Source organism: Anticarsia gemmatalis, chromosome W (assembly GCF_050436995.1).
Source record: "Anticarsia gemmatalis isolate Benzon Research Colony breed Stoneville strain chromosome W, ilAntGemm2 primary, whole genome shotgun sequence".
Taxonomy (NCBI): Eukaryota; Metazoa; Arthropoda; class Insecta; order Lepidoptera; family Erebidae; genus Anticarsia; species Anticarsia gemmatalis.
The window spans coordinates 11,578,327-11,650,415 of record NC_134775.1 but is presented as its reverse complement, the minus strand read 5'-3'; positions in this window follow the sequence as shown (position 1 = coordinate 11,650,415).

The window sequence follows — 72,089 nt, the reverse complement described above, 5'->3', positions numbered from 1 at the left end:
TACCAAGTCGAATAATCTATTTAGTGTCCACTTAAAGGACCTTCGGTCTTAAGTTATTACGTATGTTATTATCATGCCAATTAAAAAAAAAATACCTTTAAAACTAATAGATCGACTTGGTCATCGCACGAAAACACAAATTCGCCATTAACATTTCAGGAGCATTATCTTTTCGTCGTGCTGTGTAGTGTGATACATACTAATAATCAAATCATGCGATGGCCAGGTCGGTCTATTTGTTTTAAAGGTATTTTCTTTTTAAATTGGCATGATAATAACATACGTAATAACTTATGACAGAAGGTCCTTTAAGAAGACACTAAATAGATTATTCGACTTGGTATTATATAGATCTCACAACTTTTTACGGCGAGACTTGAGGTTTTTACAGAATAAACAATTTAACATGTATGCTGAAGTATTGATTTCAGTCGCAAGTTCTAAGTCTGCTAGAAGTACCTTAGACTTTTGATGATCGGTGAGTCAGTGAGTCAGTGAGTCAGTGAGTCAGTGAGTCAGTGAGTCAGTGAGTCAGTGAGTCAGTGAGTGACAAAATTCAAAATTTTAACAAGTTTTCATTCTTAAACTATTGGTTCAAATTGACTGAAATTTTAAATATACCGTGTTTATACAATGACTGATTAGTTGCTGAAAATCCAGGCTTCTTGTTTTATCCACAACGAAATTATAGGGGTGTCAATAATAGCCCGAATTGCTTCGAGAAAAGGATGTTACGGCCGTGCCGCTTTTTTTTTGCTCGACTTGCGGGGGCACTTCTGTGCCCCCAGATTTGTTACTGCGTTAAAGAATATCAATAGGATTTTTTGTCGTTCTGTATGTATTTGTATGTGTAATAATTAGATATCACACATTTTAAATCGTATGAATGTACCTTTTTTCGGAGAGCGGGATAATTATGTCATTTTCATTTTTAACATAGAACAAATACTAAGTAACGCTGCACACTAGTGAGTGCGAGGCTGTGTGCGTAATCGTGTCTGCGTGGCGCGCGTAGATACTTGCGGCGCATAGTGGATCGAAAATTGGCTGTAGAAGACAATGGATCTCGATGTCGTGAATGTTATTTTTTTGCTGGAAATGACTTCTGCTGATCATTACTGTTATATAATATGGCATATGAAGTAATTGTATGCACAAATGGAAAAGTTAAAATTGTGTGGAGCTGACATGAAAAATGAGAATATCTCTGGAATCGCAAGGTTGGCCGTTATATCCTTGCACACCGGTGTAGTAGGTACTATTTATTTGTACATTTTTGACACACTTTATATCGCGGCATCACTTGCGATTTTTTTTTCTAAAAATCGTCAAAATTTTCAAAAAAAATATGTTATTTATGATACACTAGCTGACCCGCGCAACTTCGCTTGCGTCACATAAGGGAGAATGGGTCAATTTTTTTCCCGTTTTTGTAACATTTTTTACTGGTACTCTGCTCTTATTAGTCGTAGCGTGATGATATATACCTAGCCTATAACCTTTCTCGATAAATGGGCTATCTAACACTGAAAGAATTTTTCAAATCGGACCAGTAGTTCCTGAGATTAGCGCGTTCTAACAAACAAACAAATAAACAAACAAACAATCAAACAAACAAACTCTTCAGCTTTATAATATTAGTATAGATTGTAATGCTTAAATGTGACTATAATAAGTGTAATTTACAATATTTTTTATGCTTAGATCAAAACATTTTAAGAAATCACAAAATCGTATTACTCCTCCTCGAATGGTGCTCTCTAACCTCGTATAGTCTTTGTTTCGGGCCTCTGAAGCTTCTTCCGAAAGACTTCCAAAAATGGTACAATAGCATTTACTACAATGGAAAATGTTAACAAATTTTGATTTTTAGCACTCCTTATTCTTTGTTAAAAATAAAAAATACCAGTGAACGAATTACTTCGATATGTCAACTAGTTTCCGATTTATAAGTAAAACAAGTTGTAACCGCACGACGCTTGCTCTCGGGGACGGTGTGACGTCACTATACACCACGCTCAGTCTGGCTCACACAGTCAGCTTGCGGTCACGCGCTCGATGCGTTGAAATTATACCTAAATACTTTTAAAAATGTTCAATTTAAATACTAGGAAATCATATGTTGTGCCTGGCACACCCCCGTGAAGTGGAGAGCTACGTTATGGTGACCGTGGAAGGAACACCGTCAAGTTTTTAGTCGGTTAGCTGGAACGTCTAGCCGGCGGGAGAGCCCGACAGACCCCTGCTTTCCTCCCTGGGGCGGGACATGCAGTGATGCATTTTCCTGACGCAAAAAAAAAAGAAAAAAAAAAACTTGCGCAGTATTTTGTTGTGTTTGCGTCCGCTTATTACATTTATAGTGTAGTATTAGTCAATATTATTCAATTAATAAAATGGATTAAGGATTTGAAAAAGGTCAATCGGATAATCTACCTAAAAAGAATAGATGAAATTAATGGTTGCGCATTATTTATCAACAAATAGAGATTTTGTTGCCTCCGAAATCCTATTTATTATTATAAATGCGAAAGTTTGTGAGAATGTATGTATGTATGTACTATTTATTTATTTGTACTATTTACTCCGTACGTTTGGCGTACAGGTTTAAGCGGTCAACTCGCCGCAATAACCGTAGTGCCGCGTATGGTGGGTTTACATCCCATCCGGGACTAATCTTTGTGTGATGAGCTCGAGTATTTGTTCTGGTTGTCAATTTATCTATATATTGAGAAGTATATGAGTATGTTTATCAGTTATTTGGTTACCATTGTACAAGCTCTGCTTAGTTTGGAATCAAATGACCGTGTGTGAGTTGTCCAGCAATATTTAATATTTAATTAAATATTTAATGTATGTATACAGGTATGTATGTATATACATATGTATGTTTGTACGTATGTATGGATGTTTGTTACTCTTTCACGCAAATGTGACTGAATCGATTACGATGACATTTGGTATATAGGTAGCTGAAGGCCCAGAATAACACATAGGCTACTTTTTATCCCAGAGTTCCCGAGGGATCGGGATTTACACGGGAACGGTTTCCATGGAGACGAAGTCGCGGGCGGCCTATCTCAGGAACTATTGGTTCAATTTTAAAAAAACGTTCACTGTTAGATAGCCCATTTATCGAGGAAGGTTATAGGCTATATATCATCACGTTACGACCAATAGCAGCAGAGTACCAGTAAAAAATGTTACAAAAACGGGGAAAATTTTGACCCATTCACTCTTATCTGACGCAAGCAAAGTTGCGCGGGTCAGCTAGTATCTAATATATTCTTTTATTATTATCACAGAAGACGTACATAGATAGTTCCTAACTAGAAGACAATATAAAAATAATATATTTATAAAATGTTATTGAAGTGATAAGATTGAGATCCGTATTTTTTTAGAAAGTCGTTAACTGAATAGAAACATTCCTGAACTAACCATTTATGTAGACAGATACAAAATTTCTTAAATGGCAATTCAGTTATATTTTTCGGTAAAGAGTTGTAAATTAATGGCGCCATATACACACAACTATGTCGGATCATTTCAAGTCTTGGTACTGGTAGTTTAAAATATGAATGTGTGACTGTTCGTTTATTAGTGTTATTTTTTTGTTCAAAAAGGTGAGTATTACATTTTACAAATTTAGCTGATTCATAAATATAAATACTTGGTACTGTTAAAAGATTGTGTGTTTTGAATATAGATCTACAAGATTCGTGCCATTCAACATTAAATATTGCACGTAGACATTTTTTTGTGCTACAAATACCCTCATAATGTCTGTTGAATATCCCCAGACAACTATACAGTAACGAAGTACAGAACACACATAAGCATGGTAAACCATCAATGAAGCATGCATGGAAGTGGTTTCTTTAACTTTTTTTAAGGCAAATACAAATTTGTTTATTTTTTTACAGATGTTGTCAATATGTTCAGACCATTTTAAGTGTTGGTCAATAATAATACCTAAGAATGAGGTACTTTGTAATTGATTAATATTTTGGCTATTGTATGTTATATTTAGTTCTTTGTAATTACTTCTTTGTGTTTTAAAGTTAATAATGTTAGTTTTTCCTATATTAATTTGTAAATTATTTAAATCCAACCATGTTATTATGTTTTTTAATGTATTATTTACAATTGTTTCATATGTTTCTTCATCTTTTACAGTTATAATTATTGAGGTATCATCTGCAAACAAGACACAGTCGTGTTGAGCTACGGCTTTGGGAAGATCGTTTATATACAGTAAGAATAGCAACGGTCCCAGGATGCTTCCTTGTGGAACCCCTGAATGATTGATTCTATGGTTAGAACCAAAGTTTTCGAGGGTGTTTGTTTTATTATTAAATTTAGTGACTCTAGTAATTTGCCTTCTATCTTGTAAATATGATTCAAACCATTTAAAAGCTACCCCTCGAATTCCATAATTTTCTAATTTTGATAGTAATATTGTATGACTTACGTGATCAAAAGCCTTACTCAAGTCTAAAAAAAGAACACAAGTTGACAGTTTCGAGTTAATGTTGTTCACAACTGTTTTAACCAAATTAAAAGTGGCAAGAGTCGTTGACTTACCTTTCCTAAATCCGAACTGTTCCTCAGCGAGTATATCATATTTGTCAACAAATGTAATTAATCTCTTGTACATAACCTTTTCCCATATTTTTGATATCACTGGTATCAGTGCTATAGGTCTATAATTGTTTTTATCTGTCTTTGAACCTTTTTTATGCAGGGGTTTAATTATGGAAAGTTTTAGTTGTTCAGGGAAACAGCCCTGCTCCAGTGAGTTATTAATAATGTGTGACAGAGGTTGTGATATAAATGAAGATATGAGTTTTATAAGTTCTGTTGTTATGTTATCGTTACCTGATGACTTTGTGTTTCTTAAGGACTTAATTATATTAAATACTAGCTGACCCGCGCAACTTCGCTTGCGTCACCGAAGAAAGAATGGGTCATAATTTTCCCCGTTTTTGTAACATTTTTCGTTGCTACTCTGCTCCTTATGGCCGTAGCGTGATGTTATATAGCCTATAGCCTTTCTCGGTAAATGGCCTATCTAACACCGAAATAATTTTTCAAATCGGACCAGTAGTTCCTGAGATTAGCGCGTTCAAACAAACAAACAAACAAACAAACCAACAAACAAACAAACAAATTCTTAAGCTTTATAATATTAGTATAGATTTCAAATGCATCAGTTGGTTCAAGAAATATACTATGTTCGTTATTTGCGATATTTATGCTATGGGATTTATGTACAGAATCTAAAGAATTTCCCACAACGTCTATGAAGAAGTCGTTGAATGTATTTGATATATTGGAACCTGAAGTTATTGTATTACCATCATTAACTATTCTTTCTATATACTCTTTTGGTTGTTCATTACCTGTGGTTCGTTTTACGACGTCCCACGTTGCTTTGCATTTGTTATTAGAAAGGGCTATGTGTTTTAAGTTACCTATAGATTGGGTCGTATTTATACATTTTTTAAGAATATTTGAATATGCCCTGTATGATTGTTTATTCAATTTGGATTTGTTGCGATAATAATGATACCTTAATAATCTTTTCCTTCTGCAGCTTTTCTTTAATCCTTTAGTTATCCACTACAGTTTTTTTTTTTTTTTAAAGATTAAGTTTACTACTTTTATAACATTTTTTAATTTTAATAGAAGGAAAACATAATTTATAAAATAATATCAAAAGATCATGTAAATAATTAAATGAAGTATTAGTATCAGTTATCTCATAGACTTCAGAGAAGGATAATTGACTAATGTAGTAAATGAATTTTTCTATATTTTCTTTGCTTAGATCGTCTATATCGAACATTGTTTGTTGTATTATATTTAAATTGAAGAACTTGAGCAGTGTTATGATCGGATAGACAAAGGTTTAGTGTTTTACCAACTGTGTTACGTATATTACTAACTAGCTGACCCGCGCAACTTCGCTTGCGTCACATAAGAGAATCATAATTTTCCCCGTTTTTGTAACATTTTTCACTGGTACTCGGCTCCTATTGGTCGTAGCGTGATGATATATAGCCTATAGCCTTCCTCGATAAATGGGCTATCTAACACTGAAAGAATTTTTCAAATCGGACCAGTAGTTCCCGAGATTAGCGCGTTCAAACAAACAAACAAACTCTTCAGCTTTATTATATTATATAGTATATAGTATAGATAATATTGTCAATACACGTGTTCATGCGCGTAGGAACCTGAATGTGACACTGCATGTCGAAGTTTGAGAGATCATTAAATTTAGTTGTGTTATTATCATTATTTAATATTTAGATTAATGTTGAAATCTCCTGCAAACTATTTTACATTTTTTATGTTGTAATTTAATTAAGGTTTTTTCAAGACTTTCAAAGAAAACGCTTAAGCTAGAATTAGGGGTTCAATATACACAAAGAATTATGAGACGAGGTGTTTTTATTTCTATTCCACATATCTCAAAATCTTTTTCTATGTTAAACTCTTGTATATCCTGGAGTTGTTTAAAGTCAATATTATTTTTGCATAATATACACGTCCCTCCACGACGTTGTTTATCACGGGTATAAATAGCAGCAAGTTGAAAATTATTTAAGATTAGATACTGTTCTTCTCCTTTTATAATAAAATGTTCACTCAAACATACGACGTCAACATTTGTACCAGATTCATATATCTCGTTAATCGCGATATCCAATTCTTGTGTTTTACTTAAAACACCGGCAATATTTTGATGAAGTATAGTAAATTGGTTATCGTTATTGTTAGTCACGAAAAAAAATTTGTTCATCAATAATAGTAGTCACCTGTATCGGTGCTGATATTTTATTTTTATTTATAGTGTGAAAGTAGTAAGGTTAAGTATTGTTCCTTTGCGCGGAATCTGTTCATGCTCATGTGTATTATTAATGCTACAGTTTTTATTTTTAGGCTCTACATCTTTCTCTGAGTTATGTAGTGTTCGCGTTGATATCGTGCTTATTATATTTGTTTTAGAGTTAATGTGTAAACGTTTATTGTAAGAAAGGAATGTGTTTTTATATTTTGTCGTGTTCATATTATGTATTATTTTTCCTACAATATCATCTCCCATGCTTGCTTCTATAAAATAACAATTTTCGCAGTTGTTACTTATGAGTTTGAGATTATAATTTAATTTACTTACATTTAGATGCGGATTATACAGTACATTAACCACAAAAACATTACAATTATTCAGAGCTTTAATAGCGGAAGATATTTCTATCATGAATTGAGTTGGATTTTTATCATTACTGCCACACATGATGATGACATTATCGTCTTTATTTAATTCTGTGGATAATGATGAACAGCCTGATAGAACTTCTCGGGTCGGTGCATCGTGCTTTCTTATAGCCATTATGTCGTAGTCACCTAGGATTATTCTGTTCTTGTTATCAATCAACTTTTGAACGATTCCGTGCCCTTGGTTATCAGATAATAATATAATTCTTTTGCAACTATTTTTATGTAAATCCAATTTTTGCTTAACTGTATCTTTAGTTCCTTTTATGTTTGAATTTATTCTAGTACATTTTGACATTTTGGCATCTATGCTAATATTCCCTGTTCCTGTGGCGCAGTCGCTTTTGTTCCTGGCAGTAGTAGTAAATAAATCTTTTCTTACCTCTGAAGTTCTTGACTTAATATTATTACGTGAAGCTTTGGGTGTTTGGAAGGAACAACGAGGCTAAAAAGGTATTGTCTCCTTTGCCTGCTTCAACTTAGAAAAAAAAAGACGTTGATTCTTTTTTTGTCTTGATAATGTTTCGCTGAACAACATTAGTTATGATATTTTTATATTACTAGCTGACCCGCGCAACTTCGCTTGCGTCACTTAAGAGAGAATGGGTCAAAATTTTCCCCGTTTTTGTAAAAAAATTTTACTGGTACTCTGCTACTATTGGTCGTAACGTGATGATACATAGCCTATAGCCTTCCTCGATAAATGGACTATCTAACACTCAAAGAATTTTTCAAATCGGACTGGTAGCTCCGGAGATTAGCGCGTTCAAACAAACAAACAAACTCTTCAGCTTTCTAATATTAGTATAGATTGACTTTTGATTTGATTTGATTGACAAACTTTTTAAAGAAGTCGGTGAGTTACGTAAACATATACTTTCGAATAATATTAATACTGCATACCATGACCATTAGTGGAGAATTATATGCAAACTACCCCGACGAACAACATCAAGGTGACGAGTGCCAACATAGTGGGTCAATGCAAAATGACAACGCTGTCGAAGATTTTACATTTAATATTGAAACGAAATTAAAGGAACCACCTGTTCCAAAAACACCAGAGAACTTTTTAAAAATGCTTCTTGATGTACAACGCCTTGGTAATACATCCTGGTCAGAAGTAAGGTACTCTGATACTCAAAAGTTATATAACCACACCCCAGGTTATACAGAACTAGAGACAAATGAGGAAGTTAAATTATATGATACTGTACGCCATTTAGCACATGCTGATAAATCTTACGCAGCTCTGACATATTGCATTCTTAAACAAAAAGAAGCTTTACAAAGCAATATTCGTGATCTACTTTCTTGGGCCAAAAATACTGAAATTAATTTCGAAAATTTGAGTGACAAAATAGATATGTTGTTTCAAAAAGGCGAGTTTAATAAAATATCGTCGAATTTATTGCAAATAGTTTGTGGCCATCGAGCCGAAAGCATAGAAATGCGGAGAGAAAATATTACTAGTCAGATTAGAGAGCCTATTGTAAAGTCATGTATTAATAAAATACCGCCTTCTTCAAATTACTTATTTGACTCGGTGCCTTTTACGGCAGCTTTAGAACGGGCTGGCGGTGTGCGTAAAGCATTTTGGCCATCGAAAACTGATAGTCAAATAAAAACAAATCAACCCAAGGGCCGCCTCTCACAGGGGCAGGCCATATCTAAATCAGCAGTTCCATCGCGTGGAGCTCATTGTAATTTTTCTCATGAATTACATACTTGCCACAACCCACCCTCGCGGGGTGGTTATCAATATTATCCGCAAAAAGGTCACTCCTCTAACTTTCAGTACGATCAGTACTATAATATTAGCAGAGGTTCATTTCACAACCGTGGCTCGCGGCCCGAATGTGGTAGTTACCGAGGACGCTCAAACAACGCTCAGGCAACGAGAGGTTCTGGTTCTAGAGGTAGCCAAAAGAGGCAGAAACAATGACTCGAGGCATTTTCAGGCAGGTCAGTTAGCAAACTACCTGCATCAATGGCACAAAATGGGTGCTCCCAAAATTATAATATCTATCGGCTATCGAATTCCATTCTCCCAAAAGCCTCCACTCATTTTTCCAAATATACAGAAGTATCCCTTTCAAACACCTGTTTCGGAGCAAATGTCTGCAATAATAGAGAAAATGAAATTCCAGTCAGTTCTAAAAATTGTTCAACTCTCGCTGAGTTTCATTTCCCCTCTATTTTTAGTTCCAAAACCCGACGGATCAGTCCGTCCAATATTCAACCTCAAGGCGTTAAACAATTATGTCCAAAAAGAATATTTCCACTTAATAAACATGTACAACATTCCAAACTTCCTACAACCTCGCGATTGGATGTGCAAGGTCATCACAAGCCTATTTTCATTTGAAAGTCAAAGAGTCCCACAGACGCTTTCTTCGTCTAATTTACAAGCAAGAACTATTAGAAATGAGTTGTCTCCCATTCGGACAGCACCGCGCCGAAAACTTTTTCCATACTTACGAACTGGATAGCTCAAGTGTTAAGAGAAAAATGGAATGTCAGAATTGTAGTATATCTCGACGACTTTTTAATAGCTCATCAAGATTTGCACACTTTACACGAACATACCAGGCTCACTGTAAAAACTTTAGAAAAATTGGGCTGGCAGATAAATTTCGAGAAGTCAGTGCTTTTCCCCCAGAAGAGCATAACTTACTTAGGAATAAGTTGGAATCCTTGGGACAACATAAAATTTCTGCCAGAGGAGAAGACTTCTATCCTAAGCAAAAAGGACCTCAAGTCCTCAATCAAAGAAAGGCTACGCTAAAGGAATTACAAAGAATAATAGGACTTCTAAACTTTGCCAGCTTTGTGGTTCCCCGGGGACGACTCCATCACCGTCAGTTGCTAATTTTCATGAGCTCAATACCAAACCCATAATCAAAAGCTTACCAGTTACCAGAAGAAGCTTGCAGCGAATTAGTTTGGTGGGCCAAAAATTGCCAGTCATCAACGCCTCTACACTATCCTCCTCCGATGCACTTTCTAACAACAGATGCATCAAATCAAGCGTGGGGTGCACAACTAGACAATCTAGCGTTTTCCGGCCAATGGGTGAAAGAAGAAAGGGCACTACATTGCAATCAAAAAGAAATGTTGGCCATATTGCATGCACTACAAACCCAGGCTCATCAACTTCGCAACAGCTCGATATTAATACAGTGCGACAACAAGACAGTCGTCACTTATCTTCGGAAAGAAGGAGGTACGAAATCCTTACCCCTAATAGAAATAACTTATCAGATTCTGGATTTATTGGATCAACACCAAATCCATTTCAGAATTCACCATCTCCCAGGCAAGTACAACAACCATGCCGATCACCTGTCACGGTATCGCCGACCCCCAGAATGGCATCTAAAAGCAGCTTGTGTAGAAATGGTGTTTGCAAAGTGGGGCATCCCTGTGATAGATCTGTTTGCCTCTGCGACGGCTCACGTAGTGTACAATTATGTATCCCAAGACCTGAAAGACCGCCAAGCCCTATTCCACGACGCATTCAGTGTTCCCTGGAACTACCCCCTGGCATGGGTATTCCCGCCACCGTTCCTAGTCCCAAAAGTATTGGCACACCTGAATCAGTCGTCGGGGGTATTCTTAATCGTAGTCCCTCGTTGGCAGAAAGTGTTCTGGCGAGCAGATCTCAAAGCCCGATCCCTAGCACCACCGTTGACACTGAAAAATCTAGAGAAACATCTTGTGGACACGTCGACAGGACTCCCACCACCGCAGGTCGAGAATATCATTCTCGAGGTCTGGAAATGTGGGGGTGGTCTGAAGCGATAAAATCCTGGGATACTGAACAACGGTCACTTCTTAAAGACTCTTGGCGAAAGTCTACGCTAAAAACGTATGAAGTGGCTTGGAAGCGCTGGACTTCATGGTCTAGTTCTAAAAATATTGATCCTAAAAACCCATCAGGGTCAGAATTAGCACAATTTTTATGTGATCTATATTTGATTCATAAGTTATCATACAATACAATCGTTCTACACAAGTCTGTTGTTTCTACATTGTGTAACGTAGAATCATCAAGTCGTTTCAGTGCACATACACTAGTAAAACATGTCCTAAAATCAATTTCCTTAAGAAACCCAAAGTCAGTCAAAGCTCCTATTTGGGACATTAGTAAATTAACGTCATACTTAACAAATTACAGCATAGATACAAAAAACGTTTTTCAAACATCTCGACATACAGCGATCTTATTACTACTTTGCTCAGGTAGAAGAGTACATGACTTAACTCTACTTAGTATTGACCCCAGTAACTGCATAAAATCTGATGAGAATATAGTATTCTGGCCATTATTTGGCTCAAAAACTAACAGCTGTAACTACAGACAGTCTGGTTGGAAATTGTTCTTAAATCCTAATAATCGTAACTTAAATCCTATATTCTGGATTGAGAGAACTATAACATTGTTAAATGAAAGACGTAAGACTGCTAAATCGTCTAATTTGTTATTAACAATTAGAGGACAACCTAAGGCTGCATCACGATCTGTGATTGCAGGTTGGGTTAAAACTTTATTTAACGAGGCTGGCATTATAGCCGCCCCAGGAAGTACTCGATCAGCTGTAGCTTCTAAAAGTTGGATAGCAAATCAACCACTTGATGATATTCTATCGCGTGGAAACTGGCAATCAGCTACCACATTCCAAAACTTCTACAGACGAGAAATACTACAAAATCATGATGTAGAGTCTGATGTTGCTCAACTTTTCAATCCCGTAAAATGATTGTCATTAATGTATCAACAATCAATAATGTTTTTTGAGATTAAATTATATTTTGTGATCAGAGTGTAAGGTGGCCAATAAATATGATTTATTGATTTATTACGTTGTTTTCATTACAAACCTTAGTTCCTATCACATTGACGTTTAACTAGAAATTTACATCTATACTTACTAATATTATATATTATATTATATATTATAATATTATAAAGCTGAAGAGTTTGTTTGTTTATTTGTTTGTTTGTTTGAACGCGCTAATCTCGGAAACTATTGGTCCGATTTGAAAAATTATTTCAGTGTTAGATAGCCCATTTATTGAGGAAGGCTATAGGCTATATATCATCACGCTACGACCAATAGGAGCAGAGAACCAGTGAAAAATGTTACAAAAACGGGGAAAATTATGATTCTCTTATGTGACGCAAGCGAAGTTGCGCAGGTCAGCTAGTTTATCATACACGTGACGTCACCAGGCGATAACAAACAGGCTCTCAGAAAAAGCTTCCAGTGACGGTCAAGTGCTTTAATAGCCGCGTTTTACCTGAAATAAAACGCATATAAAAGTACTTACCTCACTGGAAGCTTTAATTTTATTTCTGCCTGGTAAAATTCGAGCCAATGAGGCAAAACTCGCTTGTCACATTTTAAGAAACTAAAATGGCGCGCGAACGCCAGGTGGCGCCACGTTGCAAGTCAATAGAAGTACTAGAACTGGTAAAGAAATGACGGAAACGGATATGCTCTCTCAGAAAAAGCTTCCAGTGAGGTAAGTACTTTAATATGCGTTTTATTTCAGGTAAAACGCGGCTATTCATGGTTCAACATTATTGTTTACTAGCTGACCCGCGCAACTTCGCTTGCCTCACATAAGAGAATCATAATTTTCCCCGTTTTTGAAACATTTTTCACTGGTACTCTGCTCCTATTAGTCGTAGCGTGATGATATATAACCTATAGCCTTTCTCGATAAATGGGCTATCTAACACTGAAAGAATTTTTCAAATCGAACCAGTAGTTCCCGAGATTAGCGCGTTCAAACAAACAAACAAACAAACAAACTCTTCAGCTTTATAATATTAGTAAGTATTGATTAATAAATAATCACCAATATTTAAACCGAAATCTCTAACTAGAAACATTAATCTAATCGAAACAGTACGAAAACGCCTACCCTTCAAAAATTACGCTCCGCTAAAAACGCAACGTGAGGTAATAATAATGAAATAAGCCGGAGGCGCTGATCGGGAATCGCGTACAAAAAAAACTATGGCGGCGATGTCGCTTACGACCTTTTGGATCGCGCTTTACACCGCGCTGCATAGTGGCGAGCAAGCCGGAGGAAGAGCGGATTACCTCGCGCGTTACAGCGCTCGCGCCGCGACAGACGTACGTTCCTGTCGCGGCGCGAGCCGCGTGCGAGAGCGAGATGGCGAAAATATAAGCTAAGCATCCTGCATAAGTATGAGTGGAACGTTCTTCTACAGTTTGACGTTAGGTCATGTTTGTTTACTGTTTACATCTTTCGCGCGTTCTATAACAAATTAGAATATTTGTGTTTATCACATTATTCCTTAGTAAATGTGTTTGTGCATAACTGTGAATGTATCAGTGTATTAAACAGTACTTGTTTTGCATGTTTCTATTAGAGTAAATTTTAATTTTGTCAGATTTATAGGTTAAACTCATTTCTATAAAAGTGTTCTGCATTTATCCACAATGTGTTTGATATTTTATTGTTGATGAATACATTCTAAATTGCTTGTAAAATATGTTATTAAACAACCAGTGCGAGACAATCATCAATCGTTCGATATACGTTATCTTAAATATGTGCTGTTGTGTTACCTAGGTACGTGTTACTACTGATGACAGAGTAACTTAATACAAAACAAGCATGATTAGGTAGCATGGTAAGTACCTATGTATTATTAGTCTGTAAAGAAAGAAATAAGAGACTGTAGTCGAATGTAGATAATACTCTCATATTGTTATTATGCAGTAATACGCTACTTTTACGTCGGCATTCTTACGATGCACGCACAGGTATTTAAAGCTAAAAGCTGGCCAAAAGTCTTTTTTTTTAAATTGAGGGTATATTGAATATTTTTTATCTTTGATGAACGGTTTTTTCATTCGATTGCATTATCACTTATTCTATAAGTCGCTTGTGTTATTAGTTATTCAATTTCAAAGTTAACTATTTCAATTTCTATATAACTGATTTTACTGAGTGGTTGTTGAAGACGATATTTGAAACGAAAAATTATAAAGTATTGTGGTGTAAGAAGATAGTTTTTTTTGGATATTAAAGTTTGAGGTATGTACTTTATTGTACGTGTTCTAATATTAATAAACAGTTCATTTTTAAGTTGTAATTGCTTATCAATAAAAGACCTAAATATTTAGTACTCTTTTTTTCTTTATTCTGATAAAATAGTAATTTAGTTGTACTGCCGCATACTGCCCGAAGAAAAACGTTTCTACATTTGATACTTTAGTATATTGTAAGTCAATTTGTGAAGAAAAACTTTCCGCATATATTATTTCCGCATTAATTTTTGAGAATTTTTTTCGTGAGATAAGATGATTTTTTTTTGCGAGGGTAGTTGCTACAAGAAAGAACTAAAATTCTGCTCTACGTATTTTAATTAAATTTTAATAGTTATTTTATCTTATTTATACAATTTTATGTTTTAATATCTTATTCATCTATCTACCTGCTGGTTACAATATTTCTCTTCGCTGAATCCTTCTCTTCGGCACTTCACTACTCACTATCTACCATTGACCATTGACTACACTGAACTACACACCACAAAATGGACACCGTGCAAGCAACACTCAATGAGCTCAGCACCAGCATCAACAGCAGAATGGCTGATTTTGAAGCGCAGCTACTGAAGTCTGCCCCTCTGAGTGTCTCCAGCCTGGCCTCTGACTTTGCTGCGTACAGGGCATTTGTTACCCAAGCCCTGACAATGCTGCAACTGCAAATCGACGGGCTTGCACGCACAGTCGACAGCATGGAGATGCAGCGGCGGAGGAAGATACTGCTGCTTCATGGAGTAACGGAGCCTGCCAAGGATGAAGACGTTGCCCAAACACTCACTGGTGTTGTTGTCAAGCAGCTGGGCATTGGTGATTTCTCGAATGATGACATCAGGCGCTGTCAGCGAATGGGGCGGAAGACTTCGGCTAAGAAGCCCCGGCCAATACTGGTTAAGTTGAGGGACTTGGAGATGCGTGATAAGCTGTGGTTCTCCAAGACGAAGCTTAAGGGTTCCGGAGTCACCATGTCCGAGTTCCTCACCAAGAGCAGGCACGATGTGTTCATGGCGGCTCGCGAGAAGTTCGGGGTCAACAAGTGCTGGACTCGGGATGGTGCAATCCATGTTCTGGGACCGGACGACGTGAGGCACCGCGTGACAACACAAGCCGAGCTGTGTGGGGTCGGTGAGCTGTTGCCCAAGCCGAGTTTGGCGCCCAAACCACTGATTGCCTCAAAATCGAAGCGAGTAGCCGCCAAAAAGTGAAGTCATCCGAGTTCATTACTAGTCCAGGTACACTTCGCTTGTTTACTTGTATAACACATTTTCTCTACCTTCCACAAATATTATAATTTATTATATTATTATGTTTATTCTCCCGTTTGACTTTGACTGACTTTGATATCTGACATTTCATACTCAATGTTACCATATTAAAAATCTATTTTTTACCGTTCTCACCTCTCGACTCTCTAGTATTTTTTAATTTATGTACACATATTATTAATAACATTATTATTTTTTTTCATTTTATTTTATTTATTCTATACAATCATTTTTATGAAACTGTCGTATTATTTCTATGTTTTCTTTTTTTCCTTTCTCGTACCTGGACTAGTTGTTAGTTGTTAATTATTTTCCATGTACCTACATGTTTTGTTCTCGCAGCCGGCAGATGGAGCAATAACTTTTGTTTATCAGCCTCTATTATATATATTATATATTTATTTTTATTGTATTTTTTATTTTATTTTAATTATTTATTTATTTATTGTTATTTATCTTCACTTAACTTATGTCACTATTAGACAGTAGCATAAATAGTGAGGAATACTTTTCTGCAAGTAGTGATACCAGCTTCATAAGTGTTCCTTCGCTTGGTGAGACACTGTCGTCCCAGTTTTCTGATTTTCCCAGGAACTTTAATGTGGTCCATATTAATGCTCAGAGTATTCCGGCCCATTTCCCGGATATGCTGGCTACTTTCGACTGTACACATATTCATGCAATACTTGTTTCTGAGTCTTGGCTTAAACCATGCCTAGTCTCCTCTGCTTATTCACTCCCAGGCTATGAACTTATTAGAAATGATCGCGCAGTGGGAGGTGGGGGTGGAGTGGCTATCTATCTTAAGCAAAATATTCCTTTCTCCATAGTTAGCATGTCACCGCAGCCCCCACCACCAAATGCTGGCGAGCATCTTTTTCTCGAAGTTGAACTTCTCCACTCCAAAATTTTGCTCGGTGTTTTCTATAGTCCTTCTTTACGTGTAGATTACTTCACCTCTCTTGAAATTCTATTAGAAAATGTTATCCCCGTGTACAGTCAAACCATCATCATGGGCGATTTCAACACCTGCCTCCTTAAAAACGATCACCGTTCCAGTTCACTCCAATCCATCGTTGACTCCAATAACCTCTCCATACTTCCTCTTAATACTACTCATCATTTTCCTAACTGTACTCCTTCCCTGCTTGACCTTATCCTTATTTCTTCCCCTCATCGTGTTTCCAAGCATGGTCAGTGTTCAGCAGATGCTTTTTCCTATCATGACCTCCTCTTCTTGTCTTACCGTGTCCGACCTCCAAAACCTAAACCTAAAATCCTTGTGCAGCGCAACTTTCGTGAAATGAATGTGGCAAATCTTCGTGCGGATGTCAACAACATTGCCTGGGATTCTCTCTTTGCCTCCGAAAATGTAGACGAGAAAGTTGAGTTATTGACCTTCAGTTTGATAAAACTCTACGACACTCATGCACCATTGCGTAAAATTAGGGTGAAGCATCTTCCGTCACCTTGGCTTACGGACGACATTAAATCTTTACTCTCCAAGAAAGCTGCTGCTAAAACAAAATTTTAATGTCGTCCAACCGACTCTAATTGGAATAGATATGTTGCAATACGTAATCACTGCAGTAAGGTGTGTAGGAATGCACAACGCCGACATATTCACGCATCTGTCGAAAACGGAGATCCAGCCAAAGTCTGGAAATTTCTGAGATCATTGGGAGTCGGCAAATCGCGCCAAGACACAATTCCTAAATCTCTCGATCTGAACGCTTTAAACCAGCATTTCACTACATTACCCCACTTTGACCCCTTACTAAAAGATAATACTCTAAAATCTCTTTCACTACGTTCGACTCCCGATTGCTTCCCATTTGACTTTCATCAATTTGCTGCTTGTGACGTTAAGAAAAGCATCCCATCTACTACCTCGAATGCAATAGGTACCGATTGTGTCAGCCGTAATATGATCCTTCCTATCCTTGATGAGATACTCCCAGTCATCTGTCATATCCTTAATTTCTCCATCTCCAAGGGCATCTTCCCATCAGCTTGGAAAGACGCCCAAATCACACCTCTACCTAAAAAATGTAACCCTTCATCCTTCTCTGAATACCGGCCCATTTCTACCCTACCTTTCCTGTCTAAAGTTCTTGAACGCCTCGTTCATGATCAGCTTAGTTCCTTTCTTTCTGAAAACCAACTCCTTAACCCACTCCAGTCTGGTTTCCGTCCCGGTCACAGTACCACCACAACCCTGGTTCATATTACGGAAGACATTAGGTCAGCAATGGAAGGTGGTCATCTAACAGTGCTTGCATTGCTAGACTTTAGCAACGCTTTTAACACTGTTGACTTTGATGTACTTCTCGGGGTACTATGCTCTCTTAACGTATCTCCAACAGCGGTTGACTGGTTTCGTAGTTACCTGTTTGGGCGCCGGCAACGTATCAGCATCGATAACACGATCTCCGCATGGTGCCCGTCATATGCTGGCGTTCCGCAGGGCGGCGTCTTATCTCCTCTTTTCGCAGTTTTTATCAACTCAATTTCTAACTACTTGACTTCCTCTTACCACCTCTACGCAGATGATCTACAGATTTACTCCCACGCTCCCCTAGATAGGTTGACGGAAGCTGTTCTAACTATAAACACCGACATGATGCGAATTTGTGACTGGAGCAAGTCGTACGGGTTAAAGGTCAACCCGGATAAGACCCAGGTGATTGTTGCTGGCAGTTCGAGAATAGTGTCAAGAATCGACTGGTCACTGATACCCCCCGTGTCTTGTGACGGTATTGATATCCCATACAGTGACAAAGTCAAGAATTTGGGTATCTTTATTGATAAGAAGATGTCGTGGGCTCCTCAAATCCAACATGTCAGTCGCAAAATATTCGCTTCGGCGGGGTCTTTGCGCAGACTGCGTAATTTTCTTCCCATCACGACTACAGTTGCGTTAGTACAATCCCTTCTTTTTCCCGTTCTTGATTATGCCGATGTCAGCTATCTTGATCTCACCGAGGACCAATTGAATAAACTTGAGCGACTTCAAAACTTCTTTATTAGATTCATATTTGGTTTACGCAAGTATGATCATATTTCTGAATACAGACACAAGCTCAAGTGGTTACCCCTACGTTCACGCCGGAATGCTCACATTCTCTTTCTCTTGTACAATATATTGTTTAATCCCTTTGCCCCCCCATATCTTAAAGAACGTTTTGATTTCTTACATGACACACATTCAAGACTCCTGCGATCATCAGAAAATTTAAGATTGAAGATGCCAGTGCATTCCACAAAGTTTGTAGATAGATCGTTTTCTGTAGAAGCTGTGCGATTGTGGAATGCACTACCAGTGTCAATACGACGTGCTCAATCCCTACCCATCTTTAAAAACCAAGTTAAGGAACACTACCTTTCGCTACAAAATTAATTATTACTTTATGTATTTATTAAGTATGTATTTTTAAATATATTATTTGTGTATTGTGTATCATTTATATATGTATGTTTATATTCCTCTATTATATACGTATATGTCATTATTTATATATTTACTATTTACTCTCATTTGTACTGCCCTCCTTCATTCTACTGCTTTTATATCTCTCCATCCAATGGTTGCCTGGAAGAGATTGCCACTGTGCGATAAGGCCGCCAATTGTACCTACTTTTATTTATTTTATGTTTATTCGTATTTTCTTTATGTACAATAAAGAGTATTCATTTCATTTCATTTTTGTTGATTTTAGGTATTGTTTAAATCTCAATTAGCAACATTGATTTCTTAAAGAAATAGACATGACTGTAAAGGAAATCACTAGGAGAGAGCTCCATAATTATATTAAAGACTCCATAATTATATAGAAGAGCGTTCTATAGATGAGAAATTGGCTCACATGGAAAACCATTTATTATTAATCAACAAATGTCCACCAGAAGATAATTAATGAATTTAAACGAGCATTAAGCCATTTTAAATCAGATTTTAAACAGAAATGGAAAAATGCATCTTATAAATCGGACAGATTTTTAAAAAATAATGACAAATGGTTAGACACTACAGTGAGTTTACCATTTTGGACACATCAGAAAGTTACTGGCAGATCATCAAAATCTATTGATGAATGTAGTGATCGCAGTAAAAGGCGTAAGACTGAAGACCTGCGAGAGAAAAATAGTGCCTCGGAATTTACGTTTGCTGCTCAGATGAGTTTACGAGCAGCTGGTAAAAGTAGTGTATCTACAGTTATAAAAAATTTAGTTTCGCCCTCCGATAAATCATTAGAAACTCAAACCGAAAGTAGTCGCTATCAAATTATTCAGCCATTAACGATAGAACAAGCATTAGCTGTGTTTACAAATGCTGGCCTGACGCGAAACCAGTATAATAGTGTGCGTCAGAATGGCTGGTTGTCTGCGGCGTTGGTATATGAGAGTTGATTTGAAAATTGCTACATAATTGCTTATATTTGCTACATATAATAAATAATTGCTACATAGGATATATATGTAGAAATAAAATATTTTTTTTGACCAGCCATCTTGACGTTTGGTTGGCTGGTCACCCCCTAGTTTAAAGTTAAGCATGCAGAATTTCCCGAAATGTATTGCGTCAATAATTGCTACATATTTACTTCATTTATCTAATTTAGTTGTAACTTCAAACATATGCTAAATCAAGGATATAGCAATTATTTAAATTATCCCAATGAAAAGTGCCTGATAAAATAATAAAGGCAAATACTTAGTTATGTTGGTGTCGGTTTAATCGTTTAGGCTCTGGTAAGTAATGCGATTCTTGCGTTAAAAAAATATGTACCTACCCTCAATAATCCAATAAGTATCATTATTTCAATTATTCTTAGTCATTGCTGATCTATACTAATATTATAAAGCTGAAGAGTTTGTTTGTTTGATTGTTTGTTTGTTTGTTTGTTTGTTTGAACGCGCTAATCTCAGGAACTACTGGTCCGATTTGAAAAATTCTTTCACTGTTAGATAGCCCATTTATCGAGGAAGGCTATAGGCTATATATCATCACGCTACGACCAATAGGAGCAGAGTACCAGTAAAAAATGTTGCAAATACGTTGAAAAATTTTGTCCATTCACTAATGTGACGCAAGCGAAGTTGCGCGGGTCAGCTAGTGCAGATATAATTTTGGAATCATAGTCTAGGCTTATTTAATTTTATTAGACAATTTAAATAGTTCTATGTCAATATAAGGAATAAGTGCCTACCTATAGAACCTATATTTAATTCGTGTTTTGGTGTTTGTGACGATGAAGAGAGGAAGAAAGTTCGTTGTGCCACTCGAAGAGCAAAAAAAGGTTTTCTTGCAATACAAAAAGTATTTTCCAAGTAAGTCAGATTTACCAGCATCTACTGATCCACTGTTTAGTGAAATTAGTACTGCCTTAGCCAATAAGATTACAAAAACAGGCACTGTAACTTTCGGTGAAGAAAAATTTTGATTATTTCTTTAGACCAAATGATAATATTTGCTGTGAAGAACCAAGCCCAATTACTTTAAGTGATAATAGAATAGAAAAAAAATGCAAAGACGGCAACAACAAATCGCTTGGAAACACAGCCACTTATGATTTTTTAATTGATACGTATCAATGGGAGCGTTTGCAACCAATAACTAAACGCATAAAATTAAATAAAGGATCTGAGTCTGTTTTTAGAATGAAAAATGTTTTGCCTAAACATCAGTGGGCCCATGAATTGCGTGAAAAAATTTGGGAGGTCCATCCAATAGCACACAGTTGGATATTTAAACAGTATTCTATTTCTATGAGCAACAATATAACGTGCATCGGATCTTGTAAACAATGTGAAGCTGATGTGAAAGTTATTATTAGCTGGCCTTCGGATAAAATAGCTCAGTGCAAATGCATAATAACAAATTACGAAGAAAATTTCATTCATACTCCAATGAGAAAAATAAAACTATCACCTGCAAAACGAACTGAAATAGCCGAAGAACTTAAACATGTATCGGCTATTTCATATCGTAACTCAATGGCTAATAATATAGTTGTTAATTCCGATGAGCCTGAACCGACTCATTTACCAACAACAGGGTGCTTACGTCAAATAAAACACGAACATAAGAGTAGCTCACTTTTTCATCAAAACCAAATACTTTCATTATGGCTAATGACCCAAATATCGCCTTACAAAGAAGCTATCAAACATATCTCGGTGTATCCGTTTTATATTTATTATTGGGATCCTTGCCAAGATCAATATTGCAAAGAATTAAAAAAAACTGATAAATTGACTGTTAGTATAGACGCCACCGGTAGCATTTTCAAAACATTTGGCCCTATATATAATGTCACAATCACCAAACACATTTTGTTTTATGTATGTGTCATGAAAACAAATGAAGGTCACAGTAGTATCCCACTTACCCAAATGGTATCAGAAAGCCAGTCTATGGACACTATACAAGGTGTAAACGACAGCCTACCGAAAACGAAAAAAAATGACTTTAGACACGATTCTGGTGCTTATGGCGTTGAAAATTTTCATCGGTTTTTTCTTGATTTTTCCGATTTTTTATGCGTTTTTTTTTATTTTTTCTGGTATTATTTCGTTAATACTACACAATGCAACATGAATATGAAAAAAAAAACCGTCATATTACTGTTTTTCACAAAAAACAGCAATGGATTAAAACAACGTATAAATTCGCTATCAGCTGTTCGGCCAACGACACCGCGCCGGCGCGGCGGCGGCCGGCCGCGACGGTCGACGTCACGCCGCTTACCTACGCGCGCCACACAGACACGATTACGCACACAGCTGTCAACCTCACACTCACTAGTATGCAGCGTTACTTAGTATTTGTTTTATGTTAAAAATGAAAATTACATAATTATCCCGCTCTCCGATAAAAGGTAAATTCATAAGATTTAAAATGTGTGATATCTTATTATTACACGTACAAATACATACAGAACAACAAAAAATCCTATTGATATTCTTTAGCGCTATAAAAATCTCTAATAAACAATTTAACATGTATTGTCGCTTTGTTCCATTAAAATTTGTTCTTGCAAAATTCTATTCGATATTTACACGCTCATTCATACTTCATACAAGCGCGGTGCGACTCGAAAAGTAGATGGCCGTAGTGACGCGTGACGCCGCGACCGCGCGTGGATGTTACATAGATGGGATGCGACAAAATGGATGCTAAGTAATTCTCCGGGGATTATGAATTATGATAAGTTAGTTTCTCTGATAAGAATATTAATGGATATTGATTGTTATCATTGTTATGTACCTTCATTTTTTATGGTTTAATTAAATAAACGTTTCGTGTTTATTTTATTTACTTTAAGCTGATTTTATGTTATAAATATCAAAGTTTTTTAAACTTACATCAATAATGTTTGTAATGTTATTTGGTATTTAAATAAAACTACAATGCAACCAGTAACAACTGTGACAAGTAAAAATAGTAATGCCACATCAATATTTTATTGAATCTAATCTCTCGCTGGGATCCTAACTCGTCGCTCGTCACCAAATCGGCGGCGCGCGGGCGGACGGCGCGGAGGGAGCGGGTGGCGCGGGCGAGGGGCGGCGCGAGTGAGCGGAGAGGCGCCCGCGCCGGCGGCTCTCTTTGATCGATAGTTCGAGCAATTCGCTCGCGGAAGACGGAAGCTCTTCACCGGTGTCGTTCGTTATGTCCTATTCGTCGTGTCGTGTGTGAACTGCTGTTTATTATTACTTGTTATTGTTCCGGTTTTGAGTTGTTAGTGTTTTTATTGTTATTATTTTTGTTGTTATTGTTTTCAAAGTGCAGTTGTGTTCGTAAATAGGAAGAAATGTTGATTTGTTATGTATGGTGAAGCACGTGGAAGTGCACGGCGTGCTCTGCACCTGTACGTCCGGATCCAAAGGTACTCAAACTCTCGCCATACACCAGGTATTTGCGTGTTGATAGACATTGATAACAATTTGTTTTAGCACTTCCTTATTATTGGTTATGTTTTGCTATTATTGTTTGATTTCACGTAAGCCAAGTAGGTACCTACCTACTTACAATTTTACTATGAGCTATTGTAACATACGGGCCTACTTACGATACCATAAACGATACATAAGATTGTTATCTAATGATAGCGTTGCATACTAGTGAGCGCATAGACGTGGTGGTACGCGTATGTACCTACGACGCGTCGCGACATGTCGTCGCTCAGCGCGCCGCCGCCGCGCCGCCAGAAATCTCGTAGGCATGCGCGGAGATACATCGCGTTGTTCACTATACATTGAACGCTCAAAAATGACTAACTCGGGAACCAATCATTTCCGAGAAATATCGTTGGAGTAAATTTCGCGCATACAGTGTCACAAACTTACCAGTAAAGTTTTCGGTTAGCTGTCATTTACACCCTGTATACAAATTGCTGGAAGCATGGCACGTGAGCAATCCAAAACCAGACGAAATCATCGTCGATGAGTCATCCGCGCTGATTGGTGCTTGCGTAAAAGCGTTTACGAAACATAACACTACTAAAGAATATGTTACAGAATCTTACAGAAAACTGGAGGAAGACGAAAAAAGTGAAGATTGCTACATTAGAATAGACACAAGTCATTTTGTTAAAATCATTTTCAATTTAACTTGTTTTAAACACGTCGACAACAGGGTAAATTTTTTTTATATTAAATGACTGTTAGCGTTGAAGGAATGCGTAAATTTTGAAAAAGCCAAAGAAATTTTTACAGATATTATTACAGTTTGTTTGAATGAACACGACGGCATTAATAAATCCAATACTCCTTCTAGGTGTGAGTTGGCTAAGAATCGATTAAAGACGTTGAATCAGTTTCAGACTTTAGATACAGAGATAGATATTCATGACAGTGACAAAATAAATGATCTGCCTAAAGCTGTTGAAAAATCTGTGTTTGAAAAAAAAAACTGATACCAAATTAAGTGAAGAGAACAGATTTTTTAAATGGTTTACCAACAAAATTGGAACAGAAAAATTACTCTCTACACTAGATACTGAAGATATAGGCAATCATGACAATTTGTACCATTATCCTGCTTTTATAGGAACTTTATCACGTTTACTGAGTCTGTTTCCTTTGTGGTCAAACGTAATGAAGAATATTTATGACTCCGATATCGCGGCACCTACTTCTTCAAATGTTGAATCATACTTTAAAACTATAAAAAGATTGCTATTACATCTAAGCACCAAATCCCACAGACTACGAACAGACGAATTCATAAAAAAACATTTAGAATTCTTAAAAGGAGAGATTAAAGTTGCACCGAGAAAATCGATACTGCCAAATCTTACTGTACAAAGAAATACTACTGGGGCAGATTTTTATAAGAAGGAAATTAAAAGGGATTCTATAACGTTTATGCGGAAAAGAAAATTACAGTCTAAAGAGCCTAAGGAAGAGTTTACTGATGATTCTATTTTTGCTTCATTGAAAACTGGAAAGGGAAAGGAAATGTTACTAAAAAAAGAAAAACTTTGAAGCCAGTTATTTTTTTGTCTAACGGAAGCAGGCTACAAATTGATAAAAAGGATATTGTATTGAGGAATACTTGCGCGATTGATTCGGTCTGTCAGGCTTTAGCTATAGCATATATTATTTAAATTAAATTCTATATTTACTACGACATTCATCAATATTTTCAATACGACTAATTAAAAATAAATAAATGAATAAACGCCTGTTCTATTTGTCATTGCAAAAGTTGCATTACCGAAATTGCCGTCAAACAACTCGACGGCGCGCGCAGGAATCGCGTAAGGTACGATTCAGACCAACCGGCTCGCGTCGGGCCGGGCCGGGCGGCATTTTACAATGCGGTAAAGAACATTGAAATGTATCAACAGTAAATACAGTTCATATTTGCAAGCAACTTACGCATAGCTATCTCCGTCGGCATCCCGCGACGCGTCGCGACCTGCCGCGACCTGTCGCAGAATGCATTCGGCTGTCGCGACGGCCGACCGGCCCCGACCGGCCCCGACCGGCTCCGAACGGCGCCGTCGGCATCCAATCGGCTGCCGTCGGGTCCGTTCGGAGCCGGTCAGCTGTGCGTCGTGAAATACGAACGGAGATTACGGTGCAGCAACTAGCGAATCATTGAAGTTGTGTTCTTCAAGCGACAGTTAACATATTAAAATCAAAAATGGATACGGAAGAAAAACTAATTTCTTTAGTCCAGACATATGATTGGATTCCAGCGGACGCTGTCGGCTGCCGCGGCACGCGTGCGGCTACCGCGGCAGCCGTACGCATACCGCAGTAGCGGTACAGCTCCGACGGACGCGTTCGGCTGCCGCGGCACACGTTCGGCTGCCGCGGCACGCGTACGGCTCCGTTCCGAGGCGGCGCGACGCTAGCCGGTTGGTCTGAATCGTACCTAAAGGGAAAAGATGTCGATGACGTCACGCGGACGTACTTTTCTATGGCGCGTTTTACCGGCGAGGTAACCCGGAATTCATCGGCTTATTGGGCGACTAGTAGGTACAACAGGCGCAGCGACGCGGGCGGCGCGACAACTAGCGAATATGTGAGTGAGATGCAATGATATTTAATGAGAGAGAGACAATGAATGCAATTGTTGTGATGACATTTATGATTTTAGATTTAGTTTTGTTTTCATTTTGCGCGCCTATTTTAGGTTATTTTGGATTATTATGTTTATTATATTTGGATGAGTTAAATTGTGTTAAATTATCTATGAATGTTATTATTTTGTGTAAAATCGTGGTGATTGTGTGAATGAACTGGTCGTATCTTACGTGTATTTGTAAGTATTACCACAGAATAATAAGTACTATAGTACAGAACACGCACTCCCCGAAACAATTTATAGAAATAACGACTCTTGCTACTAAGCAATAAAGTTCAATTGGACCGAGTTATGCCAAAATGTACCAACCCACAAATTGTCAAAAAATGAGTTATTGACACCAAAGTAATCAGAATGTGAGATATTACTACTCAGCCAAAACAGTCCATCCTATATTCACATTTGACAGAAAAAAAGTATGTATGAACCAAGCCACACATATGGACTATGTTTAAAACAATTCTACTATAATGATCCAAAAACATATGGTGCACACGTGATAATATAAATATAAACCAAATGACTCTGGTTCAATTAATTAAATAAAATATATTTTGTATAAATGTCTCAAACCATTTTGGTTCTTGTAAGCAATTTTAAATTGAATTATCGAAGTCAACCAAAATGAACCAAATGCAATTGAATCACTTAAATGATTAAAAGTTTGATAAAATAATTCAGCATTAGGATCCAAGTAGGTTGGAACACTAAAGTAAAATAATATTAACTCTTAAATGAAATCCAGTAACATTTGGATCATTTTAGTTTTTTACAAAATTGACTCTGATATTAATAAAAAGTTAAAATTTTTTTGTTGTCTATGATTACTCTTATAAATGTCATTATTGTTTATTGCTTACTCTTATTAGTTTTTGACAAGTACTGTCAAACAACTTATTTCGCGCCGTTTCTCTTCACTGTGCTAGTGCTACTTTTTTCTTTCTTTTTTTTTTTTTTTTTTTTTTTTTATTTTTTTTTTATTTTATTTTTTTTTAAAAAGACAACTCCCGCACTAAGAATTGCTCTTGTGTCGCGGGGATTTTTACAAACATACAAACAACGGACACAAAGCACAACCAGACCCGAAACAATTATTTGTGGATCGCACAAATAATTGCTCCGTGTGGGAATCGAACCCACGACCTCCCGTTGCAGTGGTATCGGCGTGGCGACCTAAACCACTGCGCCACGGAGGCAGTCTTACTTTGAGAAGTAATTTGGAAAAAATGGAAGAAATTCTTAAAAATGCATTTCTAGGATATGATTCAGATCTAGAACAAGAAGGAGACATGAACAATGAAGATAATGAGTCTGGTAAGTGATTTTATCATTAATTTTCCTCACCTAAAGTATTTTATTATTGCCACTTAGTAGGTATTGTCTATAAATATAACTTTTGTTATCTCAATTTAATTTATAAAACAATAAATAAATAAATAACTAAGTACATAATAGTATATAACTAAGGACATAATAATAATATGTACTTATTATATTCATTGAAGTAATAATATTTACTTAGTCACATCATGATAATTAAATACAATTTCATTCCTAAATGCATTTACTGGCAATGTTTAACAATAACTTGTTTATGTAAAAATTTAACTTCACATTAAGTAAGTACCTATTTTTTTTGTTTTAGATATCATCCCTAATACACCAGGTTGCAGCCCACCAGGTTGGAAAAGTCCAACATTAATGGGTTCTAGACCTGAAGGTAAATAAATTTATTTTTATAATTTATTCAGTGAATGTGCTTTTTATTGTATTACAGTTTGTTCTTTGGCTATGTTTTGTGGGTCTGTACTTTCCTTAATTAAATTTTATACTTACTTGAGATTACCAAAAAACTATATTTATGGTTTTACAGACTTAACTTATGCTTAGAGTTAATGTATGTAATTTATTACTTTTGAGCCACAGTGCTGGTGTACCTATCTAATATTAGTATATTTTTATGTTTTGCATTTTTTGTGGTGATGGTATTGTGGTTTGAAATGGCTATTTATTTTAGGTGCTTCACAACACACACAATCAGCTGCCACTAATCCAAACAATGTCCACTCACCAAGCTGTTCTCCAACTAACATTGCGCTGCCAAGCAACATATCTGCTGTTTCAAGTATTGAAGCACCCCCTTTCTCGCCTATAACACCTTTAGCTTATTCGAATAACTTGTCAGTGAATACAAAAAATGTGTGTATGTATAGTCCTTTAGCATTAGAACAACACCAAGTGCACCCTGATGTCAATTCAGTTGACCATTATGTATCAGTTGTTACTGAGACTACAAATATTGAACAAAACAACCATCAACCATCTCCTCTGCCAGCCATGTCCCCAGAAACCAAAAAAGTATTTGATATTTTAAATGAATCAGAATATTTAGAACAGTGATGATTCTCTTCGGGACCCTGATTTTCATCCAGAAGAGGAAGGTGATGATAATAGTTCGACAAAATCTTATTGTATAACTATAACAGAAGCTTTGATACATGACAAACAAAGTAATTCTGACAGAATTACTTATGACGAGAACGAAAATTTTTCACCCAACGAAACCTCAAACGTTGTTGACCAAAATAATATTGCTGATGTTGAAACAGTCGGAAGGCTAAAACGAGGACGTAAACGGAAAGCCCTTAGCTCACGAGAGGAGGCTAAAGATAACAAATATCATAATTTACCATATTATAATAGGAAAAATAAAAAAATTGACTCCAAAGCATTCAATGACTACAAATGCAACTGTAAAAAGAATTGTTCAGATTCTGTTTCCAAGGAGGCAAGAGAGATTGAATTCAATAAATATATGAATTTAGGTTCATTTTCTGCCCAATTAGTATATCTAGCTTCATGTGTCGAGGAAAATACGAAAAAGCGACAATATGTGATTCAAAACAATGCTAAAAATAAAAAACGGCAATATAGTCGGATTTACAAACTGTCTGGTATTCAAGTGTGTAGAGACATGTTTATTAATACTCTGCAAGTTTCTACTCAAAAAGTAAACACTAGTTTAAAGAAGATGCGTAGTGGTGAAATTATTAAAGATAAGAGAGGAGAGGCTGCAGCAGGATGGAATAAGATATCTGATCAAACCTTGGAAACAGTAATTAATTTCATTAAGAAGTTCCCAAAATATGAATCACATTACAGGCGTGACAAGACTGAAGCTATGTACTTAGCACATGGAATGACACTACCTAAAATGTATGAATTATACCAAGACGAAATCAAATCACTACCGAATATCAATAATACGAAGCTATGTAGTTTTAGCACATTTAAACGAATTTTTTATAAGAAATTTAATCTCAAATTCAAGACATTAAAAAAGGACACGTGCAATAAGTGCGATGCTTATGCAATCGCTATTAATAATTCAGACCGAAATAGAATACTTGAAGAAAGAAATCATAAAGAGCATTTAAGTTTAGCGGAAGGATTGAGGGCAGAAATGAAAGCAGATTTTGAAAAAGCGCGACTAGAAGGAAATAATGTCGAATGTCTCACCTTCGACTTGGAGAAAACTCTTCCCTTGCCGTGAATCCCTACGAATGTAGTGTTTTATAAGCGGCAGTTGTGGGTTTATAATAGTGGAATACATTCGGCGTCAAATGACAGAGGACACTGTTTTGTTTGGGTCGAAGGTGAGGCAGGTAGAGGAGCACAGGAAGTGGGGTCATGCTTGCTGCAATATATAAATAGGGAGTTGCCTGAAAACACTGAAGAACTTATTTTGTGGAGTGACTCATGTGGAGGCCAAAACCGAAACATAAAGCTTACTTTGATGATGAAAGCTGCATTACATTCACATCCTAATCTAAAGTCAATTTCAATGAAATTTTTAGAACCCGGCCATTCGTTTTTGCCAAATGATAGCGACTTTGCTAAAATAGAAACTCGTCTTAAGCAACATCAGAGAGTTTATGTTGTTGAAGATTATATTGAGATAATGAAAAAATGCAAGAAAGTTAATCCATTAAAAGTAATAAGGATGAAACCAGATAACTTTCTAAGTAGCAAAATGCTAGAGAAGCAGATAGTCAATAGAAAAACTTACATGAATAAAAACAAGGTCAGTTGGTTATCCACTAAAGAAATTTTGTTGAAGAAGGAGAAAGAGCATTCAATATTTATGAGAAGTGGCCTAAATGGTGAATTACAAGAATTAGATATAAAAAAAAAGAGTGTCAGAAACCAATCTGAATGCAATTTTCACGTAGGTAACTTACCACCACTATGGCCACAAGGAAAAGAGATTGCACAAGCTAAATTAGACGACATAAAGTCTATGATGCATTTAATACCGGCTGATTGCCACAATTTCTATAATAAATTAAAAGGTAGCAATAATGTTGTTGATGATATTGATGGGTTTGATAGACTCGATTTTGATATGGAGTTGAGTCAACTTGAGTGAATGTTTAAGGAGTAAATAAACGTTTCTTTTGCATTATTATTGTTTCATTTTTATTACAGAATCATTAAAAATACTTCATCCTCTTCGTTAAATAAAATATGTGTTATAGTTCATTGAAAATAAATGCTTTTTTTATAGTGTTTTTAAACAAAATAAATATGATACATTTTGGCATATCTAATTTATGTCCGATTACCTGAAAAATCAATTTTTGCCAAAACATACCAAGTACATATATTTACAAATAAATAAATTAAAATGAGTTTATACAGAATCTACTTATATGTGTACCCAAGCTCTTTAGCAAAGGCACAAATTGGTAATAATAACAAATTAATACAGATAGTTTAACCATTAGTAATTACAAATCTAACTTTAAACACCATTTTCTCGAAATCAATTTTATGCAGTTGGTACATTTTGGCATAACTCGGTCCAATTCAGCTCGTATAAGCGCTCCGTACCTACCGACATATTCACCTAAGTATTCCCGCTCTCTTTTAACGCGTAACTCTGTCACTGTCTGGCGTAGAGTGACGCGTTACCTATGACGCTAGGGTCGTCGGCTCGCCGCATCGTTGCTACCTGTTTTGGTTTGTTTACATTTTTACTATTTTATATTCTTCATATGTCCTAAACTTGTGAACCGATTTATATCATTCAAACGGATAAAATAGTTTTAGTCTTAGACCTTTAATTTGATACCAAAATCGTTGAAATATCTCAATAAACAAAAAGTCACATTTGCAAGTTGCTCTCGTAATTATAAAGTATCAAATTCCTTAATAATTCAGACATGAGTCCATATTGTTAGCATCAACAAAGTAACTAATTATACCTAGTTAGTACTATTATTTTGTGGTAGGTAGGTAATGTAAAGTTTTATAGTTTTTTAATGAATCTGTAGGTAATGAAAAAAATGACAATCCCTCGTCCTTCTTTTTCGACAAACATCCATCAAATGAGCAATGCTTTAAACCTGCCATTCTATTTTAAACGTTTTTATAATAATATTACTCATAAAAATTCTAATAAACGCACGCACGAGCTCTACGCGTGAGCGTCGACACTCGACTCTCGGAGTGGCGCCGACGCCCCGCGAATTTGTAGGCACTTATCGCTGTAGGTACGGCCGAGTGACGGTGGCCTGGTATTACTTTCGTTGTTATTGTTTGTGTATTGCGATCATGGACAACAAGTAGGTAGAAGTAGAAGCAATAAATATTGTTAAATTAGTTATTAATCAGTAAATTAATGTTGTAGAGTGTAGACATTGTTTTCAAAATGCTCCTAGTGCCAACATGTAGGTTACCTACCTACCTATCTACCAAAATAAATAATACCTACAGAATGCAAAGGACATAGGTAATTAGTATTTTAAACATTCCCTTATATTATTCTTCGATATACCTAAATCAATGGCTTATTGGTACCTAGCTGTTAAGTGTTTTTATTATTTCTCCGATTGTTTCTAGTAGATAGCATTTGTAGTCAATCAAAGTTGTATTTAAATAATAAGACGCTTATTTTAACATGAAATTTGAAGTAATAGGATAGAATCATTCCTAATCAATAATTTCGTTCATAGGTAGGTACTTAGTTCTTACCTACTATGAAAGTAGTTCGGTAGATCGGATCGCAATACAACGATTCTGTTCTGTTAACGTATGGTTAGTGGTCAACCTAGTGTCAAATTTGTTCAAGCCGTCATCGCGTCGGTCACCCACCTATGGAATGACCGCACCAAGAGTTGCTTAACGTTAGCTTAAGCAGTTTTAGCTCCGGCTTGCCTTTTAACAAAACTCACCCTTTGCCACTGCATGAGAGTGAAAATTTATTCTGTAAACTTGTCAGACTCATGAGTGGAAGAAATACCGATGAAGTGTACAAAATAAGATCTGAAATGGCTCAAGTCTATTTTTCAAAAGTTGAACAAGAATTCTCTGTGGAAGTGAGACGTGAGTGCAATGTAAATAATATATTTTAACGCATTTTAATAGATTGTATATACAGTGCAGATGAGAATGAACATTGTACAGAATCAGATTGTGCAATCAATAGAGTTCAGCGTAAGATACCTGTTCTACACGTTGATATAAATTCAGCCATTAATGATTTACAAGAATCCGCAAACACGTTAATTAACGCTCAAGAACTTACAAAATGCCGGCGAAGTACATGTGAAGGTGTAAAATCATTTAGTGTATATTTGCGAGATCTAATTGCATTTGAATTTCATTACAATCAATTTATTTCAATAGATGATCCACCAACTTCTTTTTTGTTAGAAGGATCTGAGTTTCATTTACTATCAATAGTAGAATTCGTGCCCCCAGTATGTGAAACATTAATTGGTCACTACAAAGCTCATTGCAGACGAAATTCAGAATGGAAATGTTATGATGACGAATCGAAAAAAATTACGAAGAGTAAAAAGAAGCTAATTCTACATTTTATTTATTTATTTTTATTTATTCAGGATAACAAACAATTGTAGAACAACACATTATTAATAATGTAACAAAAATAAATTACTAGTTCTACAACCAGCACCGTTACCCACAATAAACTAATACAAGGTACCGCAAAATAAAATAACAATTATATTATTAAGTAAACAAAGCTTTTACACCCTGTAAGACACCAAGCGACCAATGAGAATTTGAGTTATATATATGTATATATTATATGAATATTTTGACGATTACTTGCTAGATATAATTTAGGTTCAACATTAGGCGCCTACCGTCTCACAAAGTGTCAGATGACTGAATATTCTTCTTAAACTGAGAATATGACAACGAAAATAGATCTATATGAGTAAACGAGTCATTATAAGCATGCATAATTCTTCGAAGTGGAGCACGCTCTCCTGCATTTGTTTTGCATGGTTTGGGTGCAAATAATTTATGTGTGTAAACATCTCTGATTCGTTGAGAACGACTAGGTATGCGCAAATATATTTGATTCACAAGACTATTACAGTCAAATTTGTTGTGACATACTTTGTACAGGAAATTTGGTCAAGAAATTGCCTTCTCGATTTCAAAGTGTGTAATGAGAACTTATCTATTAGAGTTTGATATGATGACCATTTGTGACAGGATTTGTAGTTTAAGAACTTAAGAAATTTACGCTGCACTGATTCTATTTGATCACTATATTTTTCATAATGCGGATTCCATACTGGTGTGGCGTACTCGAGCTGAGACCTAATGAGAGCCTTAAAAATTAATAAGAAAGTGGCTGGCTTTCTAAACAAATCACATGTTCTTCGTACAAAGCCATAGAGTTGAAAGCCCTTAGATGTAATATGTTCTATGTGGACGTCAAAGTGAAGTTTAGAGTCAAAAAATACTCCCAAGTCCTTTATCAAAGATACTTTTTCGATGGAGATATCATTAAGATAATATGTAAATTGAATTGTGTTAACTTTTTTAGTAAAAGAAACTGATTAACATTTTGATATACTGAGTTGTAATTTGTTATCTACACAGTAACTAGAGAAACGCCTCAGATCCTCTTGCAATTTTTCACAATCATTAATGCTGTTTATTTGACGATAAACTTTAAGGTCATCCGCATACAATAAAAAACGGGAATTGATAAAACACTTACTAATATCATTTATAAATAAAACAAAAAGCAATGGCCCCAAAATAGAACCCTGAGGAACCCCAGACGTAACAACTATAGCCTCAGAGGAGAAACCGTTCACTACCACCCGCTGTGACCTATTTTTTATGTACGACTCAAACCAACGCAACAAATTACCCCTTATCCCGTTGTACTCAATTTTTCTAAGAAGTATATCGTGGTCAACCCTGTCAAAAGCCTTGCAAAAAGCAGTGTAAACTGAATCCACCTGTAACCGTCTATGCATATTCTCAAATAAAAAGTTGGAATAAAGCACTAAATTACTTACAGTGGATCTATTTTTAACAAAACCATGTTGTTCAGGTATAATAATTTTATGTAAGCTAGGATATATAGCATCGTGAACTAATCGTTCCAAGACTTTCGACAAGGTTGACGACAGCGATATAGGACGATAATTTGTTACATCATTTTTAGGACCATTTTTAAATACAGGTATAACATTAGATGTTTTCCAAGGTTGTGGCACTAAACCTTCACTAAAAGAACGGTTATATAAATAAAGCAAAGGAATACATATAGAATGAGCTGTATGTTTCAAGAAAAAAGGAGGTATGCTATCTGGGCCAGAACCTTTAGTGATATCAAGTTTTACCAATGCATCTACAATTTTGGCCTTAGAAAAATATAAATTAGTTATATGCAAATGGTCAGAAGAGAAATCGGTTTTACTAGTGTTAGAGCTGGAGATCCCGTCATTACTATTACACGCAACGTAGACTGAACTAAAGTAATTCACAAACAATTTACATACACCTCCCGGATCAGAGGACATCTCGTTTGCATAAATCATAGTATTAGGAATACCCGTTTTATTCTTACAGCTTTTTATAAATGACCAAAACAACTTAATGTCACTCTTCAACCATCTTCTACAGATTTTATGTAAGTATATTGTATAATATATGCGAAAAAATAATGTGAAAATAAGATAAATTAATAATTGAATATTTTTTAAGTAAATTGTAATATTATTAAACTGAATCTTATGAACGACCTACATTTTGTTCTTATTTACGATACACTTTTAATGTGCTTATTATCCACTTACCTACTCATAACATAACATGCTATTCAACAATTATTATTTCAAACGCCTGCCTCCTAAAATAGCAATACTGTTGAGTGAAGACACACTGCAGCTATTTGCTTTTATTATTTTATCAGGCACTTTTCATCGGGATAATTTAAATAATTGCTATATCCTTGATTTAACATATGTTTGAAGTTCCAAATAAATTAGATAAATGAAGTAAATATGTAGCAATTATTGACGCAGTACATTTCGGGAAACTCTGCATGCTTAACTTTAAACTAGGAGATAACCAGCCAACCAAACGTCAGGATGGCTGGTCAAAAAAAATATTTTATTTCTACATATATATCCTATGTAGCAATTATTTATTATATGTAGCAAATATAAGCAATTATGTAGCAATTTTCAAATCAACTCTCATATACCAACGCCACAGACAACCAGCCATTCTGACGCACACGTATAAAGTTTATCCCTGCTACTCCTTATTACAAAAAGCCAAAAAAACCTGTTACCCAAATAAGGACGCTTATCGAGTTACTGAAAGTTGTGCCGAAGTAAAACTTCAAGATATCTTAAACCATACTGCGACACGTCTTTGTAAATACCTCGATGAAGTTTCACAAAATATTACGGAAAAGGAAAGATCTAATCTGGAACTTATATCTAAATGGGGATGCGATGGCTCTCAGCAGCAGCAATTCAAACAAAAGTTTGAAAATAGTGGCGAAAGCGATGCTAACATATTCCAAAGTTCATTTGTGCCCGTAAGACTCTGTGTTAACAAAGGTGACCAGAAAAAAATAATTTGGCAAAATCCCGTACCATCAAGTCCTAGGTTTTGTAGACCTATACGTATTAGATATATGTACATGAAACTAGCGATATAACTAAAACTGAAATAGCGTACATTAATGATCAGATTAAGGATTTGATAGAAACAGAAGTAAACACAGAAAACACACCTTACTATTGACTATGGTCGATGCCAAGGTTTGTAATGCAGCTACAAATACTTTGTCTACGATGCGCTGTTATATATGCAATGAGACGTCTAAAGATTTTAATAAATTAAATAAAATCAAAGAAGGAAACCCGGACACTTATAAATTTGGTTTATCTATTCTGCATGCAAGAATACGGCTTTTTGAGTCTGTTTGAGCTGTTTGCTCGCACCTTGATAGCTTGATTTGGCTTGATAATTAAAACTTCGAGATTTGCATAAGAAACGAAGTAATTTATTAAATTGAACTTGATATATTAAAGTGACGTGTATGCTCACTTATACGGTCATTTGAGAACTGAATTGTCGAGTATAAAAATGCAATTCAACAAAATAATTATGTACTTTGTACATATATTCCCGGGCGGGAGATGAAGAGGCTGTGGCATATACGTCAAATTAATAAAATATGTTCACATGACAAATGATAAAAAATATTTATAAACATCTTGATTATAAAAAATTAAATAATAACATATTCTTGATAAAGGAACTCCATTCATCTTAGTTTATGTCCACCATCTCAATCTGATCTCTTCTTGTGGCTGTTGATCGACGCATGCGAGGTAGCGGCGGAGTGGTCGACGGTTCGGCTACTACAGCTGCCTGAGGCACTTGCCATTGGCATTGTATACGGCGAATTGCGAATATCATTACTGCAATTCCAATAACGCCAAGGATAACGTATATCATTACGTAGTGGTGTACATCATGGTAGGATATTGTCTCTGATAGGACCTCATCTTCTTCTTGCTTCATTTCTTGAATCTTGACGCTAACTTCGTGTGTATCTTGATATAGATTATCTTGAGATTGATTTCCAACTGACCATTGCGGTAGTGTGATATTTATGACATTGTTTATAGGTGCAATTGTCGGCGAATACAATTCAGCCGAAATCTTAATCTCACTTGAGTGAAATTTGTAGGGGTAAATTGTTAGTTCGTCTGTCCTTAATAAACATCCTTGTCCAATGTTGATAAGTCCGGAACCGTTCAGTTGATGTGCTTTTATCTCCTGAGTACACATCGCTCGTACATTACACACGTCGCAGCAAAAGTATACGTATGTATTTATTGCATAACTTTCTGTCCATAGATTCCTGCATGGTTTTGTTATTGTTTTGCACCCAGATTTTTCCAACTGACATATGTTATCACCTTCTTTCATCTGATATTCTGGTTTGCGACTATGGAAAAAGTATGTCGTTGACTGTACGAGGCATTGTTTTATATCACTTTCTGTCATAGATATAAACGTATCCTTTCTTATATTTATTGAAATGTAATCGGATACTGGAATCAAAGTCATCAGTGTTCCCATCTTGATATTTGGGTATCGGGATAACTTTAAAAATCTCGAACTTATCCCTGCTGATAAGCGGCAGTCTTATTTCAAAAATGACATAGTCTTTCAGTGTTCTTGTTTTTACTGAAAGAACGTCATAAATCTTGCTTAACTCCGAATGTACGTTCTCTATTGGTAAAGCAACATCCTTGGGTAACTGACTTGATATTGTACTAAGTTCATTGCTGATTTGGGCCGGTGTCAACAAATGCAGATTAATACGTCCATGATATATGTCTGTTATGGTGTCCAATAACGTGGTTTGTATTGTCTTTAAATTGTTCAGCATGTTACTTGCGATTATAGCTCCAATTGTAAAGTCGTTAAGGACCATATTTCTTTGTACATTTTCCTTCAAAACATTTGTCGCCTTTTCTAATGCAACTATATGTTGGTTCAATATTTTATGTTGTTGATTCATAGCGACTTCTGCACGTTTTAATAAATTATTTTCGGCCTCCACTAACGATGTTTGGTTCTTCCACAGATTGGCTAGATGTTTTTGGTTAGCTTGTATTAAACCAATATCAATCCTATATTGTTCGGCAAATCTTTCGTCTAGAACGCCGAATAAGTCCCCTGCTATGTTGCCAATCGCGTTGATAAGGCCACGGCGGACGCGCTGTCTGGGCGCACGTTCTCGAAACTGCTTGGTCAGGAACAGCTGATTGTAGTACTCGAGCTCAGTGATTCCGTGACGTAATTGGAGTAGTACGGAGTTGCATTGTTCGTTTATTTGATAACAAATTTTATCTAATTATATTGTGTACTCAATTAACGCCTTTGTGCCTTGCCAATAAGGTTTCATTTCGTAAAATACGACGATCTTCCATTCATCTTTAATTAAATTCATATTCGATAACTTGTCGAAATAGAGCCCTTGATTTTCTCTAAATCGTGTCATATTGACCTTGCATTCAGTGCTTGATATTATAGTTATAAAAAACAGTAAAGCTGTACATATAGCTGTCAAATTAATCTTGTTGCGCTTTTTGAATGAAACCGGCTGTTTCTTGTTGTCTTGATAATCTTGTGTATTGTCACAGGCTTTTTCATGCTCGGTAAGTATTGACAACTTGATAACGGGACGCCGTATGTAACCGCTCTTTGTTTTGAGCGTCACAACGCGCACAAATCCATCTTGACCAGGATGCAAGTTCACTACTCTTCCCATTACCCACTTGCCTGGGGGTAAGTTCTCGTCGTGTATGAGAACTACGTCGTTCAAATTTATATTTTCGTGAGGCCGACTCCACTTACTTCTTGAAGTCAGCTGTGTTAAATATTCAGTACGCCAACGTTTCCAAATATCTTGCATTGTTTTTTGGATTAGTTGCCAGCGCGTTCGCATGTCAGTTTCTGTTTCGACTAAGGTAAGGGTGGGACCTCCGGTCAAAAAATGCGATGGTGTTAAATAATCGAGGTCTTCCGGGTCTTCTGTGAGGGCGCACAAAGGCCTTGAGTTCATGACCGCCTCAATCTGTGAAAACAGTGTCGAAAATTCTTCAAAAGTAACTTTGTTCGCCTATTACCCTTTTGAAATGGAACTTGAAGCTCTTGACAGCTGCCTCGAATAGTCCCCCAGCCGACGGCCAAGAGGGTGCATTAAAATGCCATAAAATTTCCATATCTGTGATTTCTTTCATGAAATCATCATTAAAAGCTTGTTGTATCTGTTGGTACTCTTCTTGTAGTACTCGGCTTGCCCCGACGAAATTTCTTCCATTATCACTATATAAGTGACGTGGCGTTCCGCGGCGTGCTGCCATCCTGCGAAACGCCGCTATAAATGCCGAAGTCGATAGGTCCGAAACCAACTCTAAGTGAACAGCCTTTGTCACCAGACAGACAAACACTGCCACATAACCCTTGGTGGTTTTTACTCCGCGTCCTTTATTGGTCTTGATATAAATGTGTCCTGTATAGTCGACTCCTGTATGCAAAAATGGGCGAGAGGGGTTGACTCTTGGACCTGGTAAATCTCCCATTATTTGTACTTGTTTTTGGGGATTTTGTCTCTTGCAAATAGTACATTGACGAATAAATTTTTTAGTGGCTCTGTAGCCACTTATAATCCAATATTTTTGCCTGATCAGTGCCAATGTCACACGCGCACCGCCGTGAAATGTGAGTCGGTGAGCGTCGTCGATTATTAATTGCGTCAATCGACTGTCGTATGGAATGATAATGGGATTTTTCATTTCCATACAGATTTGTGCATGTCTTAATCTGCCACCCACTCTCAGAATACCTTGTTGATCTAGATAGGGGTTAAGACTCAGCAACTTGCTATTTGATAATAATTTCTTGCTTTTCTTGATACTCAATATGTCATTTTCAAATTCTTTGGCTTGTATTTGCTTGATAACTTTCATTTTTGCTTCTCGTATTTCTGACAATGTTAGATAATTTTCTTGATGTCTGTCTTTGTTTCTTGTCAAAAATCGACGTACCCATGATAGTACGCGTACAACTTTCGAATAAGAACTCTATTTTTGTAATAATAATTCTATTATGTTTTCTTGGTCGTTATTGCTTGTATAAACTTGTTTCAATTCTTTTTCTTCTTGGTTTGATGTACACATAAAAGAACTTTGTGACTCCATTTGCCTCGTAGATAGCCACGAGGGTCCATGCCACCATAAAGTATGGGTATTTAACTGCGTCATCGTGAGTCCACGACTAGCGCAGTCGGCTGGGTTTTCGGCTGATTTGATGTAATGCCAATTTTCCGGTGGTATAACTTCCGTTATTTGACAAACTCTGTTCGATACGAATGTCGCCCACCGTTCTGGGTTGCCTTGAATCCACCCCAGAACTGCTGTAGAATCCACCCAGCCATATGTTGTTGTACGATAATAAGGAGATAAACTTTGCTTGGTTTTCAGCATCAATCTTGATAAAAGATGCGCTCCACAGAGTTCTAGCCTTGGCAGTGTGACTTGCTTATTTCTTGACACTATCCTTGATTTTCCTGCGATCAAAGTAATTTGAGATTTTTCACCTGAATTTAATTTACAGTATATGACGCACGCATAGGCTTTTTGCGAGGCATCACAAAACCCATGTAACTCGATATCTGAGCCTGCCTTTGTACCAAGCCAGCGTGGAATTTCAATTCTTGTAATGTTTGCCAAATCTTGCTTTTTTTCACCCATTCTGAATAAATTTCGTCTGGAATCATGTCATCCCACTTCATATCTATGGCCCATAGTCGTTGAAATAAAATTTTCAAGCTGGTAGAAACAGGCGTAACCCAACCCAACGGATCAAATAATTTTGAGATGTGTGACAGTAGTTTTCGTTTTGTATATCTTGTGTCTTTATCTGATACTGACTCAAATTTTGATTGAAAAACGAAGACGTCTTGCTCAGGTTTCCAGTGAATGCCAAGTGTTTTTGTTGATTCCTTTTGTTTAAAAATATAGTTTTCTTGTTCATGAAATTCCATACTGTCTTGTAGTAATTCTTGATAATTGGAATTCCATTTTCTGAGATTAAAACCTCCAGTTCTCAGCATCTGGATCAAATCTGATTTTAGATTTTTTGCTGATTCTATCGTGTCGGCTCCGTGTATCAAGTCATCCATGTAGAAGCAGTCTTCAACGACCTTGGCAGCTTCTGGAAAGGATTGTCTTTCATGTTCAGCCAGTTGACGTAAAGTCATCATCGCAAGAAACGGCGCGGCCTTGGTGCCGTACGTAACCGTTGTAAGTTGATACTCGTGGAGTACTTGGGACTCATTGTCTCGCCATATAATTTTTTGAAAACATTGATCGTCTGGATGGACCCATATCTGTCGGAACATCTTTTCTATGTCCGCAGTAAATGCAACCTTATGTTGCCGCCATCTCAAAATAAGTTCCAAAAGGTCTGCTTGTAAATTTGGACCCTTATACATAAAATCATTTAGGCTTGTTCCTTTAGATGTATTTTGAGATGCATTAAAAACAACCCGAAGTGCAGTTGTTAAGGAATCTTCGCGAATTACGCAGTGGTGTGGCATATAATATTCGAGTGACGTAAACTTGCCGTCAGCGAGTGTCATATGACCGAGCTCTAAGTATTCTTTTATAAACAACTTATATTGCTCGGCGATGCTTTGATTTTTTCTAAATTTTCTTTCAACTTGAAAAAATTGGGCTATTGCTTTACTTTTCGACTCGCCGATTTCCGAAATATTGGGCTTTAAGGGCAGTCTGACTTGATATTTTCCGTCGCTCAATCGTGTTATAGTTTCTTTATAACTTTTTATGCATTCATTTTCATCAATATTCTGGGGAGCTTCCACGTCTTCTATTTGCCAAAATCTTTCTAACTCCTCAATATCGTTAAGAACAACATTACATTGCAATGTTTGTGCCTTGCCGCACAGGATCCACCGAGCTTCGTGCGTTGTGCAATCGGGCTTAAATTACTAGAAGTTGCTCTGCAAATTCCATCCAAAATAATATTTGCATAAATTTCGGCCCCCAAAAGTATGTCTATGGGGCGACAAACATTGTATTCTGTATCGGCCAGTTTTAAGTCATGTAGATGTTCCCATGATGGACTTGTAAACGTAAAGTGCGGTAAGTTGCGTGTCAAGTTTCTCATTATTAAAACATCCGTGATAAAAGTATAGTCTTCTGATAACGAGAAACACTTAATATTGATCCTCCCTTTACACGAGGTGGTTTTAGTACCAATTCCTGTAATTGTACCGCTGCACTTGTTTCGGGGTAGGCCTAATCTCTGAGCGGCGTTTTCAGTGATTAGGGATATTTGCGAACCTTGATCAATGAGGGCGCGCATTTTTTGGCAATTACCATCAACTCCTTGAACGTTGATTACAGCTGTGGCCAATAAAATTTCGGGCATTTCTTCTTGCTGAGCCACGTGCGCTTGTCTTGTTTTCGATTCGCTCGCACTTGATGTAGCGCTACTTGATGCGCTGTTATACTTGGAATTTTCCGATTTCGCAAAGGCTTCGTGTAGTATTGAATTATGACACTCGTTGCATTCGCGGCATCGTTTGGTTGATGTACAAGGTTTTCCATTATGTTTGTATAAACAATTGTAACATAAATTTAATTTTGCCACTGTCTGTTTTTTCTGAATTGGAGTCAAATCTAAAAATTTCTTGCAATAGTATATGCCATGTTCCTTGCTATCACAGATAGGGCATTGCAGCCTTGATAATCTAGAGCCATCATTATGTTGCGAAGTAGCCTTGTTGCTTGAATAATTCCTGTACTGATAGGATTTCTCCGGTTTATAAGATGATGAAGGAGTGTTCGTACTTGATTTCTGGCCGCTTTCTTGTTTGCGGCGAGATGACTCTAGGGTGGTGAACTTGTTTTCCATAAATTCTAAAAATTCGCTAAGCTTTGGCAGTTCTCTTGGTTGTTTGAGTGACGTCATATAATCGTTGTGAGTTTCTATGTCCAATTTTTGAGACAATATATGAATGAGTATAGGGTCCCAATTGTCTGTATTGACCCCCAAATTCTTGATAGCATTCATACATTCCTTTGTAACGTCATGCAAGCGCTTGATTTGATTTGCAGACGGTTGATGTAAAACGGGAAGATTCATAATAGTATTCATGTGAGCGGTGAAAATCAGTTTTTTGTTACTGTAACGATGGTTTAAAATCTCCCAGCTTGCTAAGTAATTTTCCGAACTAATTTGAAGATGTTGAATCAGGCGTTCGGGCTCTCCACGCAGCTTCCCTTTAAGAAATTGCATCTTCTGTGCGTGCGAGAGAGATGGGTTATTGTGTATTGCTTCACAGAAAAGGTCCTTGAAAGACACCCACTGTTGGTAGTTGCCACTGAATACCGGAATGTCTAATTGGGGTGTCGACTTTTCTCTGTGAGCCACTGACCATAACTTGTTATTAATGGCCTTCTTGACGTCACTATATTTACGCTCATAATGCGTAAACATTTTTTCGTATTCATTGTTGGAACCGACGAGCTGGCTGTCGATTTCCCAATGTAAGGTGTCTACAACCTTCCAACGGGCCTTGATAGAAGCTAAAGCGTCTTCATATTCCCATTTTTCATGAAGCTCTTTTACATCGATGCTTTCAAGGGTTCGTATAAACGCTCTAAAGTTACTAGATTGTTTCCTAAGCATCTCGTCTATTTCAGTCTTATCTTTGCGAGATGTGCTAGGACTGTAAGTTCTTGCGGTAGACTGTTGTTCGCTTGTTGTTTTCGAGGGGGCATCCTCACCTTGTTCATGCCAGATGCCTACGTCCTCGCTTGAGTACGGACCTGCTCCGCCTTGCTGCGCCGAAGCCGCTAATTTTCTAATCTCCGCTAGAGTCGATTGATACAACGTTCTTGTGTTGTAGTAAAAATCACGTGTTTGTTCAAACTTGTTAGAAATTAAATAATCATGATCCGGAGTCAAAACATTCAACAGAATGTCGTGATTTTTTCTATATTCCGCCCAATACTTGTCTAGGGCGTCGATTCGTTTCTCCATGTAATCAATAGTCTTGCGATCTTTTCCATCTTTCTTGAAATTCTTTAACTGTTTGTCCATTTCTTCCTGAATAATAGCTTGTCTATTCAGAGCCTCCATGTTGAGCTTGATGTAATCACTTGATAATCTGTAGCGCTACACTTGATATAGAATGTTCTCGAGAAATGATAATGATGAGTTCTCCTTTGTAATGATGACCGTATTCTTGATATCTTGATAAGTTACGTACCGACTTGATACTCTGGACAGGGCACGAACTGACTTGATAATCTTGATAACTTGCTGGTAATTTTGGCTGCGCTTAGTGCCACGTGTTTCATACGCAGTATATGCGCCTTCTCAATCCCGCCGGGGCGACCCGCTTGTGGGAGACCGGGGAACCGATTCGCTACTACGCACAACACACGAAACACTAATACGCACAACACTGCTCGAAGGACCAAAAAATGTTTGAGCTGTTTGCTCGCACCTTGATAGCTTGATTTGGCTTGATAATTAAAACTTCGAGATTTGCATAAGAAACGAAGTAATTTATTAAATTGAACTTGATATATTAAAGTGACGTGTATGCTCACTTATACGGTCATTTGAGAACTGAATTGTCGAGTATAAAAATGCAATTCAACAAAATAATTATGTACTTTGTACAGAGTCTATACTTCATCTAGCTTACAAAATACCTATTGGTAAATGGCAAGCTCGATCTGAAGCTGAAAAAAAAATAGTTAAGGAGACAAAGATGCGCATTCAAAAAAACTTCAAAGATCAGATGTCGTTATTAGTTGATGTTCCAAAAGCCGGATTTGGAAACACGAATGACGGCAACACTTCTCGAAGATTTTTCGCGGATGTCGAAAATGCTGCTGAGATAACTGGAGTGAACTCTGATCTCATTAACAGATTTAGAATCATTTTAGAAGTGATATCATCTGTTTTGTAATGAGACGGCACATTTATATGTAAGTTTATACGAATGACATCCTATGACGCCCACTGTCCATAAAATATTAATACATGGTCCCACGATTATCGAACACGCTATTTTACCAATAGGTCAACTTTAGGAAGAGGCAGCAGAGGCCCGCAACAAACATTTCCGACAATATAGACAAAATTTTCTAGAATTTCATGTAACATGGACATTCTTAACAGATTGTTGTTAACTTCTGATCCTCTCCTTTCATGTGAGTGCTCTAAAGGAAAACGACAGAGGGAACCTTTCTCAAAGGAAGCGTTAGAGCTTTTTTTGCCAATGGAAATCGACGATGAACAAGAGGAGCAACCAGAAAAACAAACAGTGCAATCATCAGATTCAGAAGCTGATTAAATTTTGTATCCTATTATATCCATTATTATACTTAATTACAAATTTTAAAGCTAAAACTAACTAAAACATAATTTTTATATCATATCACAAAATATATATACAGGGTGTAAATGACAGCTAACCGAAAACTTTACTGGTAAGTTTGTGACACTGTATGCGCGAAATTTACTCCAACGATATTTCTCGGAAATTATTGGTTCCCGAGTTAGTCATTTTTGAGCGTTCAATGTATAGTGAACAACGCGATGTATCTCCGCGCATGCCTACGAGATTTCTGGCGGCGGCGGCGCGCTGAGCGACGACATGTCGCGACGCGTCGTAGGTACGTACGCGTACCACCACGTCTATGCGCTCACTAGTATGCAACGCTATCATTAGTTAACATAACAATCTTATGTATCGTTTATGGTATCGTAAGTATGTTACAATAGCTCATAGTAAAATTGTAAGTAGGTAGGTACCTACTTGGCTTACGTGAAATCAAACAATAATAGCAAAATGTAACCAATAATAAGAAAGTGCTAAAACAAATTGTTATCAATGTCTATCAACACGCAAATACCTGGTGTATGGCGAGAGTTTGAGTACCTTTGGATCCGGACGTACAGGTGCAGAGCACGCCGTGCACTTCCACGTGCTTCACCATACATAACACATCAACATTTCTTCCTATTTACGAACACAACTGCACTTCGAAAACAATAACAACAAAAATAATAACAATAAAAACACTAACAACTCAAAACCGAAACAATAACAAGTAATAATAAACAACAGTTCACACACGACACGACGAATAGGACATAACGAACGACACCGGTGAAGAGCTTCCGTCTTCCGCGAGCGAATTGCTCGAACTATCATTCGAAGAGAGCCGCCGGCGCGGGCGCCTCTCCGCTCACTCGCGCCGCCCCTCGCCCGTGCCACCCGCTCCCTCCGCGCCGTCCGCGCGCGCGCTGCCGATTTGGTGACGAGCGACGAGTTAGGATCCCAGCGAGAGATTAGATTCAATAAAATATTGATGTGGCATTACTATTTTTACTTGTCACAGTTGTTACTGGTTGCATTGTAGTTTTATTCAAATACCAAATAACATTACAAACATTATTGATGTAAGTTTAAAATACTTTGATATTTATAACATAAAATCAGCTTAAAGTAAATAAAATAAACACGAAACGTTTATTTAATTAAACCAAAAAAAAAAATGTAGGTACATAACAATGATAACAATCAATATCCATTAATATTCTTATCAGAGAAACTAACTTATCATAATTCATAATCCCCGGAGAATTACTTAGCATCCATTTTGTCGCATCCCATCTATGTAACATCCACGCGCGGTCGCGGCGTCACGCGTCACTACGGCCATCTACTTTTCGAGTCGCACCGCGCTTGTATGAAGTATGAATGAGCGTGTAAATATCGAATAGAAATTTGCAAGAACAAATGGAACAAAGCGACAATACATGTTAAATTGTTTATTAGAGATTTTTATAGCGCTAAAGAATATCAATAGGATTTTTTGTCGTTCTGTATGTATTTGTACGTGTAATAATAAGATATCACACATTTTAAATCTTATGAATTTACCTTTTATCGGAAAGCGGGATAATTATGTAATTTTCATTTTTAACATAGAACAAATACTAAGTAACGCTGCATACTAGTGAGTGTGAGGCTGACAGCTGTGTGCGTAATCGTGTGTCTGTGTGGCGCGCGTAGGTACGCGGCGTGACGTCGACCGTCGCGGCCGGCCGCCGCCGGCGCGGTGTCGTTGGCCGCGCACAGCTGACAGCGAATTTATACGTTGTTTTAATCCATTGCTGTTTTTTGTGAAAAACAGTAATATGACGGATTTTTTTTCATATTCATGTTGCATTGTGTAGTATTAACGAAATAATACCAAAAAAAATTAAAAAAAACGCATAAAAAATCGGAAAAATCGAGAAAAAACCGATGAAAATTTTCAACGCCATAAGCACCAGAATCGTGTCTAAAGTCATTTTTTTTTCGTTTTCGGTAGGCTGTCATTTACACCCTGTATATGTAATATTACATATATATACAGGGTGTAAACGACAGCCTACCGAAAACGAAAAAAAATGACTTTAGACTCGATTCTGGTGCTTATGGCGTTGAAAATTTTCATCGGTTTTTTCTTGATTTTTCCGATTTTTTATGCGTTTTTTTTTATTTTTTCTGGTATTATTTCGTTAATACTACACAATGCAACATAAATATGAAAAAAAATCCGTCATATTACTGTTTTTCACAAAAAACAGCAATGGATTAAAACAACGTATAAATTCGCTATCAGCTGTTCGGCCAACGACACCGGCGGCGGCCGGCCGCGACGGTCGACGTCACGCCGCGTACCTACGCGCGCCACACAGACACGATTACGCACACAGCTGTCAACCTCACACTCACTAGTATGCAGCGTTACTTAGTATTTGTTCTATGTTAAAAATGAAAATTACATAATTATCCCGCTCTCCGATAAAAGGTAAATTCATAAGATTTAAAATGTGTGATATCTTATTATCACACGTACAAATACATACAGAACGACAAAAATCCTATTGATATTCTTTAGCGCTATAAAAATCTCTAATAAACAATTTAACATGTATTGTCGCTTTGTTCCATCTGTTCTTGCAAAATTCTATTCGATATTTACACGCTCATTCATACTTCATACAAGCGCGGTGCGACTCGAAAAGTAGATGGCCGTAGTGACGTGTGACGCCGCGACCGCGCGTGGATGTTACATAGATGGGATGCGACAAAATGGATGCTAAGTAATTCTCCGGGGATTATGAATTATGATAAGTTAGTTTCTCTGATAAGAATATTAATGGATATTGATTGTTATCATTGTTATGTACCTACATTTTTTATGGTTTAATTAAATAAACGTTTCGTGTTTATTTTATTTACTTTAAGCTGATTTTATGTTATAAATATCAAAGTATTTTAAGCTTACATCAATAATGTTTGTAATGTTATTTGGTATTTGAATAAAACTACAATGCAACCAGTAACAACTGTGACAAGTAAAAATAGTAATGCCACATCAATATTTTATTGAATCTAATCTCTCGCTGGGATCCTAACTCGTCGCTCGTCACCAAATCGGCGGCGCGCGGGCGGACGGCGCGGAGGGAGCGGGTGGCGCGGGCGAGGGGCGGCGCGAGTGAGCGGAGAGGCGCCCGCGCCGGCGGCTCTCTTTGATCGATAGTTCGAGCAATTCGCTCGCGGAAGACGGAAGCTCTTCACCGGTGTCGTTCGTTATGTCCTATTCGTCGTGTCGTGTGTGAACTGCTGTTTATTATTACTTGTTATTGTTCCGGTTTTGAGTTGTTAGTGTTTTTATTGTTATTATTTTTGTTGTTATTGTTTTCAAAGTGCAGTTGTGTTCGTAAATAGGAAGAAATGTTGATGTGTTATGTATGGTGAAGCACGTGGAAGTGCACGGCGTGCTCTGCACCTGTACGTCCGGATCCAAAGGTACTCAAACTCGCCATACACCAGGTATTTGCGTGTTGATAGACATTGATAACAATTTGTTTTAGCACTTCCTTATTATTGGTTACATTTTGCTATTATTGTTTGATTTCACGTAAGCCAAGTAGGTACTTACCTACTTACAATTTTACTATGAGCTATTGTAACATACGGGCCTACTTACGATACCATTAACGATACATAAGATTGTTATCTAATGATAGCGTTGCATACTAGTGAGCGCATAGACGTGGTGGTACGCGTATGTACCTACGACGCGTCGCGACATGTCGTCGCTCAGCGCGCCGCCGCCGCCAGAAATCTCGTAGGCATGCGCGGAGATACATCGCGTTGTTCACTATACATTGAACGCCCAAAAATGACTAACTCGGGAACCAATCATTTCCGAGAAATATCGTTGGAGTAAATTTCGCGCATACAGTGTCACAAACTTACCAGTAAAGTTTTCGGTTAGCTGTCATTTACACCCTGTATATAGGGTCTTCTCAAAATAGCTGGTGATATTTTGGGAGGCGATACTGCCCATGAATCTGATCACGAATCCGCAAAAAAAATTTTTTTTGGACAACTTATTTTTTTGCTTTTTTGTAGTGTGAGTGAGCGCTCGTGCACGAACACAGAAGCGGCTCGTCGTTACACGGCCGCCGCTTCTATGTGTGCGACCGCGACCGAGCGCTGTCAGCTGACGTCGCGAGGGGCGGGGACCGCGCGCGGGACGTTCTGTCTTAGTAACAATAATAAATACAAATTGATACTGATTTCCCATAATACTTTCAGTCTTCCACTGGCTAGCAACTACGTGATTAACGTAACTGTCTAATTAAAGTAATTGTTAAATTACTTACCTACACAACGTGTAATACTTAAATCTAAATTAACGAAAGCATAACTGGGAACCTTATTTACACACTGATAACAGTTAATTACGCACGGGCATCAGGCACTACATACCTAACTAGCTGACCCGCGCAACTTCGCTTGCGTCATGTAAGAGAGAATTTTCCCCGTTTTTGTAACATTGTTCGTTGCTACTCAGCTCCTAATCGCCGTAGCGTGAAGTTATATAGCCTAAAGCCTTCCTCGATAAATGGGCTATCTAAAACTAAATGAATTTTTCAAATCGGACCCGTAGTTCCTGAGATTAGCGCGTTCAAACAAACAAACAAACAAACTCTTCAGCTTTATAATATTAAGTATAGATTTTATCCTTCTAACGTTTTACGACACTTTTTGGTTCCTCGTTCTGAGTCACACGAAGTAATAATAAACATAAAGTTTCACGAACACACGAATTATTAACAAAAAAAAAACAAAAACATGGCTCATTCACCAATTACCGTATCACACCGCGCACGCTCATGATCACGCGCGACAATAACAAATCACAGTTCAGAAAGGTTTAGGAAATAACAGTAATAACAAGCTCACGCATTGACTATGACTATTGAAAGTCCCACCGGACGCGCGGACGTCCGAACGAAAGCGATCCTTAATAGGTACTAAGTTGTGACATACGTATGAAGCAAAATAAAATAAATAGACAGTTAGGGCTGGACCCAAAAACTTAACTACATTTAAAATTGATATTTATTTTTCATTAAATACTTCAAATTAAACTATCTGGAGACTAACATTGAATGAGAAGATATTATTAATGCAATGTTAATATCAATTTGTCAAGTATAAAAACAATTAGTTTCTATTTTAATAAAGAAAACAAATAGCAAACGTTGGTTCAGTATCGAAATCCTCGAATATTTTATACCTAGTATTATTACAACAATAAATCTGTGTCCTCTTGGTCTGCGTGCAGCGTGTAAATGTTAAAGATAATCTTAGGTAAGGTAGGTAGGTACAAATAATACATTCAGTTGGTTTCTACTGATTTAATAATAAAGTAATGTTTTTTACCGATATTTCCACATTTGAGTGTTAGGCCGGGACTCCACCAAAGCAGAGATGTGTGCGGTGTGCTGTGTGCTGTGCGAGAAGAGATGTTTTTCAGCTCGCGGGACTCCACCAAAGCGGAGATGTGTGATCTCTCGTCTCCACTGCGCGTCGTCCGCGCACAGCTCACATCTCCGCTTCCATCGCGACATACAAATATTACACATCTCCGCACAGCGATCTCCACTGAAGCTGAGCGGAGAGGAGACGTGTCAATAACTCAATTCTATTGGTTGTTTAAAAAACATCTCCTCTCCGCTCGTCTCGTCTCCGCTTTGGTGGAGTCCCGGCCTAAGCAATAGAAACAAACATCACTAGCGCGGCACGACAAGACAACTACAAAGCGCACCGCGCGACGCCGCCAAATGATCGGCTCTCTTTGTCGGTGTTTATGCTGTTGAATTTCGCCCTTTGTCGGCATGATTTAATATGCCATGTTTTTATTTTGAAAAATGGATACTACATTTAAATTAACCAGTTGGTAAGAATTTATTGTGCGTGTTGGTGGTGTCGTAAAACCAAGTGCTTAATCCCGATATGTGAGTGTCAGTCAGTAAATTAAGTCAGCTGTTATCAGTAGGTAGACGATTTTCGTACTTTTTCTTATTCTGTGAGTTTGTGTGTAGTGTCGCATGGTTGTTTGTTTGACGCATCTGTAACGAATCTCTGGCGATACGCCGTACGCTATTTAGGTAATGTAACAATTTAATTTGTTTGATTTCATAATTCATCAATCATTTGTGTATTGTCGTTCGTTAATCAGCCGTTAACAGTAGGTAATTGAGATTCGTAATTATGATTTCGTCAATTTATGTGTATGTACTGTGGGATGATAATCCTATGTTCGATGCAACTGTATTCAAACTCTCGCGATACGCTATGTTTTGTAGGTTAGTAATTTAACAATAACTTAAATGGCATAGTTACGTTAATCAGGTAGTTGCTAGCCAATCCAAGACTGAAAGTATTATGGGAAATCAGTATCAATTTGTATTTATTATTGTTACTAAGACAGAACGTCCCGCGCGCGGTTACCGCCCCTCACGGCGTCAGCTGACAGCGCTCGGTCGCGGTCGCACACATAGAAGCGCCGCCGCTTCACGACGCCGTGTAACAACGAGCCGCTTCTATGTGTTCGTGCACGAGCGCTCACTCACACTACAGAAAAGCAAAAAAAAAAGTTGTCCGAAAAAATTTTTTTTTTGGATTCGTGATCAGATTCATGGGCAGTATCACCTCCCAAAATATCACCAGCTATTTTGAGAAGACCCTGTATACAGGGTGTAAACGACGGTTAACCGAAAACTTCAGTGTTAATTTTGTGACACTAAATGCGCGAAATTTACTTCAACCATTTTTCTCGGAAATGATTGGTTCCCGAGTTAGTCATTTTTGAGCATTCAATGTATAGCGAACAACGCGATATATCTCCGCGCATGCCTACGAGATTTCAGGCGGCGCGCGGCGGCGCGCTGAGCGATGACATGTCGCGACGCGTCGTAGGTATCAAAATCAAAATCAAATCATTTTTATTTAGAAGAAGAATCTATTTAGAACTATCACTATAATTAGTTACGTGTGTTCACGGCGTGTAGGCGAGTAAAAGAAATAAGCAGTTGGTACTCACAACATATATTCACGAACACACAGAAGAAGGTACAAGAAGGGTTCACAGGCACACAGAAACACAGAAGAAAGTACAGCATAGAAGTAAGGCACAGAAAGTCAAGCACAGTATATAGAATAGAAAAAGCACAGCGATATAAATTACAGATAACAATTAAATAGTGCGTGGGTAGCGGAGGCAAGCGGTGCGTGCAATGAGCGTGCGCTTCGCGTCGGACAGTAGGATCTCGACTGGCGACTCTCGAAGGTCAGCGCGCGGGCGCATCCTAAGCTCCGCCCCAAGGACGACGTCACAATGCGCTGGCGATGCGCGCGGTTCCGTAATACAATTCGACCAGCTGGTACGTCATTTATCCGGCGTTCGGATAGATGCAATTTATGACGTGTGATAATGATGGTGATTGTATTAATGAGGTGTAAATAAATATTTTTGTTATTGTTTTAGTTATTATATTAGTTAAGTATTGTAAATAATTATAAGTGTATTATTGTATTGTGTTACTGTTTGTAAAATGTATTATAATTATTAGTACTTGTTAATATAAAGTTAGTAAATGTAGTTAGGCAGGTCGCCACATCACTCCCCCCCAGAGACCGTCCTACGGGCGATAATAATCCGGGAATCGAACCTTGCGACCAGATTTAGTGGTTTTAATGGTCGGTTCGGCAGAAACGGGAGATGGTTGAACTACAGTAGGTGGTGGTGATGACACTTGAGTGTCAACCAACAAGTAAGCGGGCTTTAGTCGGTCCACAGAAACGGTGACATGTTTGCCCTTAACTAAAATTTTAAAAACTTTTGGGCCACGTTCAATGACCTCGTACGGCCCAGTGTATGCGGGCTGCAAAGCGCTTCTCAACGCATCTTCCCTCAGGAATACGTGGCTGGAAGCAGAAAGGTCCTTGTGAACGAAGACTTTGTCCCTACAGTGTCGTGCAGCGGGAGTTGGCTGCAACTTCGCTGCAAAATGACGCAGACGCGCTGTAAAATCGGCTAAGTCAGTAGTGCCGCACGCCTCGGAGTGGAAGAATTCTCCTGGAAGGCGTAACGGCTCGCCGTAGAGGAGTTCTGCGGAAGTTGCTTGCAGATCCTCCTTGAAAGCACAACGGACGCCTAACAGCACTAGCGGCAGAGATTCGACCCAATTTGAGTCGGCGTGGCACATAATAGCTGCCTTGAGTTGGCGGTGGAACCGTTCCACCAGACCGTTGCATGCTGGGTGGTAGGCAGTGGTTTTGCGGTGTCTGAAACCGGCAATTTTGCTCAGATATTGGAACAGCGCGGACTCGAACTGACGTCCGCGGTCTGTAACAATATCTGTGGGACATCCGAAACGAGAAATCCAGCCAGACAACAATGCCTTACCCACCGTCTCAGCGGTTATGTCCGCAATCGGTATGACCTCTGGCCATCTGGTGAAACGGTCCACTGCAGTCAAGCAGTACCGGAAGCCATTAGATGGCGGAAGAGGGCCAATTAGGTCGATGTGGACAAAAGAAAATCTAGCACGCGGTACATCGAATGTGCCCAATGGTGATGACCCATGACGATGCACCTTTGTGCGTTGGCAAGCGAGACACGTTCGCGCCCATTCGCGGCAGTCCTTGCGGATCCCGGGCCAAACAAAACGCTGTGCGACTAGTTTGGCGCTGGCGTTGGCACCCGGGTGGCTTAAAGAATGGAGGCTGCCGAAAATTTGCCTACGCAAAGTTTTTGGGACGAACGGTCGCGGAGTTGACGTGCTGACGTCACAAAAGATGTCGACTGGACTACCGTCTAACTTGATCTTCCTAATGCGAAGAGACGAGTTCTCGGAAAGCAGCTGCAGAAGTTCAGGGTCGGAGGCTTGGGCTTTGGCAAGGACTTCGGGATCGACGGGGATTTGGAGTTCCTCGACACGCGACAGGGTGTCCGCGACGACATTGTCCTTCCCGGAGATGTGTCGAATGTCGGTCGTGAATTGGGAAATGAAGTCGAGGTGTCTATATTGACGGGGAGAGCAATTGCTCTTCCTCTCGTGGAATGCATAAAACAGAGGTTTGTGGTCAGTATAGACGGTGAAATCTCTGGCCTCGAGCATATGGCGGAAGTACTTAATACCCTCGTATATTGCAAGGAGCTCTCTATCGTAGGGCGAATACTTCTGTTGTGTCGGGCTCAACTTACGTGAGAAAAACGCGAGTGGTTGCCAGATTCCGTCCTTGAACTGCTGCAGAACTGCGCCCATTGCCAGGTCGGAAGCGTCAGTGACCAAGCAAATCTTTGCCTGATAGTCGGGGTGAGCGAGCAAGGTAGCATTGCAAAGACTGTCCTTACATTGCTGAAATGCTGTGAAAGCGTTCCCCGAGATGTCGACGGGATGTGAGCCTTTGACTGACCCGGTCAAGAGTTCGTTGAGGGGTTGCTGGAACTTTGCGGCTTCTGGAATAAACCGCCTGTAAAAGTTCAGCATTCCTAAGAAACGGCGCAACTGCTTCACGGTTTTAGGGACCGGGAAATCCCGGATCGCTTCCACCTTAGAGTCCAGGGGCTTGGTGCCAGCGGCGGAAATGCGATAGCCCAGGAATGAAACCTCCTCAGCTCCGAAAACACACTTCGAAGTGTTCACAAGGATACCGTACTTCTGCATCCTGCCAAAGAGTTCCCGTAGGTGCGATTTATGCTCCAGGCTATCCCGGGAAAACAGAAGAAAATCGTCAAGATACGGGTAACAAAAGTCTAGGCCTCGCGTCATTTCATCCACGAACCTTTGAAACGTTTGACCTGCGTTCCTGAGCCCAAAGGTCATGAATGGGAACTCGAACAGGCCAAACGGCGTGGTGATGGCGGTCTTCTGGATATCCTCCTGGTTTACCGGGATCTGGTTATAAGCCTTGACCAGATCGATGGTTGAGAAGACCTTACAGCCAGATATACTATGGGCGAGGTCGTGGATATGCCTAATCGGGTACCGGTCGGGAATGGTCCTCGAGTTAAGTAACCTGTAGTCGCCGCAGGGACGCCAAGTGTTGTCCTTCTTCGGCGCAAGGTGTAGAGGAGAGGACCAGGAACTCTCGGAAGGCCGAGCAGTTCCATTGTCCAGCATGATCTGGAACTCCTGCTTGGCGATCTTGAGTTTGTCCGGAGCTAACCTGCGAGGGGAGCAAGAAATTGGCGGGCCGGGTGTAGTGCGGATGTGGTGTACTGTGTTGTGTGTAGTTGTGCGTGGTGTGCCAGCGGGTCGAGTTATATCCGGGAATTCGTCCAGGATACTGTGGTAAGTAGAATCCCCAGTCGTGACCCTAACTGAACATGCGTCCGTAGTTTTTATAATGGACGCTACCACTGAGAGGCTAGTGGTGTCGTCTAACAATCGTTTGTTGCGAACGTCGACAACGAGGTTATAAAAATTTAGAAAGTCGACACCAATTATAGCCTTGGTTACATCGGCTACAACAAAACGCCAAGGGAAACTACGGCGTAACCCAAGGTCTAAACACAACTGTAAATAGCCGTAAGTGGCTATGACACTGCCGTTAGCGGCCGACAACTGGTAGTTGGACTTGTCACGACGTTCATGCAAGGCGTGACGCGGATACACACATAAGTCACTACCAGTGTCCACTAAAAATTGCACTTTAGTCTTTCGGTCCGTCACAAACAGGCGACCAGGAAGAGGGGGACAGTCGTTCGTCGCCATTACCGACTGCCTTGGGAGTTTCCCGAAGGCCGGTAATCGCAGGGCTTCACGCAGCTGTTCGCGTTGGCTCCGAACTTGTAGTGGTACCAGCAAAGCGGATGCTTGCGGTGGCTGGAGTCGGAGCGTCTGCTGCCGGATCGGCTACGACGGCGTGCTCTCGACCGAGACGGAGAGCGGGAGCGTTGTCGCATCTGCGTCGTCAGGTCCTTGACGGCCTTGCGGAGTTCGGCGATTTCGCCAGCCATGTCCTGCATCGTTCGGCCGGAACTTGGTGACGACGCTGCTGCCACCTGGCTGGGGGAGACAATATCCTGGACCCTATCGGCCAGGTCAGCTACTGCCTCCAGGTTCGCGTTGGGCTGCGACGCGAGAAGGGTCTGCACGTTGCTGGGAAGGCGGCTGCTCCAGATAGTCCGCAGGAACTCCTCTGGAACGCTCGGACCAGCTAACCCTTGCAGGTGACGGAGAAATTGTGAGGGCTTGCGGTCACCCAGTTCCTCGTGCATGAGGAGCTGCTGAACCCTCTTCTCTTTGGACGCCGACAAGCGCTTGACAAGCTCCTGCTTGAGCTTCTCGTACTTGTTCTCCGCTGGTGGCGCAACCAAAATGTCTCGGACCTGTTTCGAGTATTGGTACTCCAGGTTACCGATGACGTAATTAAATTTGGTTGCGTCACTGGTAACGTTCGCGTTAGCGAACTGCGCCTCCACTTGCGCAAACCAAATCTCCGGGTCATCTGGCCAAAACGGAGGAATCCGGACGGGCACGCGACAAATGTCGGATGACGCGGCAGTGGACACACGCTTTTTGCTACGCGTAGAGGCGGCGGTAGCGCAGGATTTTGCGGAGTCACTGCTCTCGCTCATTGTGCAAATGTGCTTGGAGGACTCTACAGAGTTTTTCAGCTGCTTCAGGCCTGAACAACACGTTCGAGTAGTGTCGAACTACTCGAGCCCTTCTGGCGGTTTTCTATCGGGGTCACCACTTTAGTGATAGGGACTAGGAATCTATTTAGAACTATCACTATAATTAGTTACGTGTGTTCACGGCGTGTAGGCGAGTAAAAGAAATAAGCAGTTGGTACTCACAACATATATTCACGAACACACAGAAGAAGGTACAAGAAGGGTTCACAGGCACACAGAAACACAGAAGAAAGTACAGCATAGAAGTAAGGCACAGAAAGTCAAGCACAGGATATAGAATAGAAAAAGCACAGCGATATAAATTACAGATAACAATTAAATAGTGCGTGGGTAGCGGAGGCAAGCGGTGCGTGCAATGAGCGTGCGCTTCGCGTTGGACAGTAGGATCTCGACTGGCGACTCTCGAAGGTCAGCGCGCGGGCGCATCCTAAGCTCCGCCCCAAGGACGACGTCACAATGCGCTGGCGATGCGCGCGGTTCCGTAATACAATTCGACCAGCTGGTACGTCATTTATCCGGCGTTCGGATAGATGCAATTTATGACGTGTGATAATGATGGTGATTGTATTAATGAGGTGTAAATAAATATTTTTGTTATTGTTTTAGTTATTATATTAGTTAAGTATTGTAAATAATTATAAGTGTATTATTGTATTGTGTTACTGTTTGTAAAATGTATTATAATTATTAGTACTTGTTAATATAAAGTAAGTAAATGTAGTTAGGCAGGTCGCCACACATTTATTCATTTAGGTCAAATGTTGACACTTACGATAGTCGTTACAATTACTGAATCTACCACTAGCTCGGAAAGGGGGTAGAGCCTTATGAGAAGAGCTAGCGAGAAACTCACGGCCACTCTTTTCAATCGCCAAAAGTTTTACAATGTGGTTGATACAATAATTGATCATGCGAGGAGCTGCCAACAATCAGCGGTACGTACGCGTACCACCACGTCTATGCGCTCACTAGTATGTATTATTAGATAACAATCTTATGTATCGTTTATGGTAGGTATCGTAAGTACGCTCGTATGTTACAATAGCTCATAGTAAAATTGTAAGTAGGTAGATACCTACTTGGCTTACGTGAAATCAAACAATAATAGCAAAATGTAACCAATAATAAGAAAGTGCTAAAACGAATTGTTATCAATGTCTATCAACACGCAATTACCTGGTGTATGGCGAGAGTTTGAGTAGGTACCTTTGGATCCGGACGTACAGGTGCAGAGCACGCCGTGCACTTCCACGTGCTTCACCATACATAACACATCAACATTTCTTCCTATTTACGAACACAACTGCACTTCGAAAACAATAACAACAAAAATAATAACAATAAAAACACTAACAACTCAAAACCGAAACAATAACAAGTAATAATAAACAACAGTTCACACACGACACGACGAATAGGACATAACGAACGACACCGGTGAAGAGCTTCCGTCTTCCGCGAGTGAATTGCTCGAACTATCAATCACAGAGAGCCGCCGGCGCCTCTCCGCTCACTCGCGCCGCCCCTCGCCCGCGCCACCCGCTCCCTCCGCGCCGTCCGCGCGCGCGCCGCCGATTTGGTGACGAGCAACGAGTTAGGATCCCAGCGAGAGATTAGATTTAATAAAATATTGATGTGGCATTAGGTACTATTTTTACTTGTCACAGTTGTTACTCGTTGCATTGTAGTTTTATTCAAATACCGAATAACATTACAAACATTATTGATGTAAGTTTAAAATACCTACTTTGATATTTAATAACATAAAATCAGATTAAAGTAAATAAAATAAACACGAAACGTTTATTTAATTAAACCATAAAAAATGTAGGTACATAACAATGATAACAATCAATATCCATTAATATTCTTATCAGAGAAACTAACTTATCATAATTCATTATCCCCGGAGAATTACTTAGCATTCATTTTGTCGCATCCCATCTATGTAACATCCACGCGCGGTCGCGGCGTCACGCGTCAGTACGGCCATCTACTTTTCGAGTCGCACCGCGCTTGTATGAATGAGCGTGTAAATATCGAATAGAATAATAAGTTTGCAAGAACAAATAGAACAAAGCGACAATGCTTGTTAAATTGTTTATTAGAGATTTTTATAGCGCTAAAGAATTATCAATAGGATTTTTTGTCGTTCTGTATGTATTTGTACGTGTAATAATAATAAGATATCACACATTTTAAATCTTATTAATGTACCTTTTATCGGAGAGCGGGATAATTATGTCATTTTCATTTTTAACATAGAAGAACAAATACTAAGTAACGCTGCATACTAGTGAGAGTGAGGCTGACAGCTGTGTGCGTAATCGTGTCTGTGTGGCGCGCGTAGGTACGTCGACCGTCGCGGCCGGCCGCCGCCGGCGCGGTGTCGTTGGCCGCGGACAGCTGATAGCGAATTTATACGTTGTTTTAATCCGTTGCTGTTTTTTGTGAAAAACAGTAATATGACGGATTTTTTCTCATATTCATGTTGCACTGTGTAGTATTAACGAAATAATACCGAAAAAAATAAAAAAAACGCATAAAAAATCGGAAAAATCATGAAAAAAGCGATGAAAATTTTCAACGCCATAAGCACCAGAATCATGTCTAGAATCATTTTTTTTTCGTTTTCGGTAGCCTGTCTGTTACACCCTGTATATTAAATATATACATTTAAATATATATGTGTATATATATTTAAACTAAACTCAAAATAGCTGGTGATATTTTGGAAGGCGATACTGCCCATGAATCTGATCACGAATCCGAAAAAAAAAATTTTTTTGGACAACTTCTTTTTTTGCTTTTTTGTAGTGTGAGTGAGCGCTCGTGCACGAACACAAGAAGCGGCTCGTCGTTACACGGCCGCCGCTTCTATGTGTGCGACCGCGACCGAGCGCTGTCAGCTGACGCCGCGAGGGGCGGGGACTGCGCGCGGGACGTTCTGTCTTAGTAACAATAATAAATACAAATTGATACTGATTTTCCATAATACTTTCAGTCTTGGATTGGCTAGCAACTACCTGATTAACGTAACTATGCCATTTAAGTTATTGTTAAATTACTAACCTACAGAACGTAGCGTATCGCGAGAGTTTGAATACAGTTGCATCGAACATAGGATTATCATCCCACAGTACATACACATAAATTGACGAAATCATAACTACGAATCTCAATTACCTACTGTTAACGGCTGATTAACGAACGACAATACACAAATGATTGATGAATTATGAAATCAAACAAATTAAATTGTTACATTACTTACCTAAATAGATTCGTTACAGATGCGTCAAACAAACAACCATGCGACACTACACACAAACTCACAGAATAAAAAAAGTACGAAAATCGTCTACCTACTGATAACAGCTGACTCAATTTACTGACTGACACTCACATATCGGGATTAAGCACTTGGTTTTACGACACCACCAACACGCACAATAAATTCTTACCAACTGGTTAATTTAAATGTAGTATCCATTTTTCAAAATAAAAACATGGCATATTAAATCATGCCGACAAAGGGCGAAATTCAACAGCATAAACACCGACAAAGAGAGCCGATCGTTTGGCGGCGTCGCGCGGTGCGCTTTGTAGTTGTCTTGTCGTGCCGCGCTAGTGATGTTTGTTTCTATTGCTGACACTCAAATGTGGAAGTATCGGTAAAAAACATTACTTTATTATTAAAACAGTAGAAACCAACTGAATGTATTATTTGTACCTACCTTACCTAAGATTATCTTTAACATTTACACGCTGCACGCAGACCAAGAGGACACAGATTTATTGTTGTAATAATACTAGGTAGGTATAAAATATTCGAGGATTTCGATACTGAACCAACGTTTGCTATTTGTTATCTTTATTAAAATAGACACTAATTGTTTTTATACTTGACATATTGATATTAACATTGCATTAATAATATCTTCTCATTCAATGTTAGTCTCCAGATAGTTTCATTTGAAGTTTTTAATGAAAAATAAATATCAATATTAAATGTAATTAAGTTTTTAGGTCCATCCCTAACTGTCTATTTATTTTATTTTGCTTCATACGTTTGTCACAACTTAGTACCTATTAAGAATCGCTTTCGTTCGGACGTCCGCGCGTCCGGTGGGACTTTCAATAGTCATAGTCAATGCGTGAGCTTGTTATTACTGTTATTTCCTAAACCTTTCTGAACTGTGATTTGTTATTGTCGCGCGTGATCATGAGCGTGCGTGGTGTGATACGGTAATTGGTGAATGAGCCATGTTTTTGTTTTTTCTTTTGTTAATAATTCGTGTGTTCGTGAAAGTGAATCAGAACGAGGAAGCAAAAAGTGTCGTAAAACGTTAGAAAGATAAAATTAGGTATGTAGTGCCTGATGCCCCTGCGTAATTAACTGTTATCAGTGTGTAAATAAGATTCCCAGTTATGCTTTCGTTAATTTAGATTTAAGTGTTACACGTTGTGTAGGTAAGTAATTTAACAATTACTTTAATTAGACAGTTACGTTAATCACGTAGTTGCTAGCCAGTCGAAGACTGAAAGTATTATGGGAAATCAGTATCAATTTGTATTTATTATTGTTACTAAGACAGAATGTCCCGCGCGCAGTCCCCGCCCCTCGCGGCGTCAGCTGACAGCGCTCGGTCGCGGTCGCACACATAGAAGCGGCGGCCGTGTAACGACGAGCCGCTTCTTGTGTTCGTGCATGAGCGCTCACTCACACTACAAAAAAGCAAAAAAATAAGTTGTCCAAAAAATTTTTTTTTTTGCGGATTCGTGATCAGATTCATGGGCAGTATCGCCTCCCAAAATATCACCAGCTATTTTGAGAAGACCCTATATACAGGGTGTAAACGACAGCCTACCGAAAACGAAAAAAAAATGACTTTAGACACGATTCTGGTGCTTATGGCGTTGAAAATTTTCATCGGTTTTTTCTTGATTTTTCCGATTTTTTATGCGTTTTTTTTTATTTTTTCTGGTATTATTTCGTTAATACTACACAATGCAACATGAATATGAAAAAAAAATTCGTCATATTACTGTTTTTCACAAAAAACAGCAATGGATTAAAACAACGTATAAATTCGCTATCAGCTGTTCGGCCAACGACACCGCGCCGGCGGCGGCCGGCCGCGACGGTCGACGTCACGCTGCTTACCTACGCGCGCCACACAGACACGATTACACACACAGCTGTCAACCTCACACTCACTAGTATGCAGCGTTACTTAGTATTTGTTCTATGTTAAAAATGAAAATTACATAATTATCCCGCTCTCCGATAAAAGGTAAATTCATAAGATTTAAAATGTGTGATATCTTATTATTACACGTACAAATACATACAGAACGACAAAAAATCCTATTGATATTCTTTAGCGCTATAAAAATCTCTAATAAACAATTTAACATGTATTGTCGCTTTGTTCCATTTGTTCTTGCAAAATTCTATTCGATATTTACACGCTCATTCATACTTCATACAAGCGCGGTGTGACTCGAAAAGTAGATGGCCGTAGTGACGCGTGACGCTACGCGTGGATGTTACATAGATGGGATGCGACAAAATGGATGCTAAGTAATTCTCCGGGGATTATGAATTATGATAAGTTAGTTTCTCTGATAAGAATATTAATGGATATTGATTGTTATCATTGTTATGTACCTTCATTTTTTATGGTTTAATTAAATAAACGTTTCGTGTTTATTTTATTTACTTTAAGCTGATTTTATGTTATAAATATCAAAGTATTTTAAACTTACATCAATAATGTTTGTTATGTTATTTGGTATTTGAATAAAACTACAATGCAACCAGTAACAACTGTGACAAGTAAAAATAGTAATGCCACATCAATATTTTATTGAATCTAATCTCTCGCTGGGATCCTAACTCGTCGCTCGTCACCAAATCGGCGGCGCGCGCGCGGACGGCGCGGAGGGAGCGGGTGGCGCGGGCGAGGGGCGGCGCGAGTGAGCGGAGAGGCGCCCGCGCCGGCGGCTCTCTTTGATCGATAGTTCGAGCAATTCGCTCGCGGAAGACGGAAGCTCTTCACCGGTGTCGTTCGTTATGTCCTATTCGTCGTGTCGTGTGTGAACTGCTGTTTATTATTACTTGTTATTGTTCCGGTTTTGAGTTGTTAGTGTTTTTATTGTTATTATTTTTATTGTTATTGTTTTCGAAGTGCAGTTGTGTTCGTAAATAGGAAGAAATGTTGATGTGTTATGTATGGTGAAGCACGTGGAAGTGCACGGCGTGCTCTGCACCTGTACGTCCGGATCCAAAGGTACTCAAACTCTCGCCATACACCAGGTATTTGCGTGTTGATAGACATTGATAACAATTTGTTTTAGCACTTCCTTATTATTGGTTACATTTTGCTATTATTGTTTGATTTCACGTAAGCCAAGTAGGTACCTACCTATTTACAATTTTACTATGAGCTATTGTAACATACGGGCCTACTTACGATACCATAAACGATACATAAGATTGTTATCTAATGATAGCGTTGCATACTAGTGAGCGCATAGACGTGGTGGTACGCGTATGTACCTACGACGCGTCGCGACATGTCGTCGCTCAGCGCGCCGCCGCCGCGCCGCCAGAAATCTCGTAGGCATGCGCGGAGATACATCGCGTTGTTCACTATACATTGAACGCTCAAAAATGACTAACTCGGGAACCAATAATTTCCGAGAAATATCGTTGGAGTAAATTTCGCGCATACAGTGTCACAAACTTACCAGTAAAGTTTTCGGTTAGCTGTCATTTACACCCTGTATATATATATATATATATATATATATATATATATATATATATAGCATGTCGTGATTATTCAAACTGCAAAAGCATATGCACATCCCCGCCCCAAACAGAACAAATAGTACCTAAGTAAAAAATAAGTAAATAGGTACCTAACTATTTTGAGTAAATAATAATAATAATAATAAATATCATTGGACAACTCACACACGGTCATTTGATTCCAAACTAAGCAGAGCTTGTACTATGGTAACCAAATAACTGATAAACATACTTATATACTTCTAAATACATACTTATATAGATAAATTGACATCCAGGCTCAGAACAAATACTCGTGCTCATCACACAAAGATTTGTCCTGGGTGGGATTCGAACCCACCACACGCGGCGCTACGGGTGTTGCGGCGAGGTGACCGCTTAAACCACTGCGCCAAACGTGCAGTGGTTTAATACTTATTTGGCGAATTATATCCATAGTATTGATTCAAGTATTTACTTCATTGAGTCCGAAGTACGCAAATTCGAAAGACTGCCTTGTTTTGAATAGTATCAATTAAAATGTTATTATAAACTAATAAATATTTAAAGACAAAACCTGAAATGTGCCTACGCCACGCCCGCCACCACAACGATGCACACTAGTGAGTGCGACGCTGTGTGCGTAATCGTGTCTGTGTAGCGCGCGTAGGTACTTGCGGCGTGACGTCGACCGTCGCGACCGGCCGCCCGTGCGGTGTCGTTGGCCGCGCGCGAACAGCTGATAGCGAATTTATACGTTGTTTTATTCCATTGCTGTTTTTTGTGAAAAACAGTAATTTGAGGGGTTTTTTTCATATTCATGTTGCATTGTGTAGTATTAACGAAATAATACCAAAAAAAATAAAAAAAACGCCTAAAAAATCGGAAAAATCAAGAAAAAAGCGATGATAATTTTCAACGCCATAAGCACCAGAATCTTTTTATTTTTAAAATTTATTTATTTTAAAAAGACAACTCCCGCACTAAGAATTGCTCTTGTGTCGCGGGGACTTTTACAAACATACAAACAACGGACACAAAGCACAACCAGACCCGAAACAATTATTTGTGGATCGCACAAATAATTGTCCCGTGTGGGAATCGAACCCACGACCTCCCGTTACAGTGGTATCGGCGTGGCGACCTAAACCACTGCGCCACAGAGGCAGTCATTCATCATGTCTAGAATCATTTTTTTTCATTTTCGGTAGACCGTCTGTTACACCCTGTATATACAGGGTGTAAATGACAGCTAACCGAAAACTTTACTGGTAAGTTTGTGACACTGTATGCGCGAAATTTACTCCAACGATATTTCTCGGAGATGATTGGTTCCCGAGTTAGTCATTTTTGAGCGTTCAATGTATAGTGAACAACGCGATGTATCTCCGCGCATGCCTACGAGATTTCTGGCGGCGGCGGCGCGCTGAGCGACGACATGTCGCGACGCGTCGTAGGTACGTACGCGTACCACCACGTCTATGCGCTCACTAGTGTGCAACGCTATCATTAGATAACAATCTTATGTATCGTTTATGGTATCGTAAGTAGGCCCGTATGTTACAATAGCTCATAGTAAAATTGTAAGTAGGTAGGTACCTACTTGGCTTACGTGTAGGGTTGCCATCTCAAAAATTTGGAAAACCGGACAAGACGCGTGAAAACCCCGGATTTTAGAGTCCGAAAGCCGGACATGTTAACAAGAAGAGCAACCGCGACGGGAGGAGTGGGGGAACGATGAATATACCTACTTGGTTCGTCGGTTGATCGTGGTGTGCGAGCATAGTGCGTGCCTCGCGGGCGGCCCAATTTTTTTTATTTATTGATTTTTAAAACCCGGTCTACAAATGGAACCTTCCCCGGACGCTCCCCGGATGCCCTCTAAACTAGGACAAATCCGGGGAAACCCGGACGGATGGCAACCCTACTTACGTGAAATCAAACAATAATAGCAAAATGTAACCAATAATAAGAAAGTGCTAAAACAAATTGTTATCAATGTCTATCAACACGCAATTACCTGGTGTATGGCGAGAGTTTGGGTACCTTTGGATCCGGACGTACAGGTGCAGAGCACGCCGTGCACTTCCACGTGCTTCACCATACATAACACGTCAACATTTCTTCCTATTTACGAACACAACTGCACTTCGAAAACAATAACAACAAAAATAATAACAATAAAAACACTAACAACTCAAAACCGGAACAATAACAAGTAATAATAAACAACAGTTCACACAAGACACGACGAATAGGACACAACGAACGACACCGGTGAAGAGCTTCCGTCTTCCGCGAGCGAATTGCTCGAACTATCAATCAAAGAGAGCCGCCGACGCCTCTCCGCTCACTCGCGCCGCCCCTTGCCCGCGCCACCCGTTCCCTCCGCGCCGTTCGCGCGCGCGCCGCCGATTTGGTGACGAGCGACGAGTTAGGATCCCAGCGAGAGATTAGATTCAATAAAATATTAATGTGTCATTACTATTTTTACTTGTCACAGTTGTTACTCGTTGCATAGTAGTTTTATTCAAATCTATACTAATATTATCTATACTTATCTATACTAATAATACTAATATACTAATTACTATTACTAATAATATAATATATAATATTTATTTTTTAATATTATAAAGCTGAAGAGTTTGTTTGTTTGTTTGTTTGTTTGAACGCGCTAATCTCAGGAACTACTGGTCCGATTTGAAAAAATCTTTCAGTGTTAGATAGTCCATTTATCGAGGAAGGTTATAGGCTATATAATAATATCATCACGCTACTACCAATAGGAGCAGAGTACGGGTGAATAATGTTACAAAACGGGGAAAATTTTGACCCATTCTCTCTTATGTGACGCGAGCGAAGTTGCGCGGGTCAGCTAGTACCAAATAACATTACAAACATTATTGATGTAAGTTTAAAATACTTTGATATTTATAACATAAAATCAGATTAAAGTAAATAAAATAAACACGAAACGTTTATTGAATTAAACCATAAAAAATGTAGGTACATAACTATGATAACAATCAATATCCATTAATATTTTTATCAGAGAAACTAACTTACCATAATTCATAATCCCCGGAGAATTACTTAGCATCCATTTTGTCGCATCCCATGGCCGCCGCCGGCGCGGTGTCGTTGGCCGCGCGCGAACAGCTGATAGCGAATTTATTCTTTTTTTTTTTTTGTTAATAATAATAATAACATTTATTTAAAAACAGTATTACAATTAGCTAGTACATAAGCTTCTTAATATCTAGTAGGAATCTATAAATTGTAATTTTCACATTTTTTTATCTCTGACACCCAACCTAAGATTTAACTTGTAGCGTGGGTGTCAGGTCTCTCTTAGAATACACAATTATGTAGGATATTTCGGAGCATATGACACAAATTGAGGACTTTATTAGTACCTTATTTTATTTAACAGGCTTTTATAAAAGAAAAATCTAAACACAGAATATAAATCACCTCTTGTGTGTGTGTATGTGTGTGAGTATATGAGTGTGTGTGAGTGTATGTTTGTGTGTATGTGTGTGCTTGTGTATGTGTGCGCATGTGTGCTGTGTGTTAGTATCATTTTTTTTTCCACATCATAAGTCAAATGACAGTAATTTTTCTACCTCTTCATAATTATGAGTCATTATCCTTTTGCTTACAATTTTTTTACATTTGTATTTATTTAGAGAATAAATGTTACAGTGCATATTGATTGTATTATAAATACGACCACTAAGAACATGAAAATGACGTTCTGCTAATTTAGTTTTATGCTTTTCTGCAAGACACACCTTAGCAGGTCTGCGTTTTTGCTGGCTGTCAGGCTTATAGCGAATAAACACATGTTTACGGAGAGTAGTGTTTAGTACAAAGAGCTGTCTCACGGTCATTAGTTGACATTCTTTGTAAAGTTCTGATGTGCTATACCTATATTCACGTTGTTTTAATCCATTGCTGTTTTTTTGTGAAAAACAGTAATATGTCATAGTATGAATGACGTATGTTTTTTCATATTCATGTTGCATTGTGCAGTATTAACGAAATAATACTAAAAAAAAAATAAAAAATCGGAAAAATCAAGAAAAAAGCGATGAAAATTTTCAACGCCATAAGCACCAGAATCGTGTCTTAAATCATTTTTTTTCGTTTTCGGTAGACCGTCTGTTACACCCTGTATACATTTTCTTTTTGTTATATTATGTATAGCGATGGTGATGCCTCTTTCGCATCAGCTGATGACTTTACCTCTTCACCAAACGAGAGCTTTTGTTCCACAAGGGGCACACTCGGTGATTTTGTACGCCAAACTTTTGAAAGCTCAAAATAAAAATCTTTTTGATGTCTGTCACTTAAATACACAAAGCGTTCCGAGCCATTACACTGAATTACAAGAAGCATTTGCTGATGCTGACATTCATGCCATCCTGATTTCAGAGACTTGGCTCAAACCTCACTTATCTTCTTCTTCCTACTCTCTCTCTGGTTTCTCTCTAATCCGTAACGACCGCATAGATAAGAGAGGTATTGGCGTCGCTTTCTATCTTAGAAGTGACTTACCCTTCCACATTCTTACTTCTTCTCCCAATTACTCTGCATCTGCCGAATTCTCGAGGTTTGTGTCGAAGGAGCCAAAGTCCTTCTCGGCGTTGTACCTATATTGTCCCCCTTCCATCGACTATTTCTACAACATCGAGTCGGTGCTGGAATCTACGGGGTCTAGTTACTCACATCAAATCATCATGGGCGATTTCAACACCGATCTCCTTCGCTTTCGATTCGCCTTCGATCGCCGCGCGCGGCCAACGACACCGCGCCGGCGGCGGCCATGGGATGCGACAAAATGGATGCTAAGTAATTCTCCGGGGATTATGAATTATGGTAAGTTAGTTTCTCTGATAAAAATATTAATGGATATTGATTGTTATCATAGTTATGTACCTACATTTTTTATGGTTTAATTCAATAAACGTTTCGTGTTTATTTTATTTACTTTAATCTGATTTTATGTTATAAATATCAAAGTATTTTAAACTTACATCAATAATGTTTGTAATGTTATTTGGTACTAGCTGACCCGCGCAACTTCGCTTGCGTCACATAAGAGAGAATGGGTCAAAATTTTCTCCGTTTTGTAACATTTTTCACCCGTACTCTGCTCCTATTGGTAGTAGCGTGATGATATATCGACGGTCCCTACGTACAATAACCTAATTGGAAAACGCAAATTTTACAGGAGAGCGGTTTGAAGTTTCAAACACTTGTATCTCAAGTTCTATCAATCGCAGAGCTATGAAATTTTGCACGAAGTCTTTATTTGTTGTCTTTTATGAGAAAATAAAATAAAAACGTTAAAATATATTCATTTTATTTCAACTTACCTGACGATATTTTGATGGCTTTACCTTTATCTTTTACATTTTTCATTTTCTTTTTTGCGCGAGCGCAACAAGCCCGCATGTGGGAGTTACGGGGGAGGCGCGCGGGGGTGTTGTTGACTTGCCAATGTAAAAATTAAATGTCTTAACTCTCACTAGTGACATTTTACATTGGAAGTGTTGTAGTTCTGGGGTTTGTCGAGTGTTGATTTAGGGTAGAATTAAAGCATTTTTACTAATTTTTCTTTGATCAATCGAAAGTATATGACAACCGGAAGGTCACGGAAACAAAAAAGGCAAATCCCGTAAGTACCACTTGAGGGAATGTACGTAGGGACCGTCGATATATCCTATAACCTTCCTCGATAAATGGGCTATCTAACACTGAAAGATTTTTTCAAATCGGACCAGTAGTTCCTGAGATTAGCGCGTTCAAACAAACAAACAAACAAACAAACAAACAAACTCTTTAGCTTTATAATATTAAGTATAGATTAGTATAGATTATAAAGCTGAAGAGTTTGTTTGTTTGTTTGTTTGAACGCGCTAATCTCAGAAACTACTAGCTGACAGTCAGCTCGTGACTACGGTCGTTGTAATGCGATCGAAACGTCGGGTGAACATATAAGGTATTCTAACCTTTATTTTCAATCGCGATTAAGACCCGTTACATTATAATATTAATTTACCATAATTCATAATCCCCGGAGAATTACTTAGCATCCATTTTGTCGCATCCCATGGCCGCCGCCGGCGCGGTGTCGTTGGCCGCGCGCGGCGATCGAAGGCGAATCGAAAGCGAAGGAGATCGGTGTTGAAATCGCCCATGATGATTTGATGTGAGTAACTAGACCCCGTAGATTCCAGCACCGACTCGATGTTGTAGAAATAGTCGATGGAAGGGGGACAATATACAACGCCGAGAAGGACTTTGGCTCCTTCGACACAAACCTCGAGAATTCGGCAGATGCAGAGTAATTGGGAGAAGAAGTAAGAATGTGGAAGGGTAAGTCACTTCTAAGATAGAAAGCGACGCCAATACCTCTCTTATCTATGCGGTCGTTACGGATTAGAGAGAAACCAGAGAGAGAGTAGGAAGAAGAAGATAAGTGAGGTTTGAGCCAAGTCTCTGAAATCAGGATGGCATGAATGTCAGCATCAGCAAATGCTTCTTGTAATTCAGTGTAATGGCTCGGAACGCTTTGTGTATTTAAGTGACAGACATCAAAAAGATTTTTATTTTGAGCTTTCAAAAGTTTGGCGTACAAAATCACCGAGTGTGCCCCTTGTGGAACAAAAGCTCTCGTTTGGTGAAGAGGTAAAGTCATCAGCTGATGCGAAAGAGGCATCACCATCGCTATACATAATATAACAAAAAGAAAATGTATACAGGGTGTAACAGACGGTCTACCGAAAACGAAAAAAAATGATTTAAGACACGATTCTGGTGCTTATGGCGTTGAAAATTTTCATCGCTTTTTTCTTGATTTTTCCGATTTTTTATTTTTTTTTTAGTATTATTTCGTTAATACTGCACAATGCAACATGAATATGAAAAAACATACGTCATTCATACTATGACATATTACTGTTTTTCACAAAAAAACAGCAATGGATTAAAACAACGTGAATATAGGTATAGCACATCAGAACTTTACAAAGAATGTCAACTAATGACCGTGAGACAGCTCTTTGTACTAAACACTACTCTCCGTAAACATGTGTTTATTCGCTATAAGCCTGACAGCCAGCAAAAACGCAGACCTGCTAAGGTGTGTCTTGCAGAAAAGCATAAAACTAAATTAGCAGAACGTCATTTTCATGTTCTTAGTGGTCGTATTTATAATACAATCAATATGCACTGTAACATTTATTCTCTAAATAAATACAAATGTAAAAAAATTGTAAGCAAATGGATAATGACTCATAATTATGAAGAGGTAGAAAAATTACTGTCATTTGACTTATGATGTGGAAAAAAAAATGATACTAACACACAGCACACATGCGCACACATACACAAGCACACACATACACACAAACATACACTCACACACACTCATATACTCACACACATACACACACACAAGAGGTGATTTATATTCTGTGTTTAGATTTTTCTTTTATAAAAGCCTGTTAAATAAAATAAGGTACTAATAAAGTCCTCAATTTGTGTCATATGCTCCGAAATATCCTACATAATTGTGTATTCTAAGAGAGACCTGACACCCACGCTACAAGTTAAATCTTAGGTTGGGTGTCAGAGATAAAAAAATGTGAAAATTACAATTTATAGATTCCTACTAGATATTAAGAAGCTTATGTACTAGCTAATTGTAATACTGTTTTTAAATAAATGTTATTATTATTATTAACAAAAAAAAAAAAGAATAAATTCGCTATCAGCTGTTCGCGCGCGGCCAACGACACCGCGCCGGCGGCGGCCATGGGATGCGACAAAATGGATGCTAAGTAATTCTCCGGGGATTATGAATTATGGTAAGTTAGTTTCTCTGATAAAAATATTAATGGATATTGATTGTTATCATAGTTATGTACCTACATTTTTTATGGTTTAATTCAATAAACGTTTCGTGTTTATTTTATTTACTTTAATCTGATTTTATGTTATAAATATCAAAGTATTTTAAACTTACATCAATAATGTTTGTAATGT